This window comes from Opisthocomus hoazin, chromosome 18 (assembly GCF_030867145.1).
Source record: "Opisthocomus hoazin isolate bOpiHoa1 chromosome 18, bOpiHoa1.hap1, whole genome shotgun sequence".
NCBI lineage: Eukaryota > Metazoa > Chordata > Aves > Opisthocomiformes > Opisthocomidae > Opisthocomus > Opisthocomus hoazin.
In genome coordinates this window covers 8,328,834-8,397,489 of record NC_134431.1, presented here as the reverse complement: position 1 = coordinate 8,397,489, position 68,656 = coordinate 8,328,834, and the positions used below count along the sequence as shown (strand labels likewise).

The window sequence follows — 68,656 nt, the reverse complement described above, 5'->3', positions numbered from 1 at the left end:
CTTTGCTGGAGAGGCCAAGAAAGCACGGAGTGGCTCATTCTTGAAGCCTGATGGATTAAGCAAACAGCCGCAGTAATTCAAGCCACATGGGGAAAGGGGAGAGGTGGTGGCGGGAGGGCTGGGGGGGCCTTGAGGGGCTCCTGCCTTTCCCCAACCAGCCGTGGGTTGCATTTAATCTGCTTTTCACAGCAGGTCCCACAAATGGAAACGTGGAGCTTTGCAGCTCCTGGAGGAGGCACTTCCCTGCCACGGGGAACATATGCTCCGCGTCGCAGCAGAGGAGCTGGTAGCATCGGCAGAGCTGTTTATTTGCATAATCACTGATTAACACAAATGTCTCAGACAGGCGCCAGCCATGCAGTTGCATGTTCTCGCTCGTTCGCGAGCCGGCAGCACCCATCGCCGCCGAATCCTGCAATAACCCAGCACGTGTCGGGGAAACGCGCAGGGACCGTCCCGCCAGCCCCAGCCAGCTGGGCAGCTCTTTCCTGTGCTCCCGAATCGTACGGGGAGCTTTTCTCCACCCCCAGGGCAGCCAGAAACATGGGTATAAAACGAAGCACGATAAAACCTTCACATTACTGCAAGAGCTGGGGATTTAGGGGAAGCCTCAAACGCTTTGGGGATGCTCAGGATAACTTACACTGTGTGCGGCCGTGGCACGGCGTGAGCATCCCCAGGCAATGGGGAGGCTCCAAGGCAATGGGGATCCCTGCTTCCACCAGGTCAGGGTGCAGCTGGGGCTGCCTGGAGCCCCACTGTTTGCAGGCACCTTCAAAAATATCAAGCAGAAAACAAAACCCTGGCTTGCCCTCCGTAAAACAATATCCCAGGGGAACACGAAGTCTGGTCTTGGCCTGTCTCCCTTTCTGCCTGGGCTGTGCAGCACCATCCCGGCCGTTTGGGAAAAGAGTTGCTGCCATCTAGTGAGGCCAGCCACCAGCACCCTGCCTGCTGAGCACGGCCACGCTCATCACACCGCCTGCGCCCACGCTGCCTGGAGGCTACGGCCAGCCCAGGAGCCACGCGGGGTGCTGGGCATCGCCTGGGCATCTCTGGCCATCCACAGGGGACATCTTCTGCCGAGCTTGGAGGCCCTGGCTGTTTTTTTAAACAGCCATTGCGCTGCATTTTGCCCCAAACCATAAAGCAGGTTTTCTGATGGCTTGGTTGAGTGGTTTTCGGGGAGTGGGGGTCAGCGGGAATGTCCCTTCCTGGCTCACCTAGCCCAAATCCAGCCTGTGGACTCTGTCCTTGGCACCGAGGCAGCTGGCGAGTTGGCTTGCTTGTAGGGCAGTTTGCAACCACACCTGCAGAAAGGCCAGAAAAACTCCGGTTAAAGGGGGTTTTTGCTCCTCCCGAGGGTGAGGAGTGGGCACAGAGGGGAGCTGGCCGGGGGGCTGTAAGGAGCAGGGATGTCCCATGCCAGGGCAGCTCGCCGCCAGTGGATGCCCTTCTCCGGCACGTGTGACCCAGCGAGGTGTTTGCCTTGGCAAGGGCAGCCCAGGGCAAGTCCCTCCGTGGCTTCGTCCCACCCAAGGGCGGTTGGGGTGGTGGCAGCTCCCAGGTCCCTGCCCATGTCCCACACACGGGCTGGCAGGCGAGCATCGCCGGGACCCGGTGTCAGGACGAGCTGCTGCAGCCAGCTCCGGAGACACGGGGCAAGCAGGCCACCCCCCAGAGCAGCCTGTCCCCCAGCTCTTAGCCCTGTGCCTGGGGCTGTTCCTGTCCCACACCCCCGCGCAGAGCCTCCGGCTGGTCCTGTGGGCCCACGGCCCACGCTGCTTGGTGTAAATATCCGTATCGCCAGCCCAGAGAGCAGGGGAGGAGGAGGTGCTGCTCTGCCCGCCAGCCAGTGGAAAGGTGCGGAGAAAAAGCCCTTTCTGGAAAATGCGGTGCCCCTGGGGCTGGTGCAGTGCACAGACAGGGCTTGGCCAGCAACACTGAACCAAAGGGCCGGTCACTGCGTCATGAGCCAAAATATCCCCTCCCCACCAGCCCCAGCCCTATCTCAGACCCCGGTGGGGTCCCGTTACCCCGAGCATCGCTCCAAGGGCACCCCTGACCCCCGCCCAGCGCAGCCCTGAGTACGGGGTTGTAGGTTTGGGCAGTGCCCAGAAACCCTGTGCTGACTTTATCCTTTTTCTGACAGAGCTATAAATAACCCAGCTGGGTGGCAGGATGCAAAACTACGCTGGAGCCAAAATAAGCAGAGTTGGTTGCTGAGGAATTACAGTTACCTGCTCAGAGACCCCAAGCACATGGGGAACTGCCCAGCCGTGTGGCCCCGCTGGCCAGACCCTAAAAAACACCAAACAGCACTCAGGACAGAGCAGGCCAGAGACACCCACAGATGCCCACCTCACTGGCGACACATGGGGTGGATATTCTTAGCCCCTGAATTGGGCTGCTCAGGGGCAGAGATTGCCACTCTTCTGCACCCACAGCTCCGGGTGCTCAGCCCTGCCCAGGCAGCCAAAAAGCCTGTGGAAAATGGGGTTTCCTTTTTTGATTTTATTTTTTCCCTTTAAAACAGGAAAACTAGTTGAAAACAAGCTTACTCCTGGCAATCTCTGGACTCCCTGCAGCCCGGGGCAGGACTGAGCCCAGGGACCCGCAGCACCCCGCTGGGATGCAGGGCCAGACCACTGCCCTGGGGCTGCATCGGGGCTTGGTGGCCGGATTAGGGGTGCAGGGTCTGCGCTGGACACGGCTCCCCGCAGCCGGCCCCACGCTGCAGCGCTGCCGGGGGGTCCGGGGAGCCCGGCTAGCGGGGACAGGATGGAGGGAGCTGGCAACCTGCTTTCATCCCTCTCGAAAGAAACACACAAATGGTTTTCCCAGGGTTCACCGGGGAGGGAAAGTAGACTTTTAAACAGCTTAAATAAACAACTGGGCTTGAAAAACACAGGCCTGATTTCCACGCACCATTGCTGTAATTAGGCATGCAAACCAGGCAGACAGTTAGGGACCGGCACTGAGAAAGAACCGTGTGGGTGCAGCTTCCTCCCCGCGAGGACACAGCGTCCGTGGAGCCACCGGCAGAGGAGCTGGGCAGCACCCCTGGGTGCTCGTCCGCAGCCCCAGGGCTGCCGGGCTCGGTGCTACCCCAGCGTGGCTTTGCTGTGAGCACCGCGGGGAGCAGGCAGCACCGTGCGCAGCGTGTCGGCACCCCGGCTGTGCTGGCAGCAGGCACCCCCGTGCCCCTGCCCTGGGCTGGTTTGGCTGGGGATGAAGCCCCGGACTCCTCCATCGGTGCCCCTCACCTCTGCATCAGGCCTGGCTGGGACAGCCCACCCCAGCTGGTCTCGCGAAGCGACCGGGGTGTCAGGATGGGCACAGGGCTCTGCCAGGACAGCGGCCGGCAGGAGAAGCCAGCAGCTGGAGGTCCTCGACCCTGCAGCAATGGATCCTTGCTCCCTGCAACCAGAACAGAGACCTGGCCCCGGCCGTGGCCCTGGGCAGCACCGGGATTTTGGGGTGTGGGCTGAGCAGCGGGCACGGGCTGGAAAAAAACACAGAGGGAGGGAATTGCTACAGCTCTGGTGTGTGAGCACAGCCTGGACCAGCGCAAACCCGTTCGCAGGGAGGGAGCCCGGCGCTGGGATCCTCCCCAGGGAGCGGGGCTGATGCGAGACCCCTGGCACGCTGCTGGGGGGCTGCCAGTCCCGACCCCCAACTCCTAGGAATGAAGGGAGCAGCCCCCGCCGAGCCCCAGACCAGTGCCCAGCAAGGGAGCTTGCAGGGGCTCCCACACATGGGCCGAGGCACTGCGGGGGCAGAAGAAAAGGCGCTTTATTAAACCCACTCCGGCTTACAGCCTCATTAACAAGAGCAGGATCAGTCCTGGGAGGCAGGGCGAGATTCGCTCTTTGCTCCCAGAGCCATGTTCCTGGTTGTGCCCCCCCCAGGGCAGAGAGAAGAGCCCCCCGACCCCGGCCGTGGCTGCCAGGGGAGCTGGGGACCCACCCAGGGATTGTCCCCACGCCACTACCCAGCGTCACCGGCCCTGCTGAGCTGCTCTCGTTGGTGTGCATGGTCACCGTCCCCTCACACCCCGCTGATAGCTGACACGCGTGCGTGCACGCAGCCCCCCCAGGGCTGTGTCGGGGGGAGCAGGCATGTTTGAAGGGCTCTTTGTTCCCCCGTGTAATTATACCCGAGCGGGGGAATAGAAACGTGCTGAAAACCCCTCGCTGGACCTTTCTGACAGGAGCCAGGGTGTTTGGCTGCACAGTGGCCCCATTGTTCCCTCCCGTGTGCCCGGGGCCGCCAGCCCACCTCCTACACCCCCCGCTTCCCCAAAATAACCAGCCCATGATTAAAAACCGGGTCTTTTCCCTCCGCAATGTCACCACCAGGCAAAACACCCCGAGCCTCCCTCCTGCCCGGGGCTGGCAGGGTGACACAGCAGTGGCAAGGGCAGTTTCTGCGGGTGAGCCGGTGCCTCTCAGCACCGGGAGCACCCCCAGCACCCCAGGGCTCATGCCAGCCCAGCTGGGCAGAGCCTTGGGGACAGCCACACTCGTGTCCATCCCTGCCCACGCCAAACCTGCCTGGGGACACCCAGTCTTTGCCCTGCCTGTTCTCGGGATGCAGAGCAGCAATGGATTTGCAGCTGCAGCAAACTGGATTCCAGCGAGGGACTGGTCATTGGTGGCACAGCCGCTCGCCGGGGCAGTGGCAGAGGAGAGCGTACCAGCCTGCCCCTCACACTGGTCCCGGCAGGTTGCCTTCCAAATTCGGCGGCCCCAAGCTCTGGCCCTACTTTTGGGCTGGGCTTCTTCCCGAGCCTGCTGCAAGGGACGCCATCCCCGGCCGTCACCTTCCTGGAAGCCCCAGGAAAGGCTCAACAGGACAACCAGGGTTTTGGATCACCTTTGCCAAGGACGGACTTGCAAAAAACACCTGCAATGAGCCCAACAGCATCAGCGGCTAGATCCTGCACAAGCACCAGCTAAAAGCACCCAAACACCCTGCACATCCATCTGCTGTGGCCACACAGGCAAGCGCCCAGGGCAAGGGGCCACGCGTCCTCCAGGAGCGTCCCATCCCCGCAGCCGAACGGAGATGTACCTGCCGGGCACAGGACAGCCCCACTCGGGTTCTGTCCCGCGGGGAGGCTGAGCCCAGCCAGCATCCCTGCTCCGGAGACCCCTGGGAGATCGGGCTCCGCACGGAGCCACCCCCCGCCCCAAGGCCGGGGATGCAGCTGGGAGCCAGCCTGGCTCCACCACACCCGCCGCCATGCTCGGCACAGCCCTCGCAGGTCCGGGCTTGCCGGTGGCTCCGGGCACACGGCTCCCGGAGCTGCGAACGCGGTGGCTCATTGCAGCGTGCTGGTCCTGGGCCAGGACGAACACGGGGGACCCGGGGGAGCTGCTGGAGCTGCCAGCACCCACTGTCCCCGCAGCCCAGTGGGACCCCCATGCTGGGTGGAGGGTTCCTCCATGAAGCAGGCTGGCTGGCACCCCCAAGCCCCTCTCCGAGCGGGCAGCCCTGGCCGCCCCATGCTCAGCACAGCTGCGGGGGCATTTTCTTGGATGAGCTCTCAGCACCGCAGGGTCACACCAGACAGGCAGGAGCTGCCCCCCCTGGGCCCGTTCCCCACCATCGAGCTCTGCCTCGTCTCACTGCATTGATCAGACGCGCCTTCACCCCGTGACCCCGTGTTATTAAGTTTAATCCGTTCCCAGGACGAACGCGTCGTTACAGCTTTCCCCACCCACACTTTTCCCAAGCCACCAATATTTTAGGACGGCAGGAGAAAGCCCTGCCCCTGCTGGCTTCCGTGTGGGGAGAGGGGATCTGCATCTCCCTCTGCTCCGCCGGGAAAAGCGAGAGGGGAAGGGCCCATCCCCGTGGCGCTGGGGCAGGAGGGGGATTGGTGAGCCACGGGGGCCCACCCTGTGTGGGCTGCGAGTGCGAGGCACAGCACGGTCTGATCGCCTCCAGACACAGAACGCAGCAGAGCCCCACATCGAGGGGAGCTCCCAGGATGCTGCCCTGAGCTCCCGAAACACGCAGCCCACGCACCCACGGGAAAAGCCAGGTCAGCACCTCACGGGCCTGAGCACCTCGTGCCACTTGGCCACGCTGGGCTCCCCCCTCCCACAGGCTCACGCCGCACCCCCAGACTCCCCAGCCACCCCAACGCTATGGGTGACCGCCCTTGGTCTGCTGCAGTGTCCGGCCACGTGCGGCTCCCCCCAGCAGCAGAGCCCCACAAAGGCTCATTTAATGTCTTTTTCAGGGAAATTATATCTCTTTGAGGGTCCCAGCTGCCTCTCAGAGCCCAGGTCACCCCTCTAAAGCTGCCCATAAGCTTTGGCTGCAATCGCCAGGATGAAAAGTGACATAGCTAACGCGTCGATAATATTTTCTCTGAATCCTCCTGCTAAGGAGCACAAACCTGGGCTGGGGAGCGCTTGCTCCTGTCTGAGGGTTCAGGAGCTGGTGGCATCTCCAGGCAAGAAGCTGTCATAGTCCCGCCTCCCCGTTCCTGCCAAGGGCTTCAGGGCCTTCTGCTGTGTTGAGGCTCTTGCAACGCACTGGAAAAATAACAAAAAGAGAAAGAGAGAGAAAGAGGGAAAAGAGAGAGAAAGAGGGAAAAGAAAAAAAAAGAAAAAAGAAAAAAGAAAAAAGAAAAAAAGAAAAAAAAAGAAAAAAAAAGAAAAAAAAAGAAAAAAAAAGAAAAAAAAAGAAAAAAAAAAGAAAAAAAAAGAAAAAAAAAAGAAAAAAAAAGAAAAAGGATGGGGGGAAAGGATAGAGAGCAAAGGGGGGGGAAGGAGGGAAAATCAATGAACTCTGGGCAGCGGGCTGGGTTTCCCAGCACTGCTGGCGCGGCTGCAGCGCGCAGTGCGGTGCCTGAGACCGCCGCTCGCCGCGGGATTCCCCCCGCGGCGGGGTACCACGGCCGGGCAGGCTGCAATGAGCGGAGACGGCCCCCAGAACCCGCGTGGGAAGCGCGGGCGGGGGGCAGCGGGCCGGGCCGGGCCGTGCGGCTCTTGTCCGGGAGGCGGCAGCAGCGGAGCGGCCGCAGGAGCCGTGCGGAAGGGCCCGTGGCGCCGGACCTCGGGGCTATGCGGGGGCTCCCAGCGCCGGGGGGCGGGCAGGGGTGCGGGGCAGGGACACTGGGCAGGCAGCAGCGATGCGCATCCTGCAACAGCGCGGCTGCACCCCAAGGGCGCCTGCTGGTGCGGAAGCCCCCCCTCCTCACCCACGCGGGTGTGCTTGTGGGCTGCGTGGGCAGCGCTGCTCCGCACACAGAGTTACAGAATGATCGGGGTTGGCAGGGGCCTCTGCGGGTCACCCAGTCCAAGCCCCTGCTGAAGCAGGGTCACCCACAGCAGGCTGCACAGGACCTTGTCCAGGTGGGTCTTGAATATCTCCAGAGAAGGAGACTCCACAACCTCCCTGGGCAGCCTGTGCCAGGGCTCCGTCACCCTCAGAGGGAAGAAGTTCTTCCTCATGTTCAGCTGGAACTTCATCTGCTTCAGTTTGTGCCCATTGCCCCTTGTCCTGTCGCTGGGCACCACGGAAAAGAGTCTGGCCCCATCCTCCTGACACCCACCCTGCAGGTATTTATAAGCAATTATAAGGTCCCCACATGGCAGCCAGCATCCCAGCCCTCCACTTCCTGGGGTCTGTCCCGAACACAACCCTCAAGGAACCCCACTGGTAGGTGCGATGGGCTCAGCACCCCAAAGCCACCAGCGCTCCCGCACCGCAGCTGGCCCTGAGCAAGGTGGGACAGAGGAGGGAGAAGGGGGAGCTGGAGGGGTTCAGCCCCAAGGACAGGAACACCCCTGCAGCGAAGGGTTGGCTGTGCCCAGCGATGGTGGGGCGGAAGGTGCCTGCAGCCACGGGGAGCCCCGCTGCGCACCCTGCTCAGCGCCCAGGGGCTGTCCCCTTCCTGGCTGCACGGTGGGTCCTGCCCAGAGAGGTGGGTGCCCTGTGCCCCTCGGGAGGGTTAGGGGTGGGGGGACAGGCACCGCAATCACCAGCACTATTGCACACCATCGCTGTGACCCGTTTCAGCACCTCTTCGCACACGGCGCAGCACCCACCCCGGCACCACATCTCACCCTGCGAAACAAGGGACTCAAACACCCGTGAACTCCACCTCACCCCCCCAAGCCATAAAGGGGATCAGCAAGGTTACACATCATCTCCCAGCTCCTGCACGCGTTCCCTCGCGCCTCTCCTGCCCGGGAGCGTTCGGGAAGGGCAGCGCTGCCCGCAGCCACTCGATCACATCAGCACCCACAGGGGTTCCAGCTGCTCTTAAGCCAGGCCAAGAAGCAGGTCATCAGGAGTTTGGTTTTAAAACCAGAGCAGCACTAGGAAGAAAAACAACGGAGTGACATCTCAGGGGTCAGAGACAAAGGCCAAGAATTGGCGAGGCATTACTGCGAGTCTCCTGTCGGGTATCACGGGATACAGGCAGGCTGGCCGGGCAGGGCAGAAGGGCAGAACAGAGGGAACAGGGACAAATCCATCCCAGGAACCGCGGCTCTGCAAGCACAGGCAGGCAGCCAGGCTTGCGCTCCGGGGATTTGCAGAGTACCCATCAGATTGCTTTGCAGAAACAGGCGCTTGTACGCTGAGGGCAGTTTTGGAAAGTAGACAGGACTCTTGCAATGGAGAGATGAAGCCCAGGAGAGACAGAGAGGAAAAATAAAACAAAACAAAAGAGACAACCATAACACTGTGCCAAGGAGCAAGTCCAAGAACCTGCCACAACCACACGAGGAACGAGAACACGAAGACTGCAGGCATACGTCACCGGTTTACCGACAAACAGCAGCTCCCACGGAGCAAAGATCAGCCCTGCAGGCACGTGGCTTCTGCTTGGTACCAGCAGCAGGTTCTCGGGGGAGCTTCGAGAGCACACTGGTGAAGGACCAGGCAGCAAGGAGCAGAGCAAGCGTTTGCTACTCCCTCACCCCCCAGGGAACCTGTCCTTACTTGTTTCCGCCATCCCTGCTAATCCTAACCACCCGGAGTAGGAGTTCCCACCAGAGAGAAGGGAATTAGATTTTCTCAGGGACGATAATCCGTTTAAATACAACACCTCTTAGGAGACTCGGCCCTTTTCCCAGCAAGCAGCCCGCTCTCCGCCCAGCCCTCCCTCTCCCACATGTCCGGGGAGACAGATCAGTCCCATCCCTCGTGAGCACCAAGCTGTCAGAGCAGAGGGGATTGGAGAAGCAGCGCCTTCCTCCAGGTCTTGCTTAAGAGTTGCTTTAGTCCAAAGCAGTGTGAAGTCACCTGTGGACTTGCTCCCAGAGCAGCTGATCCCAAGAAAGCTGAAACAGCTCTACCCCCACTTGAAGGCCCACATCAGTTAAACAGGATTGGCTCAAAATTTGGTAGAGGAAGACTCTCTGCCCATTGCTCCCGTTTGCTGGCACAGGAACATGCTGCTGCCATCAGGGCACATGCACAAGCCCATCTCTACCCCCATCTGTCCCTTCTAGCTGTAAGGGGACTGCCGTCTCCCAGTGCCATCACAAAATTGATCACCAGCAAAGGTGCGGACTCACCTCATCGTGCCATGCTGCATCTGCTTTACCTGCCTGGAGGAGTGTCAGTAGCTCCAGGCACCCCGTGACGCCGGTCCTACAGGAGTCACTTGTGGGTCGGACACTGAAGACGGCCTGGGAGCCGCTGACCAAGCCCCTCTGAGCTTCAGGCCACCACCAAGCCCGAGCCCAGCGTGCCTCCCTCTCCAGGAAACCAAGAAGTTACACAAACACGAGCTCCCTGTTATCCAGCTCCTAAAAGTAATTTCAGATCAGAAACAGTCCAAAAAAGCCAATTTTAGAAAGTACCAGTTTATTTGAGAGAAAAAAAATAATCAGTAACAGTGGAAAATTCCCAAGAGCAATTACACAAGAGAATCTCAATACCCAGAGCAGCAGACACCGCTCCTGCCTTCCTGGTAGCGCTGTCCATGGGCAGCGAAATCCTCCCTCTCCTTCCCAGTCTACTGTGAACTCTGTGCAGCTTTCGGAGTCTCCCAGCACCGCAGTTTCCCCGAACACACTTGTACTGGGACCAAGCGAGTGAGTCAACCTGGAGGAGGAGCCTTGGGTGAAGTCCTCCCGCACTGGACGTCTCAGACATGGCCCCCCGGCGCTCCCCATGTTGCTGGCCTAGCTCCCACAAGCAGCTGCCACCAGCTGAAGCTGAACTTCTTCATTCTGTCGCCTCTACGAGTTTGGCCTTGAGCCTACCAGGCCTCAGTAAGGAGGCTTCAGGAGTCGATGAAATCTCTCGACAGCCTTCGCAACTGTCTGGTTTTGTGCTGCCTACTCAGTTTGGGGACCCCCACTCACATTTTGTACCAAGCCACACCAGACTCAGAGACGCAGGAGGACACAGCTTGCACAAAGCAGTTCCATAACACCTCCTGGAAACAGAGGGACACGCACGTTACCCTTCGCTCTAGGAGCACTGGGAAACTGGTCTCACTCTCGGTAGAGGTAGGAGCTATGTACACGATATCTGAAGACAGACCCAGCGCAGGAGGTTCGGAGCTAGGCATCTGTGAGAGCTCAGTGCTCCCAGCTGGCAGATGCCGCCGAGGCAGACGTTCAGCTACCGAACCCAGCCTTCTGCAAGAGGCAGGTACTCGGCACAGCACCGCAGGGGACTCTGCAGCCCAGCCAGCCCCCAAAACAAAGAGTTATTTTCTCCCTACTGCAAGCTTCCAATGCTCGCTTCAAAGAGCAACCCCAGCTGGGGATCTCCACTCCAACTCAGAGAACCAAACCCAGCACATCGCTCCCCGACAGGGCCCGAGGCACACGGATGGAACCCAGAGGCTCCGGCTGCTGCCACCAACTGCCCAAGCACAGCCCACCTGCGGTCAGGACACGACACCAGACACACAGCAGTACAAATGAGGTCAAGCCTCTCACACGCAGTAAGGCTGCTGAAGAATTAACTCCAGCCTTTTCACTTTTAACTGTATATTTCTCAGTAAAATATATAATATATAGCTCTACAGGACTGATTATAATATATTACAGGCTAGAAATACTCTCGTCTTTTCCCTACTTCAATCATATTATGGACCCAATTGTGCATACAGATTAATCCTAGAAGTTATTGCCTTGAATTTATAACTAAAATCCACAGAATAAAGCTTAAATAGTTTTCACAGAGACTCATTATATTAGTGTTTTACATAAGAGGGACAAAAGTTACCAGATGAGAAGAGCAGCCATTCCAGAAACTATAAATAATTCTATTAAAAAAAAAAAATTCCTAAAAAAGTTACGGGAAAACCATAAATATGTTTTGCCCTCTACAACAGCTGCTATAGAACTAGAAGAAACCTGTAACACAGTGTAGCTAACTCTGCTTCAGTTCAGAATACAAATCTTATAAAACAACATCTCTAGAGAAATGCCCGGCCAAAGGAAACACAAAGGGATTGAAAAAATAAATCTGAGGAAATTAAAAAAGTAGATTTTTTTTTATTATTATTTCAAAACAATTTCTACAAACTTTATATAAACATTAGGCTATTTTCTTTAAAATTTTGTTACAAAAAAGATCCTACAAGCAACCCTTAAAAAAAGGTAAGAGACTGAAGGCAAGGAAAGGGTGTCGTCATAGCCAAACAAAACTGGCTGTCCTGATTCCATGGACTAATGACCCTCGCCTGGGGCCCACAGGAGCAGACAGAAGTCTCCTGGGAAGACATTCCCACAGGCCCTTTATGGCATTCAGGGATTTTGAGCCCCACAGGACTTTTATTCCCTGATAAGGCAACATTATCTGTAGTGTAAGAGATTCATAAATAGTTCTCCACAAAAACGCTGCACATCACAGCCTGCTGCAAGACATCTACTAACAAGGTTTATAAAAAAAAAAAGCCATCCTCTACAGAAGCACAGCACACTGGAGGCAAACACATGGTGCTTGCTTCCACACAGTCTGTTTTGTGTTTATATACCCTCTATAAAAGCTAGCAGAAAATTTGGCATCTTTATTCTTTTTACACTAGCTTTAGAAAAAAAAAAAAATTACACTGAGGGTTTTTTTTTTTCAGACTCTTTGTATTTCATTGGGCCCTTGTTAGCTGAGTGGGATGGGAAGGGTCACGTAGGAGGTTTGTTTTTTCTCGAAGTAGCTTTGAAATTCAATCCAAAACGAGCATTTGTTCAGCACATCTCATCTGAGGGCACAGTGTTTCCATACAGTCTGCCTGTCCCTTGATGGGCGCAAGGTGCTGCTGAGCTTTAAGCATAGAACTCATTTGTAGGGGCTTTCTTGTAGATCGGTTTCTTCCCAAGGTCGTAACTGCCTTCATCCTTTTTCTTCATGCGGTAGACTAAGAGGAGGATCAGGAAGACAGCAAACAGGAGGCCCACTGCCCCTCCTGCAATGAGAGCTGGAGAGAAAAAAAAAGAGCAGCAAATAAGTCTAAACTCCTGGACAACTCCACACCATCAGCTACACCTCAAAATCTGCTTCAAGAGCGCCAGCCCCCAGAACTCCGGAGTCAGTGTCGCCCATGGGCCTGTCCTCTGCTGCACTGGCACTTTCAGCCGCAGCAGATGTGATTGGAAAAGGCCAGAAATTGCTTTTCATCCAACCATAGAATAATCACATGTTCGACATTAACCAGTTTGTGTTATTCTTCCAGTTTAGTGCAAGAAAGAAATTTTGACAAAAAGACATCCTCCCTGCACAGAAACAGAAAAACCCCACCGAAAGAAGCCCCACCACTACCCGCAAACAGCACCGACTCCAGGGAAACAGTCGAGCTCCGATTTGAATGCTTTGCTGACTACCTGCAGGAGCACACTAAGGACTCCGTGAGATGGTACTGTTTAACGGAAACACGATCACCACCACCTCCCTCCAAAAACCACCCTAACAAGCAAAGGCCACAAAGCCACAAAAAACCACCAAGATTTTCTCTCTCCTCACACCAAGGGTAGCCACAAGACTTCAGTGAAGTTTACCCTTGAGTAGAAGTACCTACTCATTGCACTGAACCAGCTTCTTGGCTGAGCGGCTTTGCAATCCACTCTTCCACTCGCTCCTCTGACTGGGAGGACGGCTGCAGGTCGGCACGATGTGCCGAGGTTTGTACTCAGACCGTCAGGCCAAGCGCTTGACGAAGCGTGCCTTGTGACAGATCTGCCCCACGTGCTGAAGGGAGGCCAGTCACCTGGGTTTGCTCTGGACAGAGGTACTTGGAACAACTGACTAGGTGTTCAGATCCCTTAGAGGTGTTGCTTGGTTCCTAGCAAGGCTCAGAAAAGGCAGGACCTGGGCAGAGGTTAGCAGGAAAACACCTGCATTTGATATGAAAGTCTATGATGTCATTGATTTATGGCTAGATATACCTCCTGTTGAGGCAGTATCTGGGTGCACAGCAGCTGCCACATGACTCGTGTGGCCCTTAAGCCAACAGCCAGCTGGCAGGCTCAAAAACCATGCTGTTTACCCCAGCAAGGCAAGCAGTAGGTTCTTCCGCTGTTTAAGGACTATAAGGCAGAAGTGACCCTGCTACAGGTAGTCACAGAGGCAAGGCATCTCACTCCCCTTCGCCAGCAGGGAACTGCTCCCCAGAGAAACAAGAAACAATAGAAGCCATTTGGATTTACAGTATTAGTGATTTAACAGGACAAGGTGGAATATTACCTGTAAGGACTTCTGTTCTTTCAAAGATGCTGCTGTTGGCTGTGCTTGCCATGGAGATCTTGTTGGACAGGTTCTCTTCGACAGGTACAGCTTTGTCTGGAATGATTTCATTGTCTACCATCGTGTTTTTCTCCTCACCTTCCATCTTTCTCTCAGTATCTCCAGGAATATAGTTGTCAGATATCTACAGAATACAGACAAACCACACCCATCAGTAAGCAGCACCCAGCCTCCCTACAATTGAAAACAGGAGGGTGTGCAGGGAAAAGAAAAGTTTGCTCAGTGCATTACAAGTACACTGTTCCTGCTCACGCAGGTAGATTCATCCCGATGCCACGTCTTGCAGGGGGAAGGGTATTCAGAACGCTGCAGACAGACCAGAGTAGTTACATGTTGCTTAAAACATGCAGAGGCACTACCTACCACAGGAGTATCCATGGTGGTCAGATAAATGGCATCTTCAGAGTCCAAGTAGTCTGCAAAGAGGGAAAAAAAGTAAGTAAAAAACCAGAAGAGGACACTGAGTTTTCCTCTCATTACATGACATTTTTCCAGAATTCAGACACTTCCGGCAATACCAGCAACTGCAGACAAACTAGGACTCCTTCTCTGCTGACTACAAATTCCCTCTTATCTACTAGTACTTTCGCCATCTAATGCCTTTGATTGCACAAGACCATGAGATGTAATCTTCAGACCAACACCTCTCGCATGGGACGGGTCTTCAGCTGGATCCATTGGCCCCTGCTGCGGATTAGCAGGAGCTGCCCTGCAAAGCAGGTCTGCTACAGCTCGCTAAGCTGGTGCCAATGGAGGGCAACGCTCTCACCACCCATCCCTGAAGGATAGTTCACCAACCCACTAGTTACCAGATCTGCCCAAACATGCCAGGCACCGATCTCAGCACTTGTTCATTCCCTTCTAGAGAACAAATGTTCACATAAAGGGGACATGGAGCTACAGAAACTGGTTTGGGCAGGGAGCTTTGCATGTCACAGAGTTCACTTCAACATCACTTAGTCCTTTACCTTATTTGGCCTCAGCTGAGATACTAACTTCAAGCCTTTTAACACTGCCCCAAACAATAGATTTTTTTTTTTTTTTAAATATCTTTTAAAAAAAGTTTCTCAGAAGTTCTTTGGAGTTCAACAGGAAAGCAATCCAGCCAGTGCAATGCCTTTTTACCCGCAGTAAGACAAGCTTGGCTGGACTCCATCTGTCTTCCCCGAATGATTCAACATCACGGTATAACCACTTTCACTGTTCTCATCTGTGAGTGACTACGATTCACACAGCTTTCTCATCTCCACCTGACACTGTAGTTCCCCTCTGGAGCTCTGGCTGTGCACTTAGCCCATCACTCATGGGCTGGTGCTGGAAGAAATTTCACAGCATCAGCTGAGGGAGATACACTTCCCCCCTTCCCTGCTTACCTCCAGACCCAGACGCCTCATCTATATCTAACCCATCAGAAGTTACGTGAGGCCCAAATTCGCTGATGTCTTCATCATCTGGCAAGTCTCCAGAGGCAGGGTAGTCAAGCCATCGGGCATCCATGGTCTCTGTTTCTCTCACCTGTAAACGGGGGTGGAGAAGTGTTAAGTACCAGGCAACTCCTCAGAAGCATTTCACAAAAGGTCAGGAGTTCAGAGCCTGTGCTGAGCACATCACTTCCATCAGAAGAACGTTAAATGCTGAACTTCCTCTCCCCCAAAAGCACTATCTTCACCAGCCTGGAAATAGCTGAATTCCCCTAGAATTTCTCAGAAGTGAGAGCCAGCCTGGGAGGGAAATTCCCCGAGGGCTACAGATTCAGGAGGTTCACTTGAACCCACAGGGTGAAAATAACACAACAGGATCTTGGTCAGGAGTTTGTAACAAAAGCATCTGGAAAAGCAGTACCTTCCGTTTGTGATAAGGGGGGGATTTGGAAGGACTTGCTATTCCCAGAGAAAAAGCCTGGCACCTATAGGTCAGTTTTTTGCATAGCACTGAAGCCTCACTCCAAGGCAATTCGTTGCTTCTTGTATCGAGAACAAACCTATTTTATCACCCAAGGGTTAAAAACTGGTCTGTCAGTTCAGCTGAATTGCAGTGCAATATAGTGTGACGTTCAAGAGCACTTGCTATCAATAATGACTTGCCTGAAGGAAGAGCTTCCTCTGCCTCACCTCTTAAAACACACATAAACAAACAAGTCTGTAAAATGAAGTCCTCAATCCTACAGCCGAACGACTGCAGTTACAGACACACATTAGCAAAATGGCAGGAAAGCCTCCCAGAGAATCAGCTGTTTGGCCCCAACGGCAACTTACATGCCAGAGCTCATGTGCACTTGGACCTTCAGGGAGCCGCAAGCCCAAACCTCCTGCCCTCACCACAGTTACGCAATTTCCCCAGAACTATTTCTCCTCGCCCCACAGCCCGGGGGCCAGCCCCGGTGACGGTACCCCAGGTACCAGCTCTTGGGTTGCTCAACACCAGCCCACAGATTCCAGCAGCTCCAAAGGCTACCACAGCCATGAAGTCATTGCCATGGTGGGGGACTCATGGTGGGAGCCCTTCCCCTACTGTGAGCAGCACAATGCAGATGGACAGGTCCCATAGCCTGGGGCTAAGCTGTCAACATTTTTTCGTGCTGTCCCCACAGAAAGACTGGGAAGCCTTTCTGAAGGTTTATCTACACCCAGGAGAGCGTTTTTAGAACATCCTTTTACTCTGCAGTCCTGCACATCCAAGGGCTTAACGCACAGGCTGACCACGAGCTACAGCCTGACAGGGGTGAAGACCAGGGCCTCGTGGGCACAGTCAGAGTGGGGTGGCACCCCCCGAGCCCCAGCACTTGCTGCTTCGTCAGGGCCGCAGCGAGCCCCGGGGCGGCTGGGATCAGCCCTCCTGCTCGCCCGGTCAGGCGTGGCCCGTCCTACAGCCCAGCCATGACACCAGCCGACAAATCACACCCGCTACCGATCTCACAGGCGAAGGCCAACCATCGGCCACAAGCCATGTGTCAGCTTCCTCTGCCCACAGCCCCGGCCCTGCTTCCAGCCCAGATCTCCCTGTCCGTTAGCATACCGGTTTTGCCACAGACAAGGCCTTGTGGTCAGGACAAGATGTTTCTCATTTCGCATAAGGAGCAGTGGCTACTGGATGTGCTTTTCGTTAGCTTATTGCGGTATCTTTGGTTTCGCCAGCAACTCCGCTGGAGGAAAACCAAAGGAACAGCCTGGAGGGCATGAAGTGCTGAGGCCAGCTCTCCTCCCAGACCCCCTGTCTCCACTCTGCCCGAGCCTGGCACTAGGTGATGGGAAGGGGGCTGGGGAGGAAGGCCAGCTGGGAAGAAATCCCCTCTCAGCCTGCAACCAGGCATTCCTAACGTTATGGATCACTTGCTCCAAGGCAAATTCATTTCAAGATATGTGAAACCCAGCCAAAGCCAGACCTGCAATGGAAACCGCCGCCAGGACACAGTAGCTGTTCCCAGGAGAGCTTCTGCCTGCTGCATTGAGGGGCAGGAAGAGCCCAGGTCCCGCCTGCCCCAGCGAGGGCACGGGGCCGGGGAGCACATCTGCTGCAGATCCTTACAACCTGGCTGCTGTGCCAGATCAACTGCAGATCCTTACAATCTGGCTGCTGTGCCAGGGCAGATCAACTGTGGCAAGAGCACTGCGCCAAGCCACACCCCTGTGCCAGCTCACGCCGTACTTCATTATGAATCACGGCCAGCTAATGTCCTAATGAGGGTGGCTCAAGAAAGCCCGTGTTTAGGCCACTGAGTGGCTGGACAGCAGGCTGGCCTTATCAGATCAGCCCAGCCATGAGCAAAGCAGTGGCAGCCAGCCACGGTGATTAGTACATACTGTGGAATGCACCAGGTCTGGCTATCAGAATACCCTATTTAAATCAGGACAGACACTGTTTACAAGCCAGAGGACACAACAAGGAAATTACTGACTCACAAGTGTAAATTAGCTTACATGGGAGCGTTCCCTGAACTCACTCTTCATCATCCTCTTGGGCAAGGACAGGGAAGTTCCTGGAAGCCACGAGAACTTCTCAAACCATACAGGAAACTTTTCTTGTGGGCAGTGAGCCTCATTTGACAGGCCACATTGGGCCTGTGGGCAGCGAGCCACATTTTACAACTGCCAGGGAAGTTAAGCGGGCTGCTGGGCACCTCTGCACTTACCCTCCAGGTTTCTACACATGCTCTCCTAGGGAGCAGGCTCCTGCTAGGAGCTGGGGCACTGGCAGCCCGGGAAGAGTTAACACTGGAGTGCTGTGCTGGAGGGTGGGTCTGGAGCAGGTACATTCCTTGCATACACACCTGCGAGAGGGCATACAGGCACTTACACAGACTTAAAAGCAAGGGCTTAGTGCTTCCCAAGCGCCATGTAAAGGGCTCCCTAGAGTACTGCTTAAAAAACGCGTCACACAGCTCCGCCGAGAGGTGAAGAGGCACCACGGAAGGTGCCCGGGCTTCCGCTCGGCTGGCAGGCTGCAGCCAAGAGGGAAAAGCCAGGAGACTGCCGCAGGACGACGACGGTCACCCTTGCCAAGTCGTCTCTGGCCACATTCAGCTTAACACCTCCTGCAACTGCCAGCTGGAGAAGGGCACCGGCACTGCTCCGAGCCTGCCTTCCACCACCTGTTATCCCTGCACTGGAGCCGGGCCAGGGGCTCGCTGCGAGAGTCGGACTGGGCGGCTGTGCAGCCCCACCTCGCCCCGGCAGCTGAAGTCGAGCCCTGCTATTAATGTGCTCCTCTCCAGGAAGGGTCTGTACAGAAATAAACCTTTTCTACAGCAGTCTGGTTTCAGGATTTCTTCCCCATGTTAAGCAGCTTTATCCCCAGTAAGCACCAAGGGAGATTAACCAATGCGCTGGGGAGCAGAAGCTTTTCCTACCTGCCAGTGGGGAGAAAAAAGAGAGCTTATTCCCTGCCAAACAACCAGCACGTCAGGCACGTGAACTACGAGCGTCATTCCTGGAAAAGCTGGGCACAGAGGTCCCATGTTTGAGCTGGAAACCGGCTGCACTGCTGGATGAAGCCAGACTGTTTGCTCAGTTCAGGCACGGGAATTGCACCCCTGGCACAGGCTGGCAGCCCTGCTGTGCTCCATCCCTAGCCCACCCCACCCCACCCCATTTTGTGCTCCTGGGGCCTTCACTTACAGCCCCAGCATACCACTAGACACTTCTCAAAGCTATTTATTGGGGCAGTAAGCAAAGTTTCAGTCCAATGCGTGAATTTCCCCAGCTGCTGGCTCATTCTGGGAAATAACAAACCCAGGCAGCTTGCCTGCCCCAGCCCACATGTCCTCACCACAGCCTTTGCAAGCCCTTTCAAAAAAAACCCCAAATTATGTTTTGGGGCAGAGACATAGTTTTTCAGACACGGAACGGGCTTTTACAGCTGGCCCTCGTCTCTGATCAAACACACCAGCGTTCATCAAAAGCTTCTTTGAAGAGTCACTGCCAGCAAGCTGCAGAGGGGGTCAGGCCTGCAGAGACCCGGGCATCCAAGCGCAGGGAGCTCTTTATCAAGTTTATAACATTGGCGTGGAGACCCAGCGCTGGCTCCTGCATCTCCCTCCCCAGCACTGTGTGTACACAAGTCTAGGAGTAAACAGGAGCAAGGTGAAAGTCAATCTTTCCTAGACAAAAGCACATGGAGTTGGGCCAGCCTGGGAGGTGGCAGTGGGGCAGACCTGTTAACTCTTTGCAGCCCGCGGGGACAGATAAATTTGAGCCACTCCTGGGGCTTTTCTCAGGTGCTCTGTACCGGGGGACAGTTGTACAGACCACCTCATTTCACTTCAGCGAGCAGGGTTACACAAATTATCTCTCCCAAACCTGTGCAGTCATGGATAGATGTCACCTCACACCACCACAATGCACACCTACACCATCTTAGCCAGAAAGGGCTCCTGGACGACATGAGCAGCTGCCCGCACAGCCCAGCCTCGGAGGCTGGTTATTAAGAGATCATTCTTGCAAAGCCACCACCCTGGTCCTCGTGCTGTCCCACACTACGAACCAAAGAGCACTGAGTACAGCAGGGCCTTTCCAGCACAAGGATGCAAAACTCTGTAAACCACCAAGCCCAAGAGAGGGGATCTCCACACAGTCCACTTCCACCGAGCTCTTGCAGGAGCACACAAACCAGGAAGGCTTTGCAAAGTGTGCAAAGGAGCAGGGGTTCGGAGCTGAGCTCACCCCCTCGCAGCGCGCCAGCCCCCCGAGAGCGGGAGCGCTGCAAACGGAGAGGCTCAGGCCCGTGCGAGCCAGCCAAAGGGAGCTGGCCGCCAAGCGAGGGAGGCCCGCAGCGAGGCAACAGGCAAAGACAGCTCTATCTTCCCATCTTAACAAGCATTAAAACAAAGTTATTAGAAGCGATATGAGCTTCCGGTAGAGGCAGCTCCTGCCAGACTCGTAAGGGAAGGGTCTGTATTTCCCCCTAAAACACCCTTTACTCCCTCCTCTCCCTCCATGCTCCAGCTCTGTGTAGGGAAAAAAACAATTAAAAAAAGATACAAAAGTTACTTTTGTCTTGAGATCAAAACAAGTATCAATATTTCAGTCTAGGTCACACCTAACTCCCTCCACACATCATCCACGGTAAAAAAAAAAAATCCGCTTGTACCAACTCCTCGTGCCTACGCTTGGAGGGCACCATTTTACCTCTTGTTCCTGGTCAGTCTGTCCCACATAATTCACAGCACACGTGGCCTGCGTGGGTCTCCGAGCCAAGGGACAGAGGACAAACAGCTCCCACCCAGGCACATGTGCATATTTAGCTGCATGACAGGCTCACCCCGAGGCTTCCAGACATGGTTAAATACTACTATGCCTTTGCTCCACACTTCTCATGCAGTCCTAGAGCAGGACCACAGGTGCAGCGGCTTTGGGCAAAGCCAGCCTTGCCCATCTCCTCTCTGACAGCCACCATCAGGGTGCACTCCCACCACAGGGAGCTGCAAAGGTAAATCCGTAACACATCTGAGGACTAAGGGGAAAATCAGAGACAGAAGCACAGACCTGGGCTTGCAGGCAGCTCCTGGCTGGCAGCTGGGGATAGCACTGCATCTCCAGTACCCCAGAGCAGTTACTGCATGCTATCTCTTTGTGCCTCTTACCAACAAGAGAAAAAATATTTCTATTTTTTGAATAGTGCTCAGTAATGCAGGCAAGGAGTAGTGTCTTGCTTAATATGGCAGAGCAAGAACAACACGCAGGCAAACTGTTCAGCTGGTAAAAGAATCACTCGTTCAAGGTGACTTCAGCGAAGCATCCCCCAGCCCCGTCCAACCAGGTATCCACCTCCCTGCAGCCACACACCAGCCCTGCGTGCTCAGACTCGGCAGCCCACGCGCTACGTGGGGCAGGCGCCGTAACGTGGTCCAGCACCGACACCGCCGCAGCCGGGGTCGCTCCCCGCCTGCCCCCACTCCCCCTGTGATTCTCTAAGCCGCGTGGCCGCAAGCGGCTCTCCTGGGGGCTCGTGCGGCAGCGGAGCCATAATCCCCGTGACAATTACTCTGTAATCCCGGGCTCTGGAGAGCGGCTCGCTGCCACGGGTGCCTCCTCTGAAGCAGGGATGAATCCTCCCGGGCTCTGCTGTCTTAAAATAGGCTTCCCTGCACTTACAAAGTCAAACCTCCATTACCTTTTAACTCGTGTGCGCTTGCTTACGCACAGCCTGCTCTCTTCAGACCACACCATGCATGCGTGCCTCTCGGACTGCGCTGTAGAAGCAAGCAGGAGGAGGACAGAGAAGATTACAAAGAAATGAATTCTTGTTTAACTGCTCTTGCCTGATTATCAACCAAGAGCAAGGCCATAAAGATCGAGTCCTTCGCCAGACAGCCTCATGTTGGGATCTGTTTACTGCAATGGTGGCAAAATAGCTGCTCTAAATACTCAGTGCCCGGCTCCAGAGACCTACAGAGCCCGAGCGGGAAGATGACTGCTTCCCCCCTCCAGCTAGAGGAGATAAAGCTCAGCAGGCAGTTGCAGATGGCTGTGTGTCAATCACTTGCCCTAAAGCAAATAAAGATAAGGTTCAGAGGAAAACTGCAGGAGGGGAGAGCCAGAGCTCTCATGTGACTCAGGAGGAAAACAACTGTGGCAGAGACGTTTCGTGTACCTGAAAGATTCTCTGGGTCATGGGCAGTGACACACACCTAGTTCATAAAGAGATTATATTTTTTATGGTATCCACAAACCTGATCACAGGCATTTCACACACTTCACTGCCCAGGGCTCAGTTCAGAAGCTGGAGAAATTTATTCAAGTTTAAAAAAGGAATTCAGTTTTTTCTGGCTCATGACGCACTCTGAGCTGCCCTACTCTATACCAGAAGGCTCCTATTGCATCTTTGTCTGTGGAAGAAAAAAAAAAAGACATGCAGGCCCCAGCAAAGCAGCTTTTCCATCAAGGATGATTTCTCATGGGGATACTTCAGGCTTGGGATACTTTATATATCGTATTTCCCCCTCATGCTGGGGAGAGGCTTGCCCTCACTGCCCTTTCCTAGAATACAGGTACACCCCAATACTTCCCTGGACACGCACACAAGTGGAATTTCCACTTGGCAAGAAACATGCAACGTGCATTTTTGGGATCTTTATGCTCCCTCGTGCCAGAGTGTTTGCAAAATTTAGCCAGGCAGACACCCAACTTCAAAGGGTGCCTTTGCTAGCTGGCTCACCACGCAGCTAATCTCAGCTTGCTTGCACAGTCAAGATTCCCAATGCTGCGCCCTACAAATGCTTCCCCTCCCACAATCCATTTTAATCTAATCAGAAGTAGTAGCCCAAAGATTTAGGCTTAGCCCAGGCAGTTGAGCTCCTCCAGCACAGTTACGCTATTTAAAGTTTTGCTCTGTTGGCAAAGCTACCAGCAAAAAACTGTAGCAAAGGAAGTTATCAGCAGAAAAGCACTTGAGACAGAGCCATATCCCTCCGCTATCAGGCTATACCCGTGTAAGCATTTGTACAAACAACCATTTCAACAGCAGGGATTTTCCTAGTTAGCTACAGCAGCAAAGGCTGCGTTTTCAGTGCATGGGAGGTTTTTTTGATCGTTTTTTAATAGGGACATTCCTGACTTGTGCAGAGGTTGCCTTGGCATGGGCCCAGAAAGCAGCAGACACAGCGTGTACTACTGGGGACAATGCAGCTGTACTTGGGGAAACCTGTCACTCCCAGGAGCATTTTCTTCTCTTGGCGAGCTCTGGACACCCAGCCAGGCTTCCTCCCCTCTGCGAGCAGGGGGTGAGGAGCTGGCAGCAGTTTTCCAGTCCTCCCTGACCACATCTCTGCTCCCACACTGTCACAGCCAGGAGCAAAGGGACCCAGTTCTTGTTTTGGTCACTCCTTTGCTGGCTCTGCAAAGCCTGCGCTCGGCTGGACTAGCAAGTTGTTTAGCAACCAACGCGCAGGACCAGCTCCTCATACTCAGCCTCGGGAAATTTAGAATTAGCGCCAAGAACAGCCCGCACACAAACAGTCTCCTGCAAGATCCTGGCTCCAGAGTCAGCCCCGCTGCACGCTGTGGATTTGCAATAAATATTTATCTTGCTGGGGAACAGAGGCTTCCAACCAAAAGCTTCTGACATCAGTCAGGACTGTATTTCCACTTGGGGGAAGAGCAGAAGTTTCTCTGTTTTTCAAGAGGGACACTAACCCACAAAAGCAGTTTCTGCCACCCTCGTAGCACCACGCTGGCCAGGATCCGTCCCTCCAGCTACCCCACTCCTCTCCAGGCCAGCACGGCAGCACCCCACCACGCCAGGCACCCTCCTTCCAGCCACGCTCCCCTCAGCCACCTCACCTTAAGCACCCAGACTTCTGGCTACTGTGCCATGCAGACCATTTCGGCACCAGTCCAAGGCAGGCACTTTCAGTCATTAATGCATGTTAACATTTCTTTTTATTGCTACAGTTTGACTGTAACAGCAGCTACAGGGCAGGAGGCAGAGTGATCCTCGCAGCAAGGTAAGCACGGCAAGGTCACAGCGCTTTGTATTCAAGCCATACAGCAGACAGCAGTGCAGTTCGAGTTGAACTGCGGCAGAGACACCTTTCCCCCTTCAGCAGCTAAGGCAGAGCAACGTCAGAAAACAGAAACCCTTCCCACGGCAGGCTTTGCTTTCCCTGACAGAACGCAATTTGTTTCAGCAAGAAGAAACTTTGGTTTTGCTTGACATGACATTAGCTGCTTGGGTAACTGTGCTACGGGTCTCTCAGTCTCCTTCCCGCCCCAAGGACTGTCTCTCTGAGATTTTAATTAACTGCTTTGATTTTTAAGTTATCCCAATTATTTGTCTAACAGCTGCCTCTTGGCATTTTATAAGCAGAGTCTCAGCCTCAAAGGATTTAAGAATAAAACTGACGAGTGCATATTTGCAACACAACCAAGACTTTCACAAGAAGGGTATTTTTGAAGTCAGCCAGCCTTCAGAAATTGAGCGGGACGCAGCTACATCTTGCGTGTTTTCCCCTCCTACGCTGACATTTTCTCCAGATTCAGGATTCGGTGTTTAACCCCCTCTTTTGAGACTTTCCGCTCCTTCAGCTTGCTTTGAACACTTTCAGTCATTTCAGATAACACTGCTGCTTTCCTCTCTCCCCCATGGAACTCTCATTTCCAGCTGTATCTGTCTGAAAACACAACTACGGAGCTGCCAGAGCAAGTTAGGGGCTGCTCAAGACAAGGCTGTTTTCTCATCTACCTTTGCCGACACCAACTCAGCTACTGGCAGCAGCCATACGTCAGAGCCCCACAGCTTTTTGCCCACCATAGCCACAACCCACGGTGGATTAGACAAGAGGCAGCAGTGAAGGCACTCGGTGTCGAGGGTAGCACAGACCGTCTGCCAAGCAGTACTACTTTTGCTTGTCACCCCTTTTCTTCCCCACCCCGGTGAGAAGAGATCCACCTCTGTGCTGCAGAGCCTCAGAAGTCTGAGTCACTGCTTTGGGGAGGGGGCCAGGGCCGTTACTCAGAGGGTGACAGCAGTGTCCGGGAGCTGCGAGGCCGGGCAAGTGCCAGAAACCCTGAGTCAGAGCGTGAGTGACTGCTGCGACACACGGCAGAGCTGGTCAGAGGCAGCAGCATTTACTGGACAACCAGTCAGGCACACGCTTAAAGACAAAAAAAAAGAAAAAAAAGAAAAAAAAAGTCATCTGAACTAACCTAGAAGTGCAGCCCTAACAGCTCATAAACGTCGGATCTTTTATAGCCCCTTGGAGCAGTAGCTTATTACAAGTTAAACTCTTTAACTACGGTGTCCTGTCTATTCAGAGCCACCAAGCCCGGTCTCATCACAAGAGTCTCATTCTAGTGCAAATCATCTGAATCCTTAATCCGCAGCGTTCGCATTCCACCAGGTCTCAAACAAACAGCCACACATGCTCGGCAGCAGCAGCCCGGAGGTCGGGGTGTGCGGGGTTTGTCGTGCTTCAGCTACACTGGTGGCTAGTTCAGGGGCTGCAAAAGGAGCACTGCCCTGCTGTTCTCACCGGGCATAAAGGAACGAGCTGCACCGAGCGGAGGGCGAGAAGGCAGCTGCAAGGATCTAAGAGCAGGCTGAAGAGGACAAATGTTAACTCCAGAGCAAGGAAGTGTTTTGAAGGATGGTCGCTCCATTTTGTATAGCCAAAGTGATAGCTGGGGAGTTCTGTGGGGTCAGCGAGCCACAATAACTTAATCAAGTAATCTTACAAGTCAACTGAAGTCATCTACGTTGCAGACTGCAGAACCACAGCAGCATGCCTCCCTTCTTGGTACAGTCAATATTGCCAAATTAAAAAAAAAAAAACCACCTTGGTTTTAAAGACAAAGCTCATCAACCCATCCATTGGAGGGAGAACAACTTAACACACCCCAGTGCAACACAACCTGGTGTTAACTTACAGCCAGCCAAGTGGATTCATGCAGCCAGCACGTTTTTAACAAAGCATCTACCAGCACCAGGAGCTGGAGGGAAGGGAAAAGCAGCTGCAAGAGTTGTGTCCTGCTTCCACCACAACATGGAAGCTGCTAACTTCACTTTGAGTGTCGATGGAGAGGAGGGAACCTGGCTGGCTGCTCGGCATCCAGACTTCAGTGCAAGTGTCCCAAAGCAGGCAATAAGCCACCACAGGAAAACCATGGCAAGGTCACGTTAGGCTCCACTTCAGGCATTTGAGAGCAGCAAATGGCCTCCCCACCCCACGCATTCAGACAGCCAGGCAATAGTAAAGCCATTAATAGAGGCTTGGAGGGGAGAGGGGAAGACACGTAGGAAAAAACATTTTCATTGTTGGACTGGATACAGGCTTTTGCAGGACCTCGAAGTGCCAAGGCCTTGGGAGACAACAACAGGAGGGGCAGGAAAGAGAGCAATCGTGTTGGCGAACAGCCTTAACATCCTAGAGTGAATGAGTCTCTGGTATCGTGACTCCGAAAAGTACCAAGTTCAGCCCCGATCTGCCTCTTGCGTAAGGTGTTTGGAGAACTCTGAACCACAAGAAAGTGCTCTCCAGCATGGGAGCTGGCAGGCACTTAGGACAGCAGAGAACTGGGCAGCAGCACCGTTTCCCTGACTGTGCCCCAGGCACCGCGGGGGTGACTGCTCCCACCCGCGTGGGTATTTCCACATCTAGTACGGACAAGGTGCTGGGCTGCAGAGGGACTCTGCGTTTCATCCCAACAGCCAGCTCAAGGTTCAGCTACCAGAAATCATGGGCTCCTTCTCTCAGGACTAAGGAACATTGTCTTAAAACATCATCATTTTGCTGCTCTGTGTTTTAGGGCAGCTGAAGCAAAGCCATGCTCGACACGTTCAGCTGCCCCGTGAGTCTGCCAAGTCAGAAGGTAAAATAAAGTGAAACGTGCAGATAGCAATGTCTTGATTTGATTGGGAGGGACAGATGAGAAACTGGGCAAAGAGCAGAAAGAACAGGCCTCGGGGATCAATGGCAGCAGGACAAGCCAAACCGGTTTTAACATTAATAATGCTGCGCTACTTTCCAAACACAGCTATCATCAACAAGACACCAGCTTTGCCAATCAGGAGGCCTCCGAGCATGATTGCTTTAAACCAGCAAACAGAGCCCACAAACAGCACAAAGCCTCCCCCCTCTCCCCCAGCAATCCTCTGCCGGCAGCTTCTGGGTTGGATTTCTGCTTGCCCACACTGCTGGGGACACACACACACAACGTGGTGCTGCACAGAGGCTTTTTCTGCTTACTTCAAGGCAGAAAAGTAGGACAGCTGCAACAAGCTTGCAGCCCATTAGCACTGCTACGGGCGCTCGGAGCCCTCTTGCAGCTCCAACACAGGAGCAGCCAGCTCCTCGGCTGCAGGGGAACACCCCCTGCTTCCCCTCTGTGCTGCTAGGGGCACTTTTAGATGCTAAAAGAGCAGGGAGAGCCCAACAGGAGAGCCCGACGATGCTTCTCTGCCTGAGCAAGGCAGACCTCAAGTCCTTCGTCCGCCCCACCGATCCCACGCCTTGGCTGCACCGGTGGCTTTCCGCCCATCCCCAGCTGCAGGCTCCTAAAGCGTCCTTCCCAGGAACCCCATCCTCGCACAGCACGAGCGGAGGGGAGCACCCTGCCCCACACCACCTGTGCTTTCTAAAGCACTGGACCAGAGAGGGCTGGGAACCACCACGAGCCATCAGCCTTCGGCTCTGACCTCCCACTGCCCCATGGGGACATGGCGATGTTCTCACACCACGCTGCTGGAACACAACCCACCCACAGCCCAGGCACCCGCGTCACACTCCGGCACTTCAGTAACATTCCCCACCCTCTGACACATCCACAATTGCTTCAAGTGGAGAAATCCCAACTACACCAGAAAGCCACGCAAGGGGAAAGGAGCCAAGGCATTTGTGTTTGTACAGGCTTGGGGAAATACTCAAGCACCGAATCACTCTCAAAAGCCACGCTCTTACATAAGCCCAAGAAATACAATCCCTGCCTTGTTAAGAAACAGCTACCTGTCTTCACCCTGCCCGCACAGAAAAACTAAGAGCCACATGCTGTGCAGCCCTGCACGTTTTGGCAGTGTAGTTAAAAAAAAAATAATAATAATATGGGAGGAGCGCCAGCAGAACTCTCCCAAACAGCGTGTCATGCTCGTCTCCTCCCCAGCAGCCTGTAACCCAAACAGTTTGTTTGGATAAGGCTTTATAGTAGGGCAGTGTTACTTCTCGAGCATACACCCCATCTTAGGTAGCTTAAAAGATACAGACAAATACCCCGGGCAAGTCACATATAAGGATTTACAGAATACATCTGTGCAAAACTTGTTGTCTTTGCAGAAATCCGATGCTCACAGACCACTCCATTCCCCAGGGACATCAAGTTGCATTTCATACCAAACATGGTCAACGCAACTTGCAGATGCTGCCTGCCCCAAAGGTTTGCCCTACTAGTTTGGGCCAGTTCTCAACTGAGTGATCCATGTGCGTAACAGCAGGGATAAAGACACCAGATTAAAGCAGATTTGGGCTGTGTGGTTTTAGCAGAGAGTAGCTGACAACTACCACAGCTGCTCTCCGGGGGAGCTTCCTACTCTACAGCTAGCAACCCCCCAACCCCATGTCCTTACTAGCAAGCACCCAAGCAGCAGAGCCTTCGCAGTTCCGATCTGCCCACCCAGCCTTCAGTCCAGAAGGAAGCAATGCAGCGGATTAAACCTAGTTTTGGGAAGCCCTGATCTCCTGCAGTCACCTTAATCTCAGCAGCTCTTTCAGGCTAGCAGAGGAATCTGCCCCGACTGCACTATCAGCATGTCGGACACACACACACAAACACACAAAAACAAACAACCAGCGGGGAAAGCAGAATCCCAAAAATCTCTGCTTCACCACAAAGATCCCACGTGCGCCCAGCGTGAAGCACCCAAACTGCTTCAGATCACTATAAATTTCAGAGACTCCTAAACCCTCCATGCTAACACCTCGTTTCTCACTCCCACGCGGGAGCGAGGAAGGTTTGGTACAGGTAGAAAGCCACCAGGAACCGGCACAGCCAAGCTCAGGTCGGGCTGACAAGCCCAGCCAGGCGCTGGAACGTGCCGCACGGGGCCAACCCACCAGACATTGGCATTAAAAACGGGATTAATGGACTCCAGCCCACGGCCAGCAGCTGGAGACCAGAGCCATCACGGGGAGCAGCAGCTCATCTCCGTCGCGTACCCACGCACCCCGCACCGCTCTAATTGCGCCGGGCTTGATTACAGAAACGCGAGACGGGGCTCACCCGTGCGCGGGGGGGAGAAGGGGACCCAGCCGCCGGGGAGGGAGCGGGACGGAGCTCTGCTGCGCACAGCCGGGCCGGGGGCAGGGACCGGAGGCAGGGCTGCGACCGGCCCGACACCCATCGCCCCCCGGGACTCACCGACTCGGCGGCGGCTCGCAGGAGGAGGCCGAGCAACAGCGCGGCGCGGAGCACCGGCGGGGCGCGGAGCAGCGGCATGGCCAGGGCGGTGCGGGTCCGAGCGGGCTCTGGCCGGCCCCCGCCGCCCCGCAGCCCTTATAGCCAGGGCTCGGCCCCGCGGGGGCGGAGCAAGGCTGCGCCCGCCTCGCCGGGAATGCCCGCGGCGGCGCCGGGCGGGGGCTGCGGGCCGCCCCGCATCGGCACCCCCGGGCGGCACCGGGAGCGGGGAAGAGAAAAGGAAAGGAAAAGGGAGGGAAAGAAACGGGGGGGGACGAAAAGGGGGAAAGGAGAAGGAAAGGAGGGGGAAGGAAAAAGAAAGGAGGGAAAAGGAAAAGCAAGGGGGGACGGAAAAGGAAAGGGAGGGAAAGAAACAGGGGGGGACGAAAAGGGGGAAAGGAAAAGGAAAGGAAGGAAAAAGAAAGGGGGGAAGGGAAAAGGAAAGGACGGAAAAGAAGTGGGGGGAGCAAAAAGAGGGAAAGGAGAAGGAGGGGGAAGGGAAAAGGAAAGGGGGAAGGGAAAGGAGGGAAAAGGAAAGGGAAAGGAGAGAGAAAGAAAAGGAAAGGGGGGAAGGAAAAATGAAAAGGAAGGGGAGGGAAAGAAACACAGGGGGATGAAAAGGGGGAAAGGAGGGGGAAGGAGAAGGGAAGGAGAAGGGAAGGAGAAGGAAAGGGGGGGAAGGAGAAGGAGAAGGGGGGGAAGGAGAAGGAGGGGGGGAAGGAGAAGGAGGGGGGGAAGGAGAAGGAAAGGGGGGGAAGGAGAAGGAAAGGGGGGGAAGGAGAAGGAAAGGGGGGGAAGGAGAAGGAGGGGGGGAAAGGAGAAGGAGGGGGGGAAAGGAGAAGGAGAGAAAAGGAAAGGGGGAGGGGGAAAAGGAAAGGGGAGGGGGGAAAAGGAAAAGGGGAGGGGGGAAAAGGAAAGGGGGAGGGGGAAAAGGAAAGGGGGAGGGGGGAAAAGGAAAAGGGGAGGGGGAAAAGGAAAAGGAGAGGGGGGAAAAGGAAAGGGGGAGGGGAAAGCAGGCACGCGGTATTCGCTTTCGCAGCGTTCCACAAGTGACAGTCTCACATTTACAGAAACCCAAGAATGCCTCTGCGACTGGCAGCGTGTCATCGCTGCGGTTATCAGACGGGCTGTTACATCACAGGGTTCTTGCTGCAGATGGAAAACGAAACTGCTCCGTCTGTTTTCTCTGTTAAGTGGCAAGTGCAAAAAACCCACACAGATAGAGAAGGGAAAAAACCCAACAGTACAGTCTAACTATTTCAGTTTTTCTTCTCTCATTAGTAACTTTGCGTGATCATGAGAATTTGCTTGAAAGCATCCGTTTCTGCCCCTTAACAACCCGAGATGCACCTGAATTACTACACTGGTATGCCCTCTGCATTGGTCCCTTGTTCATACTGCAGTCACGTCTGTTTGCACTTGGGCTCTAGTGTGTAGAGAATAAAATATTTTCTTAACAAAGAAGCAATGCACAGACTACAAAGCATCTGTGCCATGATCCCACCTGCCAGGTATGGATGGAGACTCTCCCAGATCTGGTTCTCAGCCCATTCCAGCAGTACAAAGCTATCCCGAGAGACCTTGTAGCCTTCTCCTTGCCCCACCTTAACATGCTAACCCTCAAACCAAAAAGATCCTTAGGGTGAAGCAGCCTTCCCTACTGCCTGTTCCTTTGGGAATAAATAGGTACAGAGGGTGCGAGCTGATGTCAAGAGGTCTCTTCAACGTTTGTTAGGATTGTGCCTACATGACTGCTGGCAAGAGAATCTCCTGGCAGCACCGTGCTGAACTGGCTGTGGAGCCAGCTGGCATAATATGAAGTGACATGGAGCTCTGCTCCCAGTTTAAAAAAATAAAATAAGACCTGAAGACAGCATACATCCAGGCAAGGGCAGGAACCAGCCTGGAAGAGGCTGTAGTGGAGTTTCCAGTAGCACATGACCCTCTGTGCTCAAGACAGAGATGTATCACCAACCCTCTAGTTCACCTCAGCATCCAAGGCCACCAAGGACGCAACGGAGGGCTCTGCACTGCGGGCTGGGTTACTACCCTTCCTCACCACCCTCGCTTCATCACACAGAGAGGCTGATGAAAGCCACTCCTGGTGCAGCTGGGGAGCCCAGCTCCAGTGGACACCCAGCAGAGACGGGCAGCAGAAGATGGAGCAGAACAAGAGCACGTGGGCTGGGTCGAATGTGCAAAGACAGGTCCATACCAGGACAACATCTGCCAGCCAGGAGACACCCTCAGCAGCGCAAGGTGGCCATAAGCACCCCACTCCTCCCTAACCCTCTAAACAGCAGCTGTATTTCTGTGGCCACGACACCCCTACACCTCTTTCCAGGTAAAGCAGCCACCACAAAGGCGCTTTCAAAACCAGCTGTCTGTATTGTGGCTACAAACAGTGTGAACTTGCCTGTTGACTTCCTCTTGAAACAAGCACACTACACCGTACTCCTCCTGGCTGTCATACCCCTCAGCACCTCCCCTCCATCAAAAAGTCCCCTTGCATGGCACAGGACACCATTTTCCCTCCTGGGGAAGTTCTGCTTTGATAGAGTGGAGAGGAGCCAGTCTGCCTACCTGGCCCAGGGACCATGCACATTGTCCATCAAAGTCACACCTGCACACACAATCCTTCAAGCAAACTGATAGAAAACTTGGGCTTCAGGAAACAGAAGAGAAAAATAAACTCGACCCTAAGGTATATTCCAACCTTGAGAACAAATTTACTTAACTTTACTAATGATACTTTCAAAGGGATTGTGTAGATCCACCTCCCTCACCCACACACTAACCTTCTGCGACTGTATCTCAAGGGAATTCACAGGAGAGGAAATGTAGCCACAAAAATCATAATACGGTTCTGTAAACCCATGACATAAAATAGCCTGCTTCATTTTGTCCTTGAAATGCCCCCTCTCAAAATGCTGATATTCTCCTCACTCTGGAACAATGCAGAAAAATTGTGGGTATATCACATCCACCGAGAGCGCCAGGACAAATGGGCCCAGAGAGAAAAAATGCGCAACTGAAATGTACTTTCCTGAAACCTCACTACAAGTGAGAGAAGCAGAAGAAAAATAAAACACACGCTGAGCCACACATTTGTTCTGGGCAATGAATTCTCACATTCAAGGTGTGTCAGTTCCCTTCTCCATTGAAAAATCACAGTTGGCAGAGAAACAACATGGGCTGGCCACCATTGTTCCCAACCCAGTGCTCACCAGTGAACAGTTACCTAACTCTTGCATTGAAAATAAAAATAAACGCCTGCCAGTTCCTAATACACGGCACAAACACGATGCAAGTGGAATGGAGCGTACAAATACAATGCACTTGAAGGGTGAGGAAAATCACATTTTTACATGACACAAAGAAATGTCTAGCTAATCTTGAGAAGGCCACCAGCAGAGCCCTTCTAGACAGCTCGAGATCACAAACGCTAACTGCACTGGCCAGGAAAACGGACTCTTCAGCCAAGCACAGCACAGTCCCTGCAGGCAGATTTTAAAACGAGCAACTAAGCACTAAGAAACCTTAAGCAGAGTTTTAAAAAAATCTCAAGTCCCAAAGTCCATTCAGCATACTGAGCTCTGTGGAGAAACACACCTGCACACTGCGTGAGTAGAGGGAGAGAAGTGCCTGAAAACTCTCATTTTGAGCTACTTAGTACATTTCCAGAATAACTTGGCATTATCTTAGCATCTTTACCGTCCCTTTAGAAAAGGTCACCTTAGCACAAATCCTACCTGCCTGACAAGAGGGAAACAAACCCTAGCAAAGGTCCGCTCAGATAGCACTGCCCTCTGTACACCAGCTGGTAAAATATGGCTCACCCAAACAAACAAACAGCTTCCTGGTTTAGGCAGTGATTCCTGAGTAGGAAAAACAATACCATTCTACACAGCCATTTCTTACGGAAAGAATCCCTCGCTAAAGAGGGCGTTCTTTTTCCAAGCCTCTGATAAAGAAGTGACCGCGACAGTTACATGTGATCTGGGTACATTCTCAGGGCATCTGCTATGTCCTGGGCATACCGTCACTTCTTCTTCCACCTGCTGCTCTTCATGACACAGAGGTGTCACGCACAAAACAGTCAGCTGGTTAAAGAAGGACATTCTAACCAGAAGCCAGGCAAGCAGCACCTACTATGGCACCCTAGAAAGCGTAATCTCTGTGTTTCAACATCCTTTTCCCCTTTGCACATCTTTCCTCCACAGCTGTCTCTGACTTTCGTAGGAACTAAACAGGAAGAAAAGGCAAAGTTGAAAATGCCACGTATTTCCCCCGAAACATCTGCTCCCCAGGTTCACTTCAAACTCTTCCCACGAGCAGGGGTGTGGGGCGAGGCTCCCCGTGGGGAGAACACCCTCTCCTCCAGGAGAAGGACCTGGCCCCTTCGCTAGAGCAGCCTGGAGAGGAGGGGGAGCCGAATTCAAGAGCACAGCTGAGCAGACGTGACCATGTGAAACGCCATCGTGAAGGCAGCCAGGAAATGAACCCACGAACCAGGCCGTAGCTGACTCACAGCACAAATGTCTCTGTGCCACAGCTCTCCAGTGTGTCCGTACTGGCACGCTGCCCGCCCAAGGCAAGAGGGAGCCTCAAATCACACCTCTGATGTGACCGCTGCAGTGCCAATGCCTTCAACTACGGGGCAACAACCAAGCAGGGAGGACTCTCAAATTTGGAAGGGATGGAAGTCAGCGCCTCCCAGAACACCAGCTCGTATCTTGTGATCCCAGGGACTACTGGATACATCAGAAATATTGATGCTGATGACGTTGGCCGTGAAAAGACAGCCAGCAATTATACCAACAGTCCTACCTAGTCCTTACACTAGCTTGGAATTTTAGTTGGCTATGACTAAACAACCAAAATTTTTGCTGGCAAAGGAAAATCAGTCCTATAAAGCTCGAAAATGAAAGAGGGAAGTGAAAATTAATATCTAAGCAGTGGCTTGCATGTCTCAGAGAGCCAAGCACGCCAGATTTCAAGAAAGGAAACCAATTTCTACCAAGAGTTAACAGAGGAAGTGTTGAGTCTTGCAATTTTTGCTCAGCAATGTGCTGGCAGCAGACAGCCCTACTAGGGCTGGGATTTCCCCATGTTCATTTCTGCACTGGTTAAGGCTGGTAAGCTTCTGCAGAGATAAATTCTCTGAAGGCCCAAGTCGGAGCTCGGCAGCTCTGGCCCACCTCCACCGCCTCTGCCTTGCACAATCCTTTCTAGGAGCGGCAGGTCCGGGGACAGGGAGGAAAATGTGTCAAACCCGCCTCAGCGCAGTGACGTCCACAGAACGAGGAAGGGAAAACACACAGCAAAGCTGAACAGGGAACTTCCCATATGGGGACATGGAAAAAACGTCACGAGAGAATGTCAGAGATCATAATCTGACTTCCCATAGCCAGAAATATTCCACACCCATGACTGATGTGAGTCCACCACCTCCCATAAAAGCTGGGTTCCCCTTCCGTCCTCCTCCTCTCTTTTCTAGGTGACAAGAGCTCTGTGGCAACTCCCCCGTCCACCGCAGCAGCTGGGGGTGCCTCCTCTCCTTTTTCCAGCGGAGGACTTATCCCAAAACACTCCATCGTCCCACGCAGCCTTGCAGATTTCAGTATTCAGTTAGTGACAGTTCTCACATCCAAAGCCAAGCAAGCAGGACAGCTTATTGAGGCCACTAAATGAGCTCCGGCAGCCAAGAGCAGACAACACAGGGGACACAGCTGAGCAGTAGGGGCTCTGGCACCTGGCCATTTCATGAGGCACAAAAAGAAGAAACCACCACACGCTGGGAAGAAACCTCCCCAAAGCAGCCCAGCCCTATGCATGACCTGCCCTGTAACGGCAAGGTGCTGCCAGGGCATGCCAGGACTCGTAACAACACCTCGGTGCCCTACGGCCCAGAGCTAAATGTGTACCTCTGGGCAGTGACCACAGCCCCGGCGCCCCGGGGAATCAGCCTAGAGATGAAAGTAAATATCCCAGGACAACAATCTGCCCCATGTTCGGTAGCTGTGCCTCTTTGGCAAGGGCTGCTCAGCCAAACGGGGGAATCTGCTGAAACAGAATCATACAATCATTAAGGTTGGAAAAGACCTCCAAGATCACCAAGTCCAACCATCACCCCATCACCACCGTGCCTGCTAAACCATGTCCGCAAGTGCCACATCCACACAATTTTTGAACACCTCCAGGGATGGGGACTCCACCCTGTTCCAATGCCTGACCACTCTTTCAGTAAAGAAACCTTTCCCAATATCCAATCTGAGCCTTCCCTGACACAACTTGAGGCCACTGCCTCTCGTCCTGTCGCTGGTTACCTGGGAGAAGAGACCAACCCCCCCCCTCACTACACCCTCCTGTCAGGGAGCTGTAGAGAGCGATAAGGTCCCCCCTCAGCCTCCCCTTCTCCAGACGGAACAGCCCCAGCTCCCTCAGCCGCTCCCCACAGGACCGGTTCTCCAGACCCCTCCCCAGCCCCGGGCCCGGCCTGTGCTCCAGGGCCCGAGCGCGCGGGGCAGGGCCGCTCCGCCTCCCGGGGCCGACCCGGGCCTTACCTGCTTCGCGGCGGGGGCGGGAGGCGGTGGCACCCCCCGCCTCGGCGACCCCCGGCCGCGGGGCCTAGCCCGCCGCCTGCCATGTCGCGACAGAGGGCGACCGGGAGGGTCGGGGTCAGCGGGTCAACCCAGCCGTGCCGGGAGGCAGCGTCGAGCCCTCCGCCGCGCTAGGGGGCGCTGCGGCGCGGCGGCGGCCGGCCACTTCCGGCGCGCGGTGGCGGGATGGGGAGGGGGGGCGATGGCGGCGCAGTTCCGCAGCTACGTGTGGGACCCGGCGCTGATTGTGGCGCAGATGGTGCTGCTGCAGGCCGCCTACTACAGCTCGCTCGGGCTCTGGCTCGCTCTCCTTGGCGCCCTGGGCAGGACCCGTCCCTCCCTCCACCAGGTCTTCAGCGACGAGGTGAGGGCGCGGGCCCGCCCGGGCCGCCGTAGGCCCAGGCCCCTGGGGGGGGGGGGGCCTTGCTCGGGGGCTGCTCCGGGGGAGACAAACCCCGCTCCCCGGTACCGGAGACGGCCCTCCGCCGCAGGTAGCACCCCGGTGTAGAGGCAGGCACCCCCCCAATATCCAGACGGACCCGCGGTCTGTGTAGTGCCCCCGGTATGGAGGCAGACCCCTCCCTTCGAATGGGTGGTACCTCCCGTGCAGGGGCAGCGCCTGGCTGTGTAACTGTCGCCCCCCGCTATGGAGACAGGCACCCTGTATGGGTACCCCCAGTATAAAGACATCCCCCCCCCCCCCCCCCCCACAGGTAACCCCAGTTGGAGACGCACACGCCGCACACTCTGGTTCAGTGGTTCCCCCTCAGCGCAGAAACAGAGCTGCCCCCTTGTCCGTAGGTACCCCCAGGCAGAGACAGACCTCCTGCACGGACTGCCCTAACTGCTCAGGCTCTTCTCATGGATCGTAATCCACGCAGGGCCGTGCCGAGCAATGGCTGGGCCACGGGAGGAGATTACGTGCTGTGGGCTGTGATTTGTGCCGCGGTTTCCTACTAATAGTCCCGTGTAGATTTTAGGCTTCTCAACCCCACCGGGGAGGCTCTCCATGATGGCTTTCGTCCTCAATGCGTTCACCTGGTAAGTTGGCGACTACCTGGAGCACTACCTGTGTCTTGTTCTTTCTTAACATTAAACTTTAAGAGAATTCAGTGTGACCTGCTGCCTCTCTCAAACTATCTCCCGGAAGCCCTGTGCCTAACGGAGCGCTTCTGCTGAGGGCAGTGGGGAACTGCTGACTCCTGACCTTCTAGACCTGCATAACTCATTTTGACTTCACTGCCTCATTTTCACAGCTGGGAATGAGATTTGCTTCTGTGAGAGATTTTACTGAAAGTTAGAATTGACGGATCTCAGCAAACGCTGATCTATAAACAAGAATGTATTTTGCCACTGGGGGAGATTGTTCAGAGCACCAGGCAGGAATTTTTAAGCTAAAAGCTCCTTTCCCTGCTGTCAAGATGATTAAAAAGCTGTAAGCATTTAAGTCTTGCTGCAGCAGCTGGGAGCAAGGTCATAAACAACCTGTCTCTAAAACCTTTAAGAAGTTCTACAGCAGCTAAATAATTGGCACTGGCAACTGCTAATAGCTCTTGCTGTATCCCCTTTTCCGTAGATACAGTGCAGTTTGTTTATTAAGCTGTGTCTTTATTTTGCAGTGCTCTTGGCTTGCTGTACTTCATCCGCCGAGGAAAGCAATGCCTGGATTTCACTGTCACCGTTCACTTCTTCCACCTCCTGGGCTGCTGGATTTATAACTCGCACTTTCCCTCGACCCTGACGTGGTGGCTGGTGCACATCGTGTGCACTGCACTGATGGCTGCCATCGGGGAGTACCTCTGCATGAGGATAGAACTCAGAGAAATTCCACTCAATTCTGCCCCCAAATCCAATGTATAGTCTTGCTCTGGCAACAACATGCTGCATTATGTCATTGTTTCCAGCACAAGTGCATCTAATGCCTGAGAATCATCACTGAAGAAGCACAGCAGGTCTGTTGAGACTTTTTTTTTTTCCTTTTTGGACCTTGGTGACTGCATGAGGGTGAGCATCTCCTCTGACAACAGCAGACAACAGGGGAGGAGCAGATGTTTATTTTGTTAACACAAAGCTTTTAATATGACTGTATGGCGAGCGTGCTCTTAAACTCTTCACTTGTGAGACTGTTAAAAGCCAGGTAGGAAAACTTGATGTGTGAGAAGCATCTGGGATTTAATACCTGTGGGAGTGCCCTGTATGGGTAATGCAGTGGTCAGCTCTTCTCACAGGAGCTGGCACAGTGAGCAGTGGGGCTGGGAGCTGCTGCTTCAGATCTGTAACTTGTCTGGGCTTTGGTTGGAAAACAGTCAAGGAAGTGAATGGATGGGGAGAAAGAAAATAGTTGTACTTACCCGAATCACCAGCTGAGACCCTAAATAACCTACAACGTTAGATGGGTTGGTTTGCTGTTTCCATGTTTAATACCTAGAGATGTCAGCAGTTTGCTGAAGAAACCTTTTATAATAATAAAAATATTATGTTGCTGTGAACGTGTTACAGTTCTCCTGGGAAGTTGAGCACTTCAAGAAATACTATGAGTGTCTGTCTCATGGCAACAGAAGGATACAGCCAGAGAAGAACACGTGGTTGTCAGGCACCCACTGTCTAGGGCATGTACAGTTTCCTACAGTTAACATTTCATACCTCTGCTCTGAAGTGAAGGCATCAGTGAGTGCTGTCTAGGGAAGTCAGCCAGCATAACCCTCACTTCAGGAGTGTCAGCAGCCCAGGGTCTCCAGATGTTCAACCCCAGGCCAGAGCTGTCCTGGGGAAGCCTGCAAAGGTGACCTGCAGCCATGCTGCTCTTCCCACTTGTCTGGGTCTACCTGTCAGGCTTCAGAAGTCCAGCAGCAGGTCTGGTCTGGTCGAGGCAATGTTTAGTGAAGTGAGAGGTTGCTGCTTGTTTCTCAAAAGAGCAGAATGTGCCTTTATTTAGGGGCGCTTCAACTAAACAGCACCCACAGGGAGGCAGGGACAGCACCTTACTGTTGAGGGGCCAAGGCCCAATGGCTCCTCCAGATCCCACAGCCCAGGCAAGCAGACCTGCCTCCTGCCTGGTTTCCGCTGAGGGGTGGCCAGTTTGTGCGAGCCCAAACAGGGGCGAAGCCAGTTCTAAAGACAGATTTTTCTCCTGTGTAGCACCTTGCTGCAGTAATTTTCCTTTCTGTGTTAATATTTGTAAGGGTTAATTTGCATAAATTATTTGCTAATTCAGTTTTTTGAAGAGTAGTGGGATGATTTGAGACTCAGAAGTTGATAAACTCTTTGAAGCTGCTCTTTTGACTTTTGTTACTGGGGGAGCTGTAGTTCAATTCCTGCTCTCGTATTCAGATACTATAAGTTGAGGCAGGATAACATCCTCATGTTTGAAATGCTGGCAGGTCTGCTGCAGAGGAAGATTGCGGGTTACATTTGTTTAGAAAGAACTTCATATACTCTTGAGATTTTGCCAGGACCTCTTGCTGACCAAAACCCCTTTAAGGACAGTTTTAGAACAGCAGCAGTCTTTCAGAGGGAAGAGTTCACACAAAGTTTTTTCAGGGCAGGAGCCAAAGCTTGCTGGAGGGCCACCCAGAGGTCACTTCCTCAGGCTTCCCCTGCAACTCTGCTCTGCAGTCAGCAAGACAATTCATCCCTTCTCAAAATCTGCTCGTTTCTCATATATAAGGATACTTGCCTTTCTTCCAGTCACCTTCAGCCTTGATATAAACTGGTCTTCCAGTAGGTGCCAGTATCTCCTTGAGAAGTGTGGCGATTGTGCTGCCATTGGACTCTGCGTCGGGGCTGACAAACTGGCTTGGTGTCAGTCATATTTTAAGACTCTTTCGGTGTCATTTTGTCCTCTCTTGCTTTTTGTCACTGTTCTTGAGAAAGAACATCCCAGTCTTGCATAGGGAAAGTTTGCAGGTTTCATTCAAGACTTAACACCACACCAAAGTGCAGTGTGAACTCCTGTGTTCTTCAGGGGTGGTCTTAAGGCAAGTGTGAGCTAGAACAGTAATTACAGCAAATAGAAGCTTGAGGAGGGAAGGCCACATTCATCCCATTTCTTAAAGGAGAATGGGCAGCTAACCCCAGAGTTGCTGTGAGACCATATTAGAAGTAGTGTTATTTTTGTTCCCCTGTAAGAACAGACGAAAACTTTGGACTAAGGAACACTTACCCTCTTACTTTCTGAATGCAAGATATGCTGTAACTGCTTCAGCAGCCTCCGTTGCAGCAGGGGGTGGGGGGGTGAAGTCTGGGTGCAGCTTTGTACATGGAGAAACTCAGAGCAAGGCCATGAGAAGAATCCTTGACAAACGTGGATTTAATACTGAGGCTGTGGGACATCCAGCAGGCTGCACTGCACCAGCATGGAGTGTGCTGTAGGATCAAAAATGCTTGCCAAAAGTCTGCTGACTGCCTATGAGGACTGAATCAGTATATTACTTTTTTTGGAAGATTAAAAAAAAAGGAGATCTACTGTAATTGTCTTAGTCATAGGAGAAGTTCTGCTAAAAATGAAATACTGATTGAGGAGGGAACCTCTGAAACTCATCACTCTCATACTGTGAGACCTAATTTTTACTCACATGCTTTCAGTCAGATTTAGAAGCACCTTTGGCTTTAAAAAAATTCTGCTGCTCCATACCAGAGTGGTGGCAGATGGTCTTTGTTTCTTAATGAATCTTTGTTTTTTGTGTGCAATAGTTGAGGGATTTGCTTCCAGGGAAGATGTGCCCTGACACCTGCTCTGCTTAGAGACAGTGGTAGTGTCAGCTAGCCACGTGCATCCATGGCTTTGCAAAAAGACGACTTCTTGGAGATCTCTGCTGAGACTTTTACATTCCCCTTCCCCCAAGCTGTTTAAAAGTAGAAAATTTTAACAGAGAGGAAGATGTCAAATCCAAAGAGAAGCTAAAGGTTGTGGGTTTTTGTGGGGCTGTGCTTATTTGTTTTCCTAAAGGCATTAAACACCCATTCAAAACAAAGAGCACGTACAGGATTTGGATCCAAAAGACTCCAGCCTTGGCTGTACACGATACTCACCTTCTTCAGCTTTCCCCAGCTACAAGCCACAGACAGAAGAGATAACAGGGGGAGAGGGGAACAGGGTCAAACAGCATGTGCTGCTGTTGGAGCAGAATAAGAAGATAAACTGAAGCAGCCGAGTGGTTCAGCCCAGTTTCTGCAGTGCCCTGGTTTACCCTTTTTCCACTACTCATCTCCAGGCTTTGTGCTGGAGATGTCGAGCACGTTACAGCTCTGTTGTCTGTAGAAAGCCTTGGTGCCTCGCGCTCAAGTGCTGTCTGAACACCAGCTGCTCCTCCCCGACTTCTTGGAATTTGCCTCCATTTATTCATACCCTCCTGCTGCTGCAGGAGCAGGGCGTTCAGTGATGGGGAAGGTGGGAGGAACCTGTGAATGCCAAAGGAGCACAGCATGACCCATCATTAAAAAGCCCAACACCACTGTTGGTAAAAAGATCTTTTGCTGCAAGAGAAGGTTGTCCAGTGGGATCTCTGGGGCTAGCAGGGCCCCAGACCCCCTGCTCACACTGTAAAACATGTTTTCAGGTTTAGGGACACCATTTCGGAACCTCCTGGTCCACTTGCAGCTGGTGCAGGTGCATGCCACAGCAGGCAGGGCTCAGAGCATGAGTGAGAGGTCCTCATTCGACATCTCTCAGTGCCCTGAGGAGCCACGAGCATTCCCAGCTCTGCACAGGGCTGTCCACCATCAGCAGCTGCCTGCCCCTACTGAAGACAAAGCAAGTGCCCCAGTAAGGGGCCAAACAATCTCTGAAAGCAGCCAAAGTGATGCATGGCGTATCTAGGTAAGTCAGGCTGAAATACCTCACTAATTAAACATGGAAATTGCAGATCTGCTGGAAGACAAACAAGTCACATAGTTAGAACACAGAGTTCACAACCACATCCAGCTGTTGAGTCAGAGCATGAGGACGACCAGCTCCTTGCCCATTCCAGAGCAGCAGCACTGCATGGGGAACACACTGGCAGTGGCAGAAAAGTCCCAGCAGGACTCGCTGTGCTTCCTCTTAGCAACGAACTGCCCCAAGACACTCACAGGAACAGACTGCAGACCCACGCTGGGTCTCCGAGGCTCCCACGGCCCTGCGTACCCAGGAAGGGCAGACAGCTTCATTAACATCCTTAAACACACAGAACTGCCTTATCCTGCCCAGTAATATTGTCGTGTTTTTCTAACATAGCCAGAAATCACTTGCAAGCACTTCTCTGTTTGCAAATATTTTCATGTTTGTACTGAAGCTGCAAAACCAACAAGGCTCTGAGCTGCAAAGGAGACAAGAGACTGTGCTAGCAAACAAGAGCCAGGACAAACAACTTCTACCATGCTGCAGGCTCTACAACAAACTTTAATACTCTGGAATTACACGCTGTCACCCACAGAGCTGCTTACAGGTACCTTGGGGAAAGCTTTAAATTAAAAGAGTTGCTCTAAATCCTTTTTATCATGCTAGCTTGACATTGCCTCTCCCCCCAAATATTTTTGCCCTCCGTTTCCTTAGAATAGGGATTTACACATAACACAGGAGTTACTCGGGAATCCAGATGTGTGTAAGAGAAGAGGTCATGCACCTGTGATTACTCTGCAGCAGGGGTTTCACTATGTCCTCAAAGAAAAAAAGTCCAGTACAGAGTAGTAAGGAGTCCTTTCTTCCTTTGAGAGGATGTACACTGTCCCCTCCACCTCACAAATATCAGTGGTAGAAATGCTCATCTTGTTTTCAGTGCCCAAATCAACAATCTGGAGGATTGATCTGCTGGCAAGAGTCAACAAAGTAAACAGGTTTCCTTCCAGTAGCCATAGAAGACTCCAGCGTTCACAACACATTACTCGCTTTTCCCCCAAATCCTCTGTCCCAGGTTCCCAAATCCTGCAGTCAGCCAGATCTGTGCCTTGAGGCAGAAGGGGACAGGCGTTATTCCAAATTGCAGAGAAACGGCAAAACCCAGGAGATGCTGCCAAGCTCACCTCACATGCGCAGGATGGAGCCAAGTGTTCGCTGAGCATCTCACAGTGTATTCCTCAAAGGTTTGGAAAAATGGAGCAGAAGGATGCCACGACACATGCTGCCACCACCTCTGTGTGATACTTACAGAGCCGCAGTTTATAAGTTCAGCCAAGTGATGACGAGGGGGATGCCGAGGACGGAAACGTTGGGAACATGGGTCCATGCAAAGCTTTCGGCCATGCCAGGGCTGCAGAGGTCGAACAAGCTGCCTTGAAATTTGATTTTTCGAGACTCCCTTCTCAGCATCTCCCAGATGGCTGCTGCTTCCCTCTGGCACTCCCAAAGCACCGTCAGGGCACACGTGTGAAATTCATCCCAGTACCTGCAGCCGGGGAGACAGTGCACCGTCAGCCCCTCTGCAGAGCTGCCCCAAGCCCACCCTTCGAGCAGCGACATCCTCTGTGTTTTGTGCAGGTTGCCCAGATCATTCACCTCCTCCGTTGTCTCCCAGAGCATCTTGGCTAAAACTCCAAACATCAAAACACACTGAAATTATTTCTTGACTTTTTAAAAATTCCTCTGGAAGTCAATAAAATCCATTATTTTCCATCAACAAGTGTTTCCCTTCGGCACCAAGCACCCTGAGTATCTGAAACAGGCTGTGCACAAAGGCCCAGTATGTTTCGTTCACAGCTTTCTCCAAGCTGAGTCAAGGGCAAAATACAAGCACAAAACAAAGGGAAGGACAACATCTCCCACAGATGGTCAGAGGTTTATAACTAAGGTATGGCCAGGACGAGATATTCACTGTGTTCTCATTAGACACATCTCCATTTATCTGCTGGGTATTACCCTGCATGAGTGGTGAAGTTGAAAAAGAAAAAACCCACCCCTCAGCAGCTTTCCAAAGAGCCGCTATCCATCCATGCAGCTCTTCCACTGGCAGCAGCTCTGCCCATGAGTCTCCACAAAGCTCATGCCTGTAGCATGAGGTCGGTTCCCCCGCCCCATGAAGCCGTTTAATGGAAAGAAGTTCTTGGGGAGCACCAGGGAAAATCAAGATGACAGGCAAAGAACCTGCTGCTCGCTGAAGACCCCTTGGCTGGCTGCCTCCCTGGGGACAGGGACTTGGATTCTCCCCCCCCGCCCCCCCAATCCAGAGCTAGAACCAGGCAGGGAAAAATCCCAGCAGAAACAGAGCTGAAAACCGCAGCCCTCGAGAAGACTCTCCCAGGAGCGCCATGGTGGACACCACCTCACCGGTCTGGCATGCTGGAGCCAGCACCACGCAGCGTGACCCCACGCTGCCTTTCTCCAGAGCGGTGTCCAGCCTGCCAAGGCTTTATCCCCTCCCTGAGCACCTTCCTTACCTCTGGCGAAGGAGCACAGTGGCTCTGAAGAAGCCGGGTTTGAGCCGTTTCCAGCGAGCTCTCTGCCCACAGGGGTGAAGCCGAGCTGTGAGGGGTGGGCTCCAGCTCCCAGGGACCAGGACAGCAGGTACCACTGGGCTGTGTTCCCCCAGCCACCGCAGGGAGGACGAGAATGAGCACCCCTGCCAGATCTCTTTTTGGCTGCTGAGTATCTGAGGATAGTGGGGTGTCAGATGCTGTGTCGGACTCCCCAAAGGCTGCTGTAGGTGCCACGGTGGGTAGGGCACCCATAGCCTGGCAGGTCGCTGCATGCACACTGGCATGTCTGTAAGTCCTGACACAGCTGAATTCACAGGCAGGGTCTCTGTTTTACAGGCACAAACCCACCAAACGAAACAGCAGCAGCCTGAAAGTCTCAGCAAATGCCACGGGCCATCCTCTCCTCGGGAAGTGGTTCCCCTCCAAAACAAAGACTTCCCCAAGGGACAGATAAGGCTCTGTGCCATGCTTGCCACTCATCTTCCCCCCCATGACTCCTTTCAAAGAGAGTTTATTTTACCTGAAGAGAGCTTTGCAAAAGCATTTCTCTACTGCAGCTTCTCTGGAGCAATGCAGGTCTTGGAACCCAACGCCAGGGCAAGGCAGGGACCAGCCGTCCGGAGCACTCCCCAGGTTCCAGCGGGCTCCCCAGCTCTGCCAGCCCACAGCACCGAGGGACTCACACCCCAGAACACCCCCTGCCCTCCCCTCCACCTCAGGTTTGCTGTCCAGTCCCATGTTTGCTGGGGCTGGGCACCACATCCAGGCCATAATTTACCTGCAAGCTGGGAACTGCCTAGAGGAAGGAGCTGTGCTCTGCCACCTTACCCGTCCCACCAGGACAGCAGGCACGCATGCCACCCCTTGGGAAGGAGACGCAGCCCGGCCGGAGGAGCAGGGACCCCGCACACAGGACAGGAGCAGCTTGGTTTTATCCAAGTGCCCTGTTCTGGAGAAAACACCTTGCGCAGACACGTGGACCCGAGCGCTCTGTTCAGTTTTCCTACTGGGGTTTACGTCAGAACGCCAGCTGTGAGGGAGCTCATTAAACTGAGTCACTGTGGCAGAATAAATGTCTCCAGATAATGGGAAAAGCTGCTGCCAGCCCAGGTAACCTCCCGCGCTCACTCCCGAGCTGTGGCAGCAACAGAAGGCAGGTCTGCCAGGCGAGGGTTAAACCTGGCCCCTGTCTTTGGGCAAAGGATGGCTGCGGGAAGGCAGAGGGGGATGAAACCTGCCTGGTTCTGTTTTCAGCCAGGATGGCAATTGCCAGTGTTTCACCCTTCACAGCCTCCCTCTGCTCAGCCAGCCAGGCTCCCGGCAAGCGACTTGCCCAGGCCGGCTCCGGGGCAGCACCACGCACACAGTAGAGATGCCACCAGCCCCACGCCGGCTCCCAGCTCCGCGTCCGTCCCTCACCCACACTCGCAGAGAGGGGACCATGGCACCAGCAAAGCAGACGGCAGCGCAGAAGGCTGAGAGTTAAGGGACAATAATTCAGAAATGCTTCCTGGCAGAAAGCTGGGACATCATCACCCTTTTCCTCCAGCCAGGACCAGCTGCTTTCTGGCAGCTTGCAAAGCCTGACCCACAGGGCAGTCAGCCCTCCCCTTGCCACCACCCCAACCCACCTGGCTTTTCCCTTCATTGCTGTCTGCATGTCCTTGCAACTCCTTTCCACTCCCCACAGCTCACTGCTGGGCACACACAGCTTCCTCCAATTCTCTCCACAAACACTTTATTTCCACCTTGCACTTGTCCCCCCCACCTCACTGCTTCTGCACCTTTGCTTTCCCCAGCGCCACCCAACACCTCCCCCTGGTACCCAACCCCTTTGCTGTGATGGCATTCGGGCTGCAGTTCCCATCCTCCCAACACCTCCAGCTCCGGGCACTGGCTCTGCACTCACGAAAGCCAAGGGCAGGACCAGTTCCAGCCAGAAGCACCAAAGGTCTCAGCAGCAAGGGAGGGAGGGAGAGGGAGGCTTGGTTTGGGCAGCAGGACCTGGCCAGAGGCCGGGTGCAGGCTGCTCCCTGCAGCGCTGGGCCCTGGGACAGCCCGGTCACAGGCGAGTCGCTGCCTGAAGCCTGGGGGTCCAGGGGAGCCTTTCCTGGGGGGCAGAGGGGGCCCGCTCCCACCAGCCCCGCTCCCCCGGCTGCGGGCGCGCAGAGGGTCCCGGGACAAGCCCTGGGGGCTGGAGCTATGGCTCAGGGCCGGGGATGCATACTCGGCTGGAGCCATGCAGCAGACAGACGGATGAAGGATAGAGACAGATGGAGGGAGGGATGGACGGACGGAGGGATGGATAGGGGGATGGATGGAGGGATGGACGGAGGGAGCGCACGCAGTAGCGGCACCCAGGAGGGCAGCGGCAGAGTCGGGCACCCCTCGGGCCCCAGCTCCGTCGCGGCTCTCGCCCTCCCGGGGCCGCACTCACCCGCAGACTCGGCGCAAGCCCCGCAGCTCGACGCCGTCCGCCTCCTCGGCCGTGGCCATCTTCTCCCCCAGCTTGAGGACGCAGCCCGAGAAGCCTCGGTACACGTCGGCGCAGGCGGTGCCCGCTGCCAGCAGCCCGGCCAGGTGCCCTGCCAGCCACCCAGGGGGTCGGCGTGAGCGCCCAGCCCTCGGGGCACGGAGCCCACCGCCCTCCGGGGGGACGGGAGGGGGGGCACGGCCGGCTCGGCACCGGCAGCCAGGACCCCCCGGGGAGAGACGCGCGGCACCCACCCGGGCAGCGGGGAGGGGACCCCGCATCGCATCGCATCGCATCGCCCTCCGCCCGGGCCCCCCCAGCCCGACCCCCGCCCGGGCAGCCTTACCCAGGCCGAGGAGCAGCACGGCCGTGCCCCGCCGCTGCCCCATCCCGCCGCTCCGTTCCGTTCCGTTCCGTTCCGCTCCGCCCGGGCTCCAGCCCCGCGCCCGCTGCCCGCACCCCCACACCCGCCCCGCCCGCCGCTAATGAGCGCCGCTAATGAGGGAGGGGGCGGGGCCGCGGCTCCCGAGCGCCCGGGGCAGCCCCGGGCCCGCACCCGCGGCCCCCCGGCCCCTGCCCGCCACAGCCCCGGCCCCACCGCGGCTCCCTGCGGGCGGCACCCCCGCACCTCCCAGCCCCGCAGTCCCGCGGCTCCCCGCAGCCGCCACCCCCCCGCCCAGGGACCCCGCCGCACCCCTTCTCCAGCACCCTCTCCCCGCAGCCCCCCGCGCCCGCTCCCCGCCTCGCCCCGACGGGGAAACGGGGGCCGCGGCCGCTGCCGGCAGCGGGAAGCCGGGCAGGGCCGGGGCCGCCTTGCTGCGGGCTGGGGCTCCCTTCGTGCACCCCCACTTCCAGCGCTCTCGCTGGCACAGGCTGCAGCGGCGCAGGGCACCGAGCAGGGCCCGCAGCGGCTGCGGCTGCAGAGCCCCCAGGCCTGGGCGCCTTGCCCCTCGACGGCCGCAGAGAATGCCAGGCTCCGACAGACAGCCTGGGGCCGAGACAGCACCGACAAATCCATTTATTGACAGAGAAACAACACAACAAACAACAAACAACAAACACCGCATCTTCCTCCGCGGCTCAGCTCCCGCACCACCAGGCCCCGCACCTCCGCCAGCCCTGGAGGACACGCAAGCGGCGCGGCCGTCTGGCTACCGCGCAGCCCCTCGCCGCGCAGAGCTGGGGCTCCCCGGCCGGCTCCGCGGCAGCAGCTGCTTCGGGCTGGGCTGCGTCCTGCGGGCCCTGCGTGTGCAGAGCCCTGGGACACGCGGGGCAGAGCGGGACTCTGCCGCCAGCGCTGAGCCCCCTGGGCTCGGGGTCAGGCGGTGGTTGCCCAGCCCCACGGAATCGCCCCCTCCCCAACACCCCACGGGTGCTCAAGGCAGCGCGGCGCTGGCAGTTGTGCCGCCAGGATGAGGGGACGGGGTGCCGGGTCCCTGCAGCGGGGACCCCCCACCCCAGACCCAGACCCAGCCCGGCAGCTGGTGAAGCCACCGACTGCGGGCAGTGCATGGGGAGCACGTGCCTGTTCCACTGCTGGTGGGTCCATCTCCATCTCCATCTCCATGTCCATTTCCACAGCCTCAACCGCATCCCAGTCTATCTCGCTGTCCTCATCCACTTCGTCTTCCTCCTCCTCCTCCTCCACCAGCAGCATGTACTCGTACATCCTACGCCAAGAGCCAAGCAGAGAAGTGCGTTGGTCCTGCCCTGGCCAGCCGAGCGCACCCGTGGGACGGGGGTCTCGGCACCCCTGCCCCTCTCCCCGCCCGGGCACGGCCCCAGCAGCAGCCGGCCGCAGCTGGGCAGCTCCCTCGCCACCAGCACCCACCACTCCTCCCGGGCCATGGCCTGCAGCCGCAGGATCCTGCGCTTCATGCGCTTCAGCAGCTTGGGCAGCGGCAGCATCCTCCAGACCTGCCGCAGCAGAGAGGGCAGGGGTGAGCGGCCCCGCTCCCTGCCCCGCGGGCCCCGGCCACGCACCCCGGCCCCGCGCCCGCCTCGGCGCCCAGCAGCTCCTTACTCTGCGCAGGCGGCTTTTCAGCATCTTGATGCTGGGCCGGTGAGCCTTGGCTCCGATGGCTCCAGCCTGGGAAGGGGCAGAGGAGGCACCGGCTCAGGCTCTGGGCAGCACCCGGCTGCTCCCGCCGAGCATCCCTGCGGCACCAGCCCGGGGACGGGTCCCCCCAGGCAGGGATGCTCCATTGCAGCAGGGCAGCAGCAGCCAGAAGGGCTTCTCCCAGCCCGGGGCCTCGCAGGGCTGGCTGGACAGGGCGAGCCAAGCTCCCTGCAGCCCGGCTGTACCTGCGGCAGCACAAACACCGTCTTCCGCCAGTGCTCCATGATGGCACCGAGATGGCACCGGCGAGACGGGCAGCGACGCGCTGGGATCCGGGGAGAAGGGCTGGGTCGGGAGAAAGGATGGGTCTGGAGCAGGGGAGAAAGGAACCGCCTGGAGCAGAGGAGAAAGGCTGGGTCGGGAGAAAGGGGAGAAAGATCCGCTGCGAGCAGAGGAGCAGGGCTGCGCCGGCAGGAGGGCTGTGTCTGGAGCAGGGGAGCAGGGCTGCGTTGTGCTCGTCGCCGGGCGCTGGCCGTCGCGGCTGGAACACGGGCCGTGACATCACACCTCTGTGACACGGACGGGAGTTCCGGTGCCGGCTGCGCAGCGGGGGATGGGGACGACCCCTGAAGGGGCTGCAGCTTCCTGGGGAGCCTCGGGGAGTTCTCACGCTGCCCTCGAGGCGCAGTCAACACACTGCTGGGCTTCCACACCAGACGCCACGGCTGGGCAGGGCGCGGGGCAGAGCGCTGCCGCCAGCAGCGGCTCTTCCAGGAGTCGGCACAGATGCGTCACCAGCAGATCCCCTCCGTCCACTCGCCCCAGCGCCCAGCCCTGGGCAGCTCCGGGGGGCACCTCAGCCCGGCCGTGGGTCCAGCCCCCAGCCCAGCTCTGCTGCCCAGCGGCGGCCCCTGAGCGCTCCCGTCCCACCATGGCTGCAGGACAACGCTGGGGCTCTTGCCGCTCCCACCCCAGGGCAAAGCCCCCTCCCTCGCAGGGAGGCCTGCTGGCTCCGCCACCTCCAAGCTGCACAAGGGCCGGGCCCTGGGGACAGCTCCGCGGGGCGAGGGCCACCTCCTTCGCTCCGTCCTTGGCCCACCAGCAGCCAGCAAGCCGACCCCAGCACTGCCGATGTCCTCCAGGCCGGCTACGGCCACGGCGGGTGGAATTCGCCCCTGTGCGGCTCTGGATGGGGGGCTGCTAGGACACGGCTGCGCTGCCACGAGCTCCGGCTGGGCACGTCCCGGGGTGAGCCCGTGCCAGGACCCGCGCCCAACGCACTCTGAAGGCTGCCGAGAAAACGACGAGATGTGCTGCCATCAGCCTCTGGCCAGGACTCCCCGCTTCAAGGGGGAGCTTGGTGTGGCAGCTTTCCGCTGAGGGACTCGGGGGGCAGGGTCCGACGTCCCAGTGCTCCAGCCATCGCATCCAACTGGGGAATGAGCCAGGCCAACCAGAATGGTGACAAATGCTCCTCAGCTGCCCCCCAAGCTGAGAAGCAGAAGGCCAACCACCTCAAGGGTGGGTATGGCCATGGCGGATCCTCTTGCACCCCTCCAGGGAGACCTGCACGCTCCATCACCTCTCGCAAACCCCTCTACACCCACACACGCAGCGTGGGGAATGAACAGCAACAACCAGAGATCGGTGCGGCCGCAGGGCCACGATCCCAGTGCAGTGACACACGTGGTGGGACAGCTCGCAGGGCTGCAGTGCTGTCATGGATGGCTACGGCCAGCAAGGCCGGGCGGGGAGTTGCTCTGTGTGTGAGGGAGCAGCTGGAATGTGTCAAGCCCTGCCTGGGCGTGGGTGAAGAATGACTGGAGAGCTGACGGGTCAGCATCAAGGGACAGGCTCATACAGCTGACACTGCTGCAGGTGTTCACCACAGGCCACCTGGCCAGGAAGAGGAAGGCCATGAGGCCTTCTGCAGCCAGCTCAAAGCAGCCTCCCCATCAAGGGCCCTGGTCCTCATGGGGGACCTCAACCACCTCGAGAGCTGCTGGAAAGACCACACAGCCAGGCACACACAGTCCAGGAGGCTCCTGCAGAGCGGTGGGGAGGCCAGTGGAGGGTCAGGCCACTTGGGAAGAATACAGGAACATAGTCAGAGCATGCACGGAAGCAACGAGAAAGGCCAAGGTCCATCGGGAATCAAGTCTGGCAAGGGATGTCCAAGACAACAAGAAGGGCTTCTTCAAGTCCACCAAGAGAAAAGGAAGACTAGGGAAACTGGGGCCGCTGCTGAATGAGGTGGGTGCCTTGCTGACAGAGGATACAGAGAAGGTACAAGTGCTGAAAGCCTTCTTTGCTTCATTCTTTACTCCTAAGGCTGGCCCTCAGGAATCCCAGTCCATGGAGGCCCGAGAGGAAGCCTGGAGAAAGGAAGACCTTCCCTTGGTCAGGGAGGATCAGGTTAGAGATCACCTTAGCAAATGAGACACCCACAAATCCACGGGCCCTGACGGGATGCACCCACAAGTACTGAGGGAGCTGGAAGATGGCATTGCTAAGCCACTCTCCATCATCCTTGAAAGGGCCTGGAGAACACGAGAAATGCAGGAAAGCCAGTGTCACTCCTGTCTTCAAAAAGTGCGAGAAGGACGAACCAGGGAACTACACGCCAGTCAGCCTCACCTCCATCCCTGCAAAGGTGACGGAGCAGCTCATTCGGGATGTCATCTGTAAGCAAGTGCAGGAAAAGAAGGTTATCGGGAGTAGTCATCATGGATTCACCAAGGGGAAATCATGCTTGAGCAACCCGATAGCCTTCGGTGATAGCACGACCGACCGGGTAGATGAGGGGAGAGCAGTGGACAATCACATTGCACATTTATACAGTTCAAAATGTCAGTTCTGCCTATTAGCCATACCCTCCTAACCAGGACTGCTCAGTCCTCTTCTCACTTCGGTTTAAAAATACAGCAGTCCCACAATCTACTTGGCGTGCTCGGTAAATAAGAGTCTCTGCTTGGGCCGCGGTCACCAGCTCAGGGCGTGGGATTAGTAGTATTAGAATGAGGATAGTTTGTTCATGGCCACTCTTTATCATTCTTCTGATGGCGGCTCCAAACCGTTCAAAACCATCTTAGCTAGCTTACATGTTCTTCCAAGACACACTTCGTTCCCAAGGACAGAGGCTCCTGACTAGAGGCTCCGCATCAGCCACTTGATGAAATCTTGGCCTTCTGTTCATCCCAGACTACACGTTCAAGTTCAATAATTGGGTCAGACTGACCTTCTGTGCTTACTTGTATAGTGCTGAGTTCAACTGACCACCATGCCCACTTTTGAGACTGTCTAAGAGTATTCCTTGGATAAGTCTCACCTTCTCCACAGATCAGTCAGTTCATGCAGAGCAACACTTGCAGGTACATTGTAGTATCACATAAACATACAAAAATAATTAATTCGATCAGTACTAAGCTCAGTAATTTCTTTCTGCACATATGTAGCAACCTGGTCTAGTGGAAGATGTCCCTGCTCATAGCAGGGGGGTTGGAACTAGATGATCTTCAAGGTCCCTTCCAACCCTTACCGTTCTGTGATTCTATGTAAATTGGGGACCCCAGAGCGTAGCCATTCCCAGGTCTCTTCAGTCCCCAAACAAGGGTCATCCTTTTGAATTGCGTGTAAAATGTTACTTTGTTGACAAATTTCATCTTAATCCGTCAAGTTTCATCCACTCTGGTCTATGTCCTTCCACAGCTCCTGTGAAGAAATATTTGCTGGAATCGGGATCCCACCCAAGGGGATCCCTTGTCCTGCACGTTCCGGGAACGGAGCACACACCCAGCAGCCGGTTGGATTTGCAGCTCTCAGAGTTCTTTCCATTCATCCCAGATGGACGTTAGAGTTCCATGGAGTCGGGTAACCTTCCCGGCTCCCTTGGGTGCCATGTCAAAATATTGTTAGACAGAAGAGGGAGATCATTCTCCCTGTGTCTTTCGCTCCCTGCTCTCAAGGGATCAGGACATCTACAAAGATGCATGTTAGTAACGCTATTGTTCCTCCTAATGTAAGAAGGTACAAGAACAATCCCCCTTGAACTCTACAGAGTGAAGAGCTGTCCCTGAAGAATAACCACGAGCAGGTCGAAAGCTTATGGGTAAGAATCGGAGAGAGAGGCAACAAAGGGAACTTAGTGGTTGGTGTCTACTACAGGCCGCCAGATCAAGAGGAGCTGACAGACGAAGCGTTCTTCCTCCAACTCCAGGAGGCTTTGCGCTCGCAGGCTCTCGTCCTACTGGGGGACTTCAACCACCCCGACATCTGCTGGAAAAGCAACACGGCAAGCTGTAGGCAATCCAGCAGATTCCTAGAATGCATTGAGGTCAACTTCTTAAGCCAGGTAATAAGCAACCCGTATCCGAGGGGATGCGATACCAGACCTGGTGGTCACCAGTGCGAGTGAGCTCGTTGGGGATGTCAAGATCGGAGGCAGCCTGGGCTGCAGTGACCACGCGCTGGTGGAACTAACGCTGCTGAGGGAAATGGGAATAACGAAGAGCATAGTCAGGACCCTAAATTTTAGGAGGGCAAATTTCCAGCTCTTCCAGGAGATAGTCAGAACGACTCCCTGGGAAATGGTCCTCAGGGACAGGGGAACAGAACAGAGCTGGCAGGTCTTTAAGGATGTATTCCACAGAGCGCAAGAGCTCTCGATCCCCAAGTGGAAGAAGTCGAGCAGAGAAGGGAAGAGACCGGCATGGCTGAGACAAGAGATGCTGGTCAAACTAAGGAAGAAGAGGGAACTGCACAGGCAGTGGAAGCAGGGACTGGCTTCCTGGCAAGAGTATAGGGAAGCTGCCCGGTTGTGTAGGGATGGGGTCAGGAAGGCCAAGGCACAGCTGGAGCTGAACTTGGCAAGGGATGCGAAAAATAACAAGAAGGGCTTCTACAGGTATGTCAGCCGGTAAAAGACGGTCAAAGAAAGCGTACCCTCGCTCACGAGTGAGACCAGCAAACTGGTAACAGCAGATGAGGAGAAAGCTGAGGTACTCAACAACTTTTTTGCCTCAGTCTTCCCTGGCAACCTCTCTCCTCACCCCTCCCGAGTCGATGGATGGCGTGAAGGAGACCAGGAGGGTAAAATCCCTCCAGCTGTAAGTGAAGACCAGGTTCGGGACCTCCTGAGGAACCGAAACGTACAGAAGTCCATGGGACCTGATGAGATGCATCCCAGAGTCCTGAGGGAACTGGCTGATGTAGTTGCCAAGCCACTCTCCATGATATTTGAAAAGTCATGGCAGTCAGGGGAAGTCCCCAGTGACTGGAAAAAGGGAAACATTGTGCCCCTTTTCAAAAAGGGTAGAAAGGAAGACCCTGGGAACTACCGACCTGTCAGCCTCACCTCTGTGCCTGGGAAGATCATGGAACAGATCCTCCTAGAAGATGTGCTAAGGCACATGGAGGCCAGGGAGGTGATTCGAGACAGCCAGCATGGCTTCACCAAGGGCAAGTCCTGCCTGACCGACCTAGTGGCTTTCTATGATGGCGTAACAACAAGGGTGGACAAGGGAAAACCAATGGATGTCATCTATCTGGATTTTTTAAAGCCTTTGACATGGTCCCCCACAACATCCTTCTCTCTAAATTGGAGAGCCATGGATTTGATGGGTGGACCATTCGGTGGATAAGGAATTGCTGGATGGTCGCAGCCAAAGCATAGTGGTCAACGGCTCAATGTCCGGATGGAGACCAGTGACGAGTGGAGTCCCTCAGGGGTCCGTACTGAGACCGGTGCTGTTCAATATATTTATCAATGACATGGACAGCGACATCGAGTGTACCCTCAGCAAGTTTGCAGATGACACCAAGCTGAGTGGTACGGTTGATACACCAGAAGGATGGGATGCCATCCAGAGGGACCTGGACAAGCTGGAGAGGTGGGCCTGTGTGAACCTCGTGAGGTTCAACAAGGCCAAGTGCAACGTCCTACACCTGGGTCAGGGTAATCCCCGCTATCAATACAGGCTGGGGGATGAAAGGATCGAGAGCAGCCCTGCTGAGAGGGACTTGGGGGTGCTGACAGACGAAAGGCTGGACATGAGCCAGCAATGTGCGCTGGCAGCCCAGAGGGCCAGCCGTGTCCTGGGCTGCATCAAGAGAAGCGTGGCCAGCAGGTCGAGAGAGGTGATTCTGCCCCTCTACTCTGCTCTGGTGAGACCTCACCTGGAGTAGTGCGTTCAGCTCTGCAGCCCTCAGCACAAGAAGGACATGGAACTGTTGGAGTGGGTCCAAAGGAGGGCTACAAAAATGATCCGAGGGCTGGAGCACCTCTCCTGTGAGGACAGGCTGAGAGAGTTGGGCTTGTTCAGCCTGGAGAAGAGAAGGCTGAGAGGGGACCTGATTGCAGCCTTTCAGTACTTAAAGGAGCCTATAGGAAAGATGGGGACAATCTTTAGTAGAGACAACAGTGACAGGACAAGGGGTAATGGTTTTAAACTAAAACAGGGTAGGTTTAGGCTGGATATTAGGAAGAAATTCTTTACAATTGTGAAACACTGGACCGGGTTGCCCAGACAGGAAGTGGAGGCCCCATCCCAGCAAACATTCAAGACCAGGTTGGACAGGGCTCTGAGCAACCTGATCTAGTTAGCGGTGTCCCTGCTCGCTGCAGGGGGGTTGGACTAGATGACCTCTAGGGGACCCTTCCAACCCAAAACTTTCTATGATTCTATGAACACGACCTGTGAGAGCTATGGATTCTGTCTCAGCCCAAGCACCGTTCATCCAATTCCGAGTCAGCTGCAGGTTCCATGGTGCCGTTCCTCTCGACGTCCAGTGTTTCGCAGGGATGTTTTTCCCCCCGCGTGTAGGGGATCCCACAATCTGTTCCTTCCCCTTCCACAGCCGTGGGGGCAAGCAGCAATACCAAACACGGGCCCTCCCCGCGCTCTTTCAGAGGTTCATCTTTCCAGCTCCGGACGCAGACCTGCTCTCCCGGAGGAAAGGCACGCCCTGCAGCGCCCAGGGGAGCAGGCGCTTGCTTGGGCAGGGACCTGGGACGGGAAGACAAAGGACGCCCTCGCGACAGCAGACGCTCCGTTGGGATCCGGTCTCCTTCCACAGGGATGTGATCGCTCTTTCCCGTCAGCTTGTTTACAGGATACGGTTGACCACCCAGAACCTCAAAAGGACTCACCCCTTCCCTCGCTCTGGCAGCAATGCTGACTCCTGACACTGCCAGAGCTACAATCTCTGTCCGCTTCTCTTGGGTATCCTGGCATAAAACTGAAAGCTGTCTTTTTAAACTTCGATTCACCCGTTCTACCTTCCCACTGGTTTGCGGCCTCCAAGGAGCGTGTAAATCCCAATCACTTTGCAAGAACTTAGCAGCTCTCTGGACAATTTTAGCAAAAAAGCGGGGCCCGTTATCTGAGGCCGTTCCTTCAGGGGTACCGAATCTTGGAATTGTTTCTTTCAGCAGCACTCTGACTGCCTCCCTGGCTTGGCTGGCTCGGCACGGGAAAGCCTCTGGCCACCCAGAAAAGGTTCCCACCAATACCAATCACTATGTAAACTGGTGGCACCTGGGTAATTCAGAGAAATCCTTTTGCCACTACTCCCCTGGAGTTTGTCCCCTTTTCACTCATCCCGAAGGACGGCTTTTCTCTATTTTGCAGTCTTGGTCCTGTGGCAGATCGTCGGATGTCTGCTATGTCCGCATCTGCCCCCACATGAGTCTCTTCCCGTCGGCATCAAAGCCCCCCCCAAGGACTCGGCCCAAGCTGCCCTTTTGGCTGTCTCATCAGCCTTTCCATTGCCACTGACGAGGTCTCTGTGGCCTTTCTGAGGGGCTTTGCAGTGCATTACAGACACTGCCTCTGGCTGGAGAACGGCCTGGAATAAAGTCCAAAATTGCCTTTCCCTGCTTCAGTGGAGTTCCTGGGGAGGACAAGAGGCCTCTTTCTTCCCATACGGCTCCACGGGCATCTATCACCCCAAAGGCAGACTGTGAGTCTCTCCGTACGTGTACTCGCATGTTTTCAGACAATCCCAGCGCTCTGTCAGTGCACTCTGGATCCAGCAAGTCCCAGGAAATTTAACAGACCAGTGGCAGCTCTTGGGCATCCTTGTTCGGAAGCGGTCCCTGTTCACACACCACCTGCACACTGCAGTACAGTCACAGAAGGACGCTGCCCTTGCCAGTCTTCTGCCTCCTTGGCAAGTACGTCACCGAACGGGGCAGGGCTGTTCTTCAGTCTTTGGGCATTCCTTTCTCCCATGTCCTTCCTCTGCCTCTCGCCCAGTTCCTCCCAACGGCTGCGGCGAGTAATGTCGCCTGCTGCTGTCTGTCTCCATTTCTCCTTTTGTTTTTCCCTTTGCTCTCCTTCGGCCCAATTGTTACATACTTTGTACGCTGTTTCTATCAGTTGAGATGGAGACATTCTTCCTACTCCATCCTGCTTTCTGCAGTTTCTTCCTCCTGCTCATCCCCTGCACAACAGACAGGGACTGGCTTTCTTCTCTTCCCCCCACTCCAACACAGAAATACCAAACTCGCCCAGGAGATGCCTTGTGGACACAAGCTGCACAACTTTCCTAACAAAGGTCTAAACCCAAAGAAAGCTCTACCGCAAATTTTCAAAGCCTGCCTTTGGTACCCCTACAATTGCCCAAATGCTGTACACAAGGTGCAAACACCACAGACTACCACCTCCCTCCTCCTCCTCCTCCTCACAACAAGCGGCAAAAGAACAGAACTGAAGTTTACTCCGGGGAGAAAATGAAAAACACCTAGCTGCTTCAGACTCCTTGGACCAGAGCGTAAAAGTCAAGACAGACTCATTATCAAATCACTGCAGCAGCCCTGAACAGCAACTTGCCCAACACACTCTCACCATGCTCTGCCTTCCCTGGCTTCACTAAACCAAAACAGCTGAAGAGGCAGAACTGAAGCAGCCCCAGAAGCAGGCTGCCACTGCTGACGTACGGCTTGCCATCTCTCTTCCATACGGGGCATCAACACTTCTTCTCCTTTACACTTCTTTGGAATACTCGCATTTCTATACAAACCCACCAGAGCATCAACATACAACAGCAGCAACACTTCCCCAGTCCACAACAAAACAACATCAACTGCAATTCAGGATTAAACTGCAACGACCCATTTTCCAGCCGTCCAACCCCACGTCCAGTTTATCCTTTGGCCACCATTGCATGCCATATCTTTTCATTTTATTGCTCATCATTTGGATATCTGCTTTTTCATACAAAGCCACAAAGGCATCAACATCCAGCACCTCGTCTCAGTTTTCCAGCCTACTACAAAACAGCGTTCATTGTAATAAAGTACTACATATTAAGGATCCATTTCCAGGCCTTCTTTCACCATCCTCCAGTTCATACAGCCTCCCTCTGCTCGGCCAGCCAGGCTGCCGGCAAGCGACTTGCCCAGGCCGGCTCCGGGGCAGCATCACGCACACAGCAGAGATGCCACCAGCCCCACGCCGGCTCCCAGCTCCAGATGGGCGGACGGAGGGAGGGATGGACGGAGGGATGGATAGGGGGATGGATGGAGGGATGGACGGAGGGAGCGCACGCAGTAGCGGGACCCAGGAGGGCAGTGGCAGAGTCGGGCACCCCTCGGGCCCCAGCTCCGTCGCGGCTCTCGCCCTCCCGGGGCCGCACTCACCCGCAGACTCGGCGCAAGCCCCGCAGCTCGACGCCGTCCGCCTCCTCGGCCGTGGCCATCTTCTCCCCCAGCTTGAGGACGCAGCCCGAGAAGCCTCGGTACACGTCGGCGCAGGCGGTGCCCGCTGCCAGCAGCCCGGTCAGGTGCCCTGCCAGCCGCCCAGGGGGTCGGCGTGAGCGCCCAGCCCTCGGGGCACGGAGCCCACCGCCCTCCGGGGGGACGGGAGGGGGGGCACGGCCGGCTCGGCACCGGCAGCCAGGACCCCCCGGGGAGAGACGCGCGGCACCCACCCGGGCAGCGGGGAGGGGACCCCGCATCGCATCGCATCGCATCGCCCCCCGCCCGGGCCCCCCCAGCCCGACCCCCGCCCGGGCAGCCTTACCCAGGCCGAGGAGCAGCACGGCCGTGCCCCGCCGCTGCCCCATCCCGCCGCTCCGCTCCGTTCCGCTCCGCCCGGGCTCCAGCCCCGCGCCCGCTGCCCGCGTCCCCACACCCGCCCCGCCCGCCGCTAATGAGCGCCGCTAATGAGGGAGGGGGCGGGGCCGCGGCTCCCGAGCGCCCGGGGCAGCCCCGGGCCCGCACCCGCGGCCCCCCGGCCCCTGCCCGCCACAGCCCCGGCCCCACCGCGGCTCCCTGCGGGCGGCACCCCCGCACCTCCCAGCCCCGCAGTCCCGCGGCTCCCCGCAGCCGCCACCCCCCCGCCCAGGGACCCCGCCGCACCCCTTCTCCAGCACCCTCTCCCCAGCACCCTCTCCCCGCAGCCCCCCGCGCCCGCTCCCCGCCTCGCCCCGACGGGGGAACGGGGGCCGCGGCCGCTGCCGGCAGCGGGAAGCCGGGCAGGGCCGGGGCCGCCTTGCTGCGGGCTGGGGCTCCCTTCGTGCACCCCCACTTCCAGCGCTCTCGCTGGCACAGGCTGCAGCGGCGCAGGGCACCGAGCAGGGCCCGCAGCGGCTGCGGCTGCAGAGCCCCCAGGCCTGGGCGCCTTGCCCCTCGACGGCCGCAGAGAATGCCAGGCTCCGACAGACAGCCTGGGGCCGAGACAGCACCGACAAATCCATTTATTGACAGAGAAACAACACAACAAACAACAAACAACAAACACCGCATCTTCCTCCGCGGCTCAGCTCCCGCACCACCAGGCCCCGCACCTCCGCCAGCCCTGGAGGACACGCAAGCGGCGCGGCCGTCTGGCTACCGCGCAGCCCCTCGCCGCGCAGAGCTGGGGCTCCCCGGCCGGCTCCGCGGCAGCAGCTGCTTCGGGCTGGGCTGCGTCCTGCGGGCCCTGCGTGTGCAGAGCCCTGGGACACGCGGGGCAGAGCGGGACTCTGCCGCCAGCGCTGAGCCCCCTGGGCTCGGGGTCAGGCGGTGGTTGCCCAGCCCCACGGAATCGCCCCCTCCCCAACACCCCACGGGTGCTCAAGGCAGCGCGGCGCTGGCAGTTGTGCCGCCAGGATGAGGGGACGGGGTGCCGGGTCCCTGCAGCGGGGACCCCCCACCCCAGACCCAGACCCAGCCCGGCAGCTGGTGAAGCCACCGACTGCGGGCAGTGCATGGGGAGCACGTGCCTGTTCCACTGCTGGTGGGTCCATCTCCATCTCCATCTCCATGTCCATTTCCACAGCCTCAACCGCATCCCAGTCTATCTCGCTGTCCTCATCCACTTCGTCTTCCTCCTCCTCCTCCTCCACCAGCAGCATGTACTCGTACATCCTACGCCAAGAGCCAAGCAGAGAAGTGCGTTGGTCCTGCCCTGGCCAGCCGAGCGCACCCGTGGGACGGGGGTCTCGGCACCCCTGCCCCTCTCCCCGCCCGGGCACGGCCCCAGCAGCAGCCGGCCGCAGCTGGGCAGCTCCCTCGCCACCAGCACCCACCACTCCTCCCGGGCCATGGCCTGCAGCCGCAGGATCCTGCGCTTCATGCGCTTCAGCAGCTTGGGCAGCGGCAGCATCCTCCAGACCTGCCGCAGCAGAGAGGGCAGGGGTGAGCGGCCCCGCTCCCTGCCCCGCGGGCCCCGGCCACGCACCCCGGCCCCGCGCCCGCCTCGGCGCCCAGCAGCTCCTTACTCTGCGCAGGCGGCTTTTCAGCATCTTGATGCTGGGCCGGTGAGCCTTGGCTCCGATGGCTCCAGCCTGGGAAGGGGCAGAGGAGGCACCGGCTCAGGCTCTGGGCAGCACCCGGCTGCTCCCGCCGAGCATCCCTGCGGCACCAGCCCGGGGACGGGTCCCCCCAGGCAGGGATGCTCCATTGCAGCAGGGCAGCAGCAGCCAGAAGGGCTTCTCCCAGCCCGGGGCCTCGCAGGGCTGGCTGGACAGGGCGAGCCAAGCTCCCTGCAGCCCGGCTGTACCTGCGGCAGCACAAACACCGTCTTCCGCCAGTGCTCCATGATGGCACCGAGATGGCACCGGCGAGACGGGCAGCGACGCGCTGGGATCCGGGGAGAAGGGCTGGGTCGGGAGAAAGGATGGGTCTGGAGCAGGGGAGAAAGGAACCGCCTGGAGCAGAGGAGAAAGGCTGGGTCGGGAGAAAGGGGAGAAAGATCCGCTGCGAGCCGAGGAGCAGGGCTGCGCCGGCAGGAGGGCTGTGTCTGGAGCAGGGGAGCAGGGCTGCGTTGTGCTCGTCGCCGGGCGCTGGCCGTCGCGGCTGGAACACGGGCCGTGACATCACACCTCTGTGACACGGACGGGAGTTCCGGTGCCGGCTGCGCAGCGGGGGATGGGGACGACCCCTGAAGGGGCTGCAGCTTCCTGGGGAGCCTCGGGGAGTTCTCACGCTGCCCTCGAGGCGCAGTCAACACACTGCTGGGCTTCCACACCAGACGCCACGGCTGGGCAGGGCGCGGGGCAGAGCGCTGCCGCCAGCAGCGGCTCTTCCAGGAGTCGGCACAGATGCGTCACCAGCAGATCCCCTCCGTCCACTCGCCCCAGCGCCCAGCCCTGGGCAGCTCCGGGGGGCACCTCAGCCCGGCCGTGGTTCCAGCCCCCAGCCCAGCTCTGCTGCCCAGCGGCGGCCCCTGAGCGCTCCCGTCCCACCATGGCTGCAGGACAACGCTGGGGCTCTTGCCGCTCCCACCCCAGGGCAAAGCCCCCTCCCTCGCAGGGAGGCCTGCTGGCTCCGCCACCTCCAAGCTGCACAAGGGCCGGGCCCTGGGGACAGCTCCGCGGGGCGAGGGCCACCTCCTTCGCTCCGTCCTTGGCCCACCAGCAGCCAGCAAGCCGACCCCAGCACTGCCGATGTCCTCCAGGCCGGCTACGGCCACGGCAGGTGGAATTCGCCCCTGTGCGGCTCTGGATGGGGGGCTGCTAGGACACGGCTGCGCTGCCACGAGCTCCGGCTGGGCACGTCCCGGGGTGAGCCCGTGCCAGGACCCGCGCCCAACGCACTCTGAAGGCTGCCGAGAAAACGACGAGATGTGCTGCCATCAGCCTCTGGCCAGGACTCCCCGCTTCAAGGGGGAGCTTGGTGTGGCAGCTTTCCGCTGAGGGACTCGGGGGGCAGGGTCCGACGTCCCAGTGCTCCAGCCATCGCATCCAACTGGGGAATGAGCCAGGCCAACCAGAACGGTGACAAATGCTCCTCAGCTGCCCCCCAAGCTGAGAAGCAGAAGGCCAACCACCTCAAGGGTGGGTATGGCCATGGCGGATCCTCTTGCACCCCTCCAGGGAGACCTGCACGCTCCATCACCTCTCGCAAACCCCTCTACACCCACACACGCAGCGTGGGGAATGAACAGCAACAACCAGAGATCGGTGCGGTCGCAGGGCCACGATCCCAGTGCAGTGACACACGTGGTGGGACAGCTCGCAGGGCTGCAGTGCTGTCATGGATGGCTACGGCCAGCAAGGCCGGGCGGGGAGTTGCTCTGTGTGTGAGGGAGCAGCTGGAATGTGTCAAGCCCTGCCTGGGCGTGGGTGAAGAATGACTGGAGAGCTGACGGGTCAGCATCAAGGGACAGGCTCATACAGCTGACACTGCTGCAGGTGTTCACCACAGGCCACCTGGCCAGGAAGAGGAAGGCCATGAGGCCTTCTGCAGCCAGCTCAAAGCAGCCTCCCCATCAAGGGCCCTGGTCCTCATGGGGGACCTCAACCACCTCGAGAGCTGCTGGAAAGACCACACAGCCAGGCACACACAGTCCAGGAGGCTCCTGCAGAGCGGTGGGGAGGCCAGTGGAGGGTCAGGCCACTTGGGAAGAATACAGGAACATAGTCAGAGCATGCACGGAAGCAACGAGAAAGGCCAAGGTCCATCGGGAATCAAGTCTGGCAAGGGATGTCCAAGACAACAAGAAGGGCTTCTTCAAGTCCACCAAGAGAAAAGGAAGACTAGGGAAACTGGGGCCGCTGCTGAATGAGGTGGGTGCCTTGCTGACAGAGGATACAGAGAAGGTACAAGTGCTGAAAGCCTTCTTTGCTTCATTCTTTACTCCTAAGGCTGGCCCTCAGGAATCCCAGTCCATGGAGGCCCGAGAGGAAGCCTGGAGAAAGGAAGACCTTCCCTTGGTCAGGGAGGATCAGGTTAGAGATCACCTTAGCAAATGAGACACCCACAAATCCACGGGCCCTGACGGGATGCACCCACAAGTACTGAGGGAGCTGGAAGATGGCATTGCTAAGCCACTCTCCATCATCCTTGAAAGGGCCTGGAGAACACGAGAAATGCAGGAAAGCCAGTGTCACTCCTGTCTTCAAAAAGTGCGAGAAGGACGAACCAGGGAACTACACGCCAGTCAGCCTCACCTCCATCCCTGCAAAGGTGACGGAGCAGCTCATTCGGGATGTCATCTGTAAGCAAGTGCAGGAAAAGAAGGTTATCGGGAGTAGTCATCATGGATTCACCAAGGGGAAATCATGCTTGAGCAACCCGATAGCCTTCGGTCATAGCACGACCGACCGGGTAGATGAGGGGAGAGCAGTGGACAATCACATTGCACATTTATACAGTTCAAAATGTCAGTTCTGCCTATTAGCCATACCCTCCTAACCAGGACTGCTCAGTCCTCTTCTCACTTCGGTTTAAAAATACAGCAGTCCCACAATCTACTTGGCGTGCTCGGTAAATAAGAGTCTCTGCTTGGGCCGCGGTCACCAGCTCAGGGCGTGGGATTAGTAGTATTAGAATGAGGATAGTTTGTTCATGGCCACTCTTTATCATTCTTCTGATGGCGGCTCCAAACCGTTCAAAACCATCTTAGCTAGCTTACATGTTCTTCCAAGACACACTTCGTTCCCAAGGACAGAGGCTCCTGACTAGAGGCTCCGCATCAGCCACTTGATGAAATCTTGGCCTTCTGTTCATCCCAGACTACACGTTCAAGTTCAATAATTGGGTCAGACTGACCTTCTGTGCTTACTTGTATAGTGCTGAGTTCAACTGAGCACCATGCCCACTTTTGAGACTGTCTAAGAGTATTCCTTGGATAAGTCTCACCTTCTCCACAGATCAGTCAGTTCATGCAGAGCAACACTTGCAGGTACATTGTAGTACCACATAAACATACAAAAATAATTAATTCGATCAGTACTAAGCTCAGTAATTTCTTTCTGCACATATGTAGCAACCTGGTCTAGTGGAAGATGTCCCTGCTCATAGCAGGGGGGTTGGAACTAGATGATCTTCAAGGTCCCTTCCAACCCTTACCGTTCTGTGATTCTATGTAAATTGGGGACCCCAGAGCGTAGCCATTCCCAGGTCTCTTCAGTCCCCAAACAAGGGTCATCCTTTTGAATTGCGTGTAAAATGTTACTTTGTTGACAAATTTCATCTTAATCCGTCAAGTTTCATCCACTCTGGTCTATGTCCTTCCACAGCTCCTGTGAAGAAATATTTGCTGGAATCGGGATCCCACCCAAGGGGATCCCTTGTCCTGCACGTTCCGGGAACGGAGCACACACCCAGCAGCCGGTTGGATTTGCAGCTCTCAGAGTTCTTTCCATTCATCCCAGATGGACGTTAGAGTTCCATGGAGTCGGGTAACCTTCCCGGCTCCCTTGGGTGCCATGTCAAAATATTGTTAGACAGAAGAGGGAGATCATTCTCCCTGTGTCTTTCGCTCCCTGCTCTCAAGGGATCAGGACATCTACAAAGATGCATGTTAGTAACGCTATTGTTCCTCCTAATGTAAGAAGGTACAAGAACAATCCCCCTTGAACTCTACAGAGTGAAGAGCTGTCCCTGAAGAATAACCACGAGCAGGTCGAAAGCTTATGGGTAAGAATCGGAGAGAGAGGCAACAAAGGGAACTTAGTGGTTGGTGTCTACTACAGGCCGCCAGATCAAGAGGAGCTGACAGACGAAGCGTTCTTCCTCCAACTCCAGGAGGCTTTGCGCTCGCAGGCTCTCGTCCTACTGGGGGACTTCAACCACCCCGACATCTGCTGGAAAAGCAACACGGCAAGCTGTAGGCAATCCAGCAGATTCCTAGAATGCATTGAGGTCAACTTCTTAAGCCAGGTAATAAGCAACCCGTATCCGAGGGGATGCGATACCAGACCTGGTGGTCACCAGTGCGAGTGAGCTCGTTGGGGATGTCAAGATCGGAGGCAGCCTGGGCTGCAGTGACCACGCGCTGGTGGAACTAACGCTGCTGAGGGAAATGGGAATAACGAAGAGCATAGTCAGGACCCTAAATTTTAGGAGGGCAAATTTCCAGCTCTTCCAGGAGATAGTCAGAACGACTCCCTGGGAAATGGTCCTCAGGGACAGGGGAACAGAACAGAGCTGGCAGGTCTTTAAGGATGTATTCCACAGAGCGCAAGAGCTCTCGATCCCCAAGTGGAAGAAGTCGAGCAGAGAAGGGAAGAGACCGGCATGGCTGAGACAAGAGATGCTGGTCAAACTAAGGAAGAAGAGGGAACTGCACAGGCAGTGGAAGCAGGGACTGGCTTCCTGGCAAGAGTATAGGGAAGCTGCCCGGTTGTGTAGGGATGGGGTCAGGAAGGCCAAGGCACAGCTGGAGCTGAACTTGGCAAGGGATGCGAAAAATAACAAGAAGGGCTTCTACAGGTATGTCAGCCGGTAAAAGACGGTCAAAGAAAGCGTACCCTCGCTCACGAGTGAGACCGGCAAACTGGTAACAGCAGATGAGGAGAAAGCTGAGGTACTCAACAACTTTTTTGCCTCAGTCTTCCCTGGCAACCTCTCTCCTCACCCCTCCCGAGTCGATGGATGGCGTGAAGGAGACCAGGAGGGTAAAATCCCTCCAGCTGTAAGTGAAGACCAGGTTCGGGACCTCCTGAGGAACCGAAACGTACAGAAGTCCATGGGACCTGATGAGATGCATCCCAGAGTCCTGAGGGAACTGGCTGATGTAGTTGCCAAGCCACTCTCCATGATATTTGAAAAGTCATGGCAGTCAGGGGAAGTCCCCAGTGACTGGAAAAAGGGAAACATTGTGCCCCTTTTCAAAAAGGGTAGAAAGGAAGACCCTGGGAACTACCGACCTGTCAGCCTCACCTCTGTGCCTGGGAAGATCATGGAACAGATCCTCCTAGAAGATGTGCTAAGGCACATGGAGGCCAGGGAGGTGATTCGAGACAGCCAGCATGGCTTCACCAAGGGCAAGTCCTGCCTGACCGACCTAGTGGCTTTCTATGATGGCGTAACAACAAGGGTGGACAAGGGAAAACCAATGGATGTCATCTATCTGGATTTTTTAAAGCCTTTGACATGGTCCCCCACAACATCCTTCTCTCTAAATTGGAGAGCCATGGATTTGATGGGTGGACCATTCGGTGGATAAGGAATTGCTGGATGGTCGCAGCCAAAGCATAGTGGTCAACGGCTCAATGTCCGGATGGAGACCAGTGACGAGTGGAGTCCCTCAGGGGTCTGTACTGAGACCGGTGCTGTTCAATATATTTATCAATGACATGGACAGCGACATCGAGTGTACCCTCAGCAAGTTTGCAGATGACACCAAGCTGAGTGGTACGGTTGATACACCAGAAGGATGGGATGCCATCCAGAGGGACCTGGACAAGCTGGAGAGGTGGGCCTGTGTGAACCTCGTGAGGTTCAACAAGGCCAAGTGCAACGTCCTACACCTGGGTCAGGGTAATCCCCGCTATCAATACAGGCTGGGGGATGAAAGGATCGAGAGCAGCCCTGCTGAGAGGGACTTGGGGGTGCTGACAGACGAAAGGCTGGACATGAGCCGGCAATGTGCGCTGGCAGCCCAGAGGGCCAGCCGTGTCCTGGGCTGCATCAAGAGAAGCGTGGCCAGCAGGTCGAGAGAGGTGATTCTGCCCCTCTACTCTGCTCTGGTGAGACCTCACCTGGAGTAGTGCGTTCAGCTCTGCAGCCCTCAGCACAAGAAGGACATGGAACTGTTGGAGTGGGTCCAAAGGAGGGCTACAAAAATGATCCGAGGGCTGGAGCACCTCTCCTGTGAGGACAGGCTGAGAGAGTTGGGCTTGTTCAGCCTGGAGAAGAGAAGGCTGAGAGGGGACCTGATTGCAGCCTTTCAGTACTTAAAGGAGCCTATAGGAAAGATGGGGACAATCTTTAGTAGAGACAACAGTGACAGGACAAGGGGTAATGGTTTTAAACTAAAACAGGGTAGGTTTAGGCTGGATATTAGGAAGAAATTCTTTACAATTGTGAAACACTGGACCGGGTTGCCCAGACAGGAAGTGGAGGCCCCATCCCAGCAAACATTCAAGACCAGGTTGGACAGGGCTCTGAGCAACCTGATCTAGTTAGCGGTGTCCCTGCTCGCTGCAGGGGGGTTGGACTAGATGACCTCTAGGGGACCCTTCCAACCCAAAACTTTCTATGATTCTATGAACACGACCTGTGAGAGCTATGGATTCTGTCTCAGCCCAAGCACCGTTCATCCAATTCCGAGTCAGCTGCAGGTTCCATGGTGCCGTTCCTCTCGACGTCCAGTCTTTCGCAGGGATGTTTTTCCCCCCGCGTGTAGGGGATCCCACAATCTGTTCCTTCCCCTTCCACAGCCGTGGGGGCAAGCAGCAATACCAAACACGGGCCCTCCCCGCGCTCTTTCAGAGGTTCATCTTTCCAGCTCCGGACGCAGACCTGCTCTCCCGGAGGAAAGGCACGCCCTGCAGCGCCCAGGGGAGCAGGCGCTTGCTTGGGCAGGGACCTGGGACGGGAAGACAAAGGACGCCCTCGCGACAGCAGACGCTCCGTTGGGATCCGGTCTCCTTCCACAGGGATGTGATCGCTCTTTCCCGTCAGCTTGTTTACAGGATACGGTTGACCACCCAGAACCTCAAAAGGACTCACCCCTTCCCTCGCTCTGGCAGCAATGCTGACTCCTGACACTGCCAGAGCTACAATCTCTGTCCGCTTCTCTTGGGTATCCTGGCATAAACCTGAAAGCTGTCTTTTTAAACTTCGATTCACCCGTTCTACCTTCCCACTGGTTTGCGGCCTCCAAGGAGCGTGTAAATCCCAATCACTTTGCAAGAACTTAGCAGCTCTCTGGACAATTTTAGCAAAAAAGCGGGGCCCGTTATCTGAGGCTGTTCCTTCAGGGGTACCGAATCTTGGAATTGTTTCTTTCAGCAGCACTCTGACTGCCTCCCTGGCTTGGCTGGCTCGGCACGGGAAAGCCTCTGGCCATCCAGAAAAGGTTCCCACCAATACCAATCACTATGTAAACTGGTGGCACCTGGGTAATTCAGAGAAATCCTTTTGCCACTACTCCCCTGGAGTTTGTCCCCTTTTCACTCATCCCGAAGGACGGCTTTTCTCTATTTTGCAGTCTTGGTCCTGTGGCAGATCGTCGGATGTCTGCTATGTCCGCATCTGCCCCCACATGAGTCTCTTCCCGTCGGCATCAAAGCCCCCCCCAAGGACTCGGCCCAAGCTGCCCTTTTGGCTGTCTCATCAGCCTTTCCATTGCCACTGACGAGGTCTCTGTGGCCTTTCTGAGGGGCTTTGCAGTGCATTACAGACACTGCCTCTGGCTGGAGAACGGCCTGGAATAAAGTCCAAAATTGCCTTTCCCTGCTTCAGTGGAGTTCCTGGGGAGGACAAGAGGCCTCTTTCTTCCCATACGGCTCCACGGGCATCTATCACCCCAAAGGCAGACTGTGAGTCTCTCCGTACGTGTACTCGCATGTTTTCAGACAATCCCAGCGCTCTGTCAGTGCACTCTGGATCCAGCAAGTCCCAGGAAATTTAACAGACCAGTGGCAGCTCTTGGGCATCCTTGTTCGGAAGCGGTCCCTGTTCACACACCACCTGCACACTGCAGTACAGTCACAGAAGGACGCTGCCCTTGCCAGTCTTCTGCCTCCTTGGCAAGTACGTCACCGAACGGGGCAGGGCTGTTCTTCAGTCTTTGGGCATTCCTTTCTCCCATGTCCTTCCTCTGCCTCTCGCCCAGTTCCTCCCAACGGCTGCGGCGAGTAATGTCGC

The 68,656-nt window shown here is 55.7% G+C and overlaps 3 protein-coding genes across 3 annotated transcripts; 1 reads left to right on the top strand and 2 right to left on the bottom strand.

Moving 5' to 3' along the window:
• Nucleotides 1-11,459: 11,459 nt before the first annotated feature.
• SDC4 (syndecan 4) lies at nucleotides 11,460-29,191 on the bottom strand. Its single transcript, XM_075438330.1, has 5 exons — nucleotides 29,073-29,191; nucleotides 15,105-15,246; nucleotides 14,095-14,147; nucleotides 13,672-13,855; nucleotides 11,460-12,409 (listed from the first exon to the last, which is right to left on the bottom strand). Exons 1-5 carry the CDS (start codon nucleotides 29,148-29,150, stop codon nucleotides 12,258-12,260), a joined length of 609 nt encoding a protein of 202 aa, XP_075294445.1. The 5' UTR covers nucleotides 29,151-29,191; the 3' UTR covers nucleotides 11,460-12,257.
• A 6,706-nt stretch (nucleotides 29,192-35,897) lies between these two features.
• SYS1 (SYS1 golgi trafficking protein) lies at nucleotides 35,898-38,199 on the top strand. The gene is made up of 3 exons (XM_075438331.1): nucleotides 35,898-36,074; nucleotides 36,684-36,751; nucleotides 37,330-38,199. The coding sequence occupies exons 1-3, from the start codon at nucleotides 35,913-35,915 to the stop codon at nucleotides 37,568-37,570; spliced, it is 471 nt and encodes a 156-aa protein (XP_075294446.1). The 5' UTR covers nucleotides 35,898-35,912; the 3' UTR covers nucleotides 37,571-38,199.
• A 3,871-nt stretch (nucleotides 38,200-42,070) lies between these two features.
• LOC142363548 (neuritin-like) lies at nucleotides 42,071-46,960 on the bottom strand. Its single transcript, XM_075438733.1, has 3 exons — nucleotides 46,918-46,960; nucleotides 46,536-46,683; nucleotides 42,071-43,071 (listed from the first exon to the last, which is right to left on the bottom strand). The coding sequence occupies exons 1-3, from the start codon at nucleotides 46,958-46,960 to the stop codon at nucleotides 42,846-42,848; spliced, it is 417 nt and encodes a 138-aa protein (XP_075294848.1). The 3' UTR covers nucleotides 42,071-42,845.
• Between the last annotated feature and the right edge of the window lie 21,696 nt (nucleotides 46,961-68,656).

Excerpts from the sequence above, each read along its gene's own strand:
- SDC4 (XM_075438330.1), bottom strand. The coding sequence starts at position 29,150 with ATGCCGCTGCTCCGCGCCCCGCCGGTGCTCCGCGCCGCGCTGTTGCTC. Across the intron at positions 14,148-15,104 it reads TGAGGCGTCTGGGTCTGGAG|ACTACTTGGACTCTGAAGAT; the intron begins GTAAGCAGGGAA and ends CCCTCTTTGCAG. Across the intron at positions 12,410-13,671 it reads AAGAACAGAAGTCCTTACAG|CTCTCATTGCAGGAGGGGCA; the intron begins GTAATATTCCAC and ends TTTTCTCTCCAG.
- SYS1 (XM_075438331.1), top strand. The coding sequence starts at position 35,913 with ATGGCGGCGCAGTTCCGCAGCTACGTGTGGGACCCGGCGCTGATTGTG. Across the intron at positions 36,075-36,683 it reads ACCAGGTCTTCAGCGACGAG|ATTTTAGGCTTCTCAACCCC; the intron begins GTGAGGGCGCGG and ends AGTCCCGTGTAG. Across the intron at positions 36,752-37,329 it reads GTCCTCAATGCGTTCACCTG|TGCTCTTGGCTTGCTGTACT; the intron begins GTAAGTTGGCGA and ends TTTATTTTGCAG.
- LOC142363548 (XM_075438733.1), bottom strand. The coding sequence starts at position 46,960 with ATGGGGCAGCGGCGGGGCACGGCCGTGCTGCTCCTCGGCCTGG. Across the intron at positions 46,684-46,917 it reads CGTGCTGCTCCTCGGCCTGG|GGCACCTGGCCGGGCTGCTG; the intron begins GTAAGGCTGCCC and ends GGTGGCTGGCAG. Across the intron at positions 43,072-46,535 it reads GGCTTGCGCCGAGTCTGCGG|GTACTGGGATGAATTTCACA; the intron begins GTGAGTGCGGCC and ends CCCCGGCTGCAG.